General features: G+C 38.2%; 1 long non-coding RNA gene across 1 annotated transcript; it reads left to right on the top strand.

The window, feature by feature from the left end:
• Window positions 1-4,279: 4,279 nt before the first annotated feature.
• LOC132044456 (uncharacterized) lies at window positions 4,280-32,109 on the top strand. Its single transcript, XR_009412186.1, has 2 exons — window positions 4,280-4,695; window positions 31,770-32,109. It is a non-coding gene; the product is annotated as an uncharacterized LOC132044456 (long non-coding RNA).
• Window positions 32,110-54,834: the final 22,725 nt, after the last annotated feature.

The raw sequence follows: 54,834 nt of genomic DNA, 5'->3' as shown, positions 1-54,834 counted from the left end.
TACATCAACAAAATAATTTTAGAAGGACAAGAAATGGGAGTGAATTTTTGGGATCACGCCGAGAGCTCTCCTAAATGAGAGCTTCACTTCTCATTTTTTTCTAAGTGTAAGAATGAATGGAAATGAACTAATGGTCATCTTTTAAGTGAAGCAAGACTTGGTCAGGTCCTCTGCCCACATTAATGTGTTGTTCCAATTAAAATTGAACACCATTTGTGGCCAACCATGGAAATTGTGGATGATTTTCAACTTCAAATTTTTATCACTTTTGGTCCCAAATTCTCTTAATTATTCCAAACCAATAAATTCATGCACAACTTATAACTCAAAATAAAATCGAAGGTCAAGAATCCCGACTTTGTATCCCGAAATAGTTTTGTCCTTAACTTACCATAATTAATCCGGATTGTTCCAATGTACAAAAATACGGGTTCTAACATCGGAGGAGGGAGTTATGGACGTTACAAATTTGGCGGATGGAGCAGAGAAACGCTGCTACATTAACCGGGTGCTACAATACCTCGACCCAACACACACCTATAAATACCCCTCTAACCCATTAATTTTCATCATTTTCACCATCTTCTCATCCTTTATATTTCTAAAGAATTCTTGGGAACTCTTGAGGGTTCTATAACCTTCCATAACTCTCCATAAATTTTCATAAACTTCAATAATACTCCATAACCCTCCATAATCTTCCACAACCTTCCCATATCATCAAGAGAGAATATCAACATCAAAATATCAAAGAAAATTCATGGAAGATGATTGGTCTTGTTTCTTTTCAAGGTGGTGATGAACTTAGTATTGGAAAGGAGTGAATAAAGTGAAGTTCTTACACTATAAGATATGTTTTTCCTACTATTATTTACACGATTGAGATGATGTAAAGGTTTAGCAATTTTTAGAAAGGAAAGAATCATAGGAGAAAAGTCATAAAAAGTTGAATTGAAGTTGATGGCCATCAGGTGAGTTTGAAAAAGAATTTTGGATTAATTTGAGATTAAATTGAATATAATTCTTTGATTTTTGTATTATAGATGTTGTTATGGTTGGTTTGGAAATTGGAAAAACATCGTGTGGGATATTTTATAGAATATATTGGTATTTTTATTGTTGTTGATGTTGTTGGTATTGTTTGGGAGTTGTTTTGGTATTTGGAGGAGGTAAAGAATAGAGGGGAGATGTCATCAATTTCACAGATTTTTAAAAGGAATTAATTCGAAGACTTAAGATATGCATATGGTGATAAGCCTAACAGTGGTATGAATTTTCTTGAATGTAGATTTACGAGCTTGGAAGGATAAGCGTTAAGTAATAGGAGATCAAAAAGGTATGTTAAGGCTAGTCCCTTTCTTTCAAAAGGCATGATTCCTATGTTATGATTTCATAGATGTTTCCATAACCTTCTTACTTCCAAAAGTTAGAAGTTCCTGATTCTTAAAAGCTTCTTATGGTACTAAAGATGAGATGTTTTCTATGATAAACATGATGATGATGATTTTAATTCGGAAATTCCAAAAGCTCATGATTTTAATGCCATTATGAGATCATTGTGTTTATGTCATGATTTCCTTGATTCTACTCACTGTTGTTGATCTCATCTTATGTTACTTGTTCCTTCAAGATGAAATATAGCGATAATGATTGCTCCATAGTATAAATCAGAGGTTACCGACCTTACGTCACTCCGATAAAGTTGTAGCCTTCATATGAGCATTCATGCATGCTATTTACATTATGTGTATGTATATATTATATTATGGATCAGGTCGTACGTTCCTGGGCACTAACACACTATATTTATGGATCGGGCCGTATGTTCCTCGGCACTAACGTACTATATTTATGGATTGGGCCCTACGTTCCTTAGCACTAACATATATAGATCGGGCTGCACGTTCTGCAGCACAGTATTTATGGAATGGGTCGTACGTTCCTCGGCACTAACATATATGGATCGGGCCACACGTTCCGCAGTACTATTACTTTATACAAGTATGAGAATGGTTTTTGTGAAAAGACTAAGCATGCATGATATTCGCCCTAAGAGGCAATCAGACATACAGGTTATCCTTATCTCATGTTATGTTCTATATTTCTTATTATGCTTAGATAGGTACAAGGATTTCACCCATAGGTGATTTATCAGCGGATTCTCAGGAGCACTCCACTTACTTCGGAGCTGCAGTCTATTGGTATTGGTCACTTATACTCTATGTAGAGGCTCGTAGACATGTGTGTATAGTTAGATATTTCATAACCCTACCTGTTCATATCATTGTATGACATTTTAGTAGCCTTGTCGGCTACCGGTTTACAGACACACATACCTGCTGAAGATTATATCGAGATGTGTCGTTATATTGTTATATATGTCCTTACAGATTATGATATCCAGGAACTATCTTATGGTCCACCCAGAAATGTTTATGAGATGTACGTTTAGAGGTGCTCGGTGTGTTAGCTCCTGGTGCCCGTCATGGCCCTTTGGTTGGGGCGTGACAATAGGATCATACCCCTTTAGTTTTGTGGTTTGCTTGTTTGCCCATGACTATGACTGTGTTGGTATTATCACCTGGAGTGGGCTGCGTGTGATCACCTATGATTTGTGATATGTGAGTGCTGAGTTTCCATGATCCATGGCAGAAGTCCTAGAAGTTATTGAGAATATGATGCTTAAAATATCAATCATGTTTTCGTTGGTCTGGTCAAAGTTGTTTTAACTTGTGTGAACTTGTCTGCTTGTGCACATGGCACATGATGCTTAAAATGTCACTCTTGTTTTCCTTGGTCAGCTCAAAATTATTTTACCTTGTGTGAAATTGTCCGCTTGTGCACATGGCATTCATAACTTGACTCAATAGTCTGTGTCACAGGCTCACATCTACTAGTAATTTAGTTGCCTAAACATGTGGAACTTGATAAGAAAGTAAGAGCAGCAGGAGAAATAATGGAATCACAAGGCCATGTCCTCTTCTAAAATTGACTAAGATTGTTTAAATTGCTAAATGGGTAATAAATTAACTGCCAACTTCACCATCTAGTCATGCTAAAGTTAAGAAGAGTATAGAACAAAGAATGGAATGAGGACAATGTTAAAAGGAGGTCTGCTTCTCTTGTGTGTGACTCTTTGGTGACACGACTCTATTGATTGGTTTACACCAAGAATGAAGTAATAGGGCATGGAAAGTAGAGGATTGATATCTTGCTTTTGAATCTGTGATTATTTTCATCCATATGTGAGTCTAAATTTGGTAAAAGGTCATGAATGCCAGATTTATGAGTCTGAGACATTGAAAGAAAAAAAAGGGAAAAGTGGCTATCTTTTTTTTTTTTTTTTTTTTTTTTTGATTTGCTCAAGTTCTGAACAACCTAGACTAAAACTTTACTCTGCAACATGATTGTCCTTTTTGATCTTCTATGAGTGTAAGGCAACTGGTATGGTAGTGATGATAATTTGTTTGTAACTGTCTAGGCACAAAAAGGTAGATACAGATGGAAAGAAAGTTTCATGATAACAATTTGAGTAAGAGGATTGCGAAGAAATGAAATAGGGGTAAATAGTCTTTAAGAATGAAAAGGGGGAAACAATTTGACTGTTTGACTTGTGAACTGCCTAATGTTATTTAATCTGTGATTGAAAAAGAAGTAATAAAAGGACATGACTGCATGATATAAGGCTGGAAGCCACTTAACTAGACAGGGAAGGTCTTTTAAAATGACCTTAGGAGAGAATTCAGAAAGGGTCAATCATTTGCTTGACCCATAGTACCTTTTCTCCCAAATAAGCGGTTGTCTTGGCCTCCCTCTTAAGTTATGGGGTGTAGCCTCTCAACCCTTACACTTAGAGATCATCTTGTCACATTGTTGAAGCTGCTAAATCTAAAAACTGGATTACTTTTCGTGTTGTGTCTGCCTCATCTTAGCTCGAGGGGAATAGTTGGACCAGTTGGGATTTGCAAGTAAAATTGAAAAAAAGTTTCTTTTGTTTTGAATATTGCCTGTCATGACAAATAAAAAGGGAGGAATCCTTCCCCTTTGTGAAAAGAATCTGGTGACACCTAACAGCTTTAGCAAATCGGGCTTGTAATTTGGATGTTATGAATGCCTTGTGTGAGTTTGTAATTACAATCTGTTGTTCTGAGAGTAATTTGTTTCTTCCTTTTTTACCATAAGCTTCAAAGAATTGATTCTTGAAGGGTAAGATAGCCCATAGTGCCATTGTAATCATGGCAGCAGGGTAGGTTAAGGGAGAAGGGTATATTTGGCCTTCTTCTTACATATATGATTTCTTCAATTCTGCACTACATGCTTTCTTTCTATCTTGTTTTTTCTGAATTAAGTCACATGAACCTTGATGCAAAGAATCTTGTAATAAATGAAGTTAGGCTCATTCTAGACAAGATAAAATGAAGTTGTTTTCCTCCTGTGCATATAAAGTTGAGAATTTGTGAAACTTAGTCAATTTTAAAGGGAGGAAAAGGTTAAGAATCCTGTCATAGCCAAGTGCATCTCTTAAGTCAACTGAAATTTCCCTGCCAATAAGGTAATGTCAAGAGAAGTGCCAGAACAGTTTAAAGAATAAAGAACATATGCATTTTGAGACTGCCACCTGCCTACTTGTTTATGCTATTTAAAATAAAGATGACTGATTAGACTTAGGATTCATATAACCTATATAAAAATTCAGTGGTTTAAAAGGGGCCTGGACAATTGGTTCTACAGATGTTTCTAGTTTGGTCTCCAGTGTTGCATTTGTCTTGCATTATGTTTTGTGAAAATGTGTACTAATAGAAGATTTTGGGCTGTGCTTGCTTGGTTTTGATTAAGCTATAGTTGTCAAGACTGTAATGTGCACCTATCAACTTATCTTGTTTTCCATGAGAGAGATCACTCAGAGTTTGGAATATGTAATCTTGAAGACAATCAAGTATTCGTTTGAAGTGTCCATGAACCATTAAAAGCCATTTAGGAGTTAGGTTTATACAGTGTAGGCACACCTTATGTATATTGAATTTATCATGATAACACTAAATTTAGAGGAGAATCCCCCTTTGAGTTCTTGCATGCTTTGCCACATCTACCTGATCCCATGTTGTTGGGAGCTATATGTGATTAATTTTCTTAGATTTGTTTGGATAAGTTGAGTTTGGACTGTGCTATGCTCATAGAAATTACTCATGTCTCATGTCTCAGTTATGTTTTCTCCTCACTGGTCTCAGTTATGCTCTTAAGATAATAGTTATTCAATTCATACGTATATGAGGTGTATTTCTTTTTGCCCTAAGGCCATATGGTAAGGCATGTGAAGCAGTGTTCTCTTGGGTTATGGTTTGAGATGCATGTTAGGTATAGCGGGGTCTAGTTTGAACCCTTCCCGGATAACCAGCCATGCTGGAGGTTCATGAAACCTCTTGGAACTTGTGCGACATTCGGATAAAAAAGGGGTGACAACTTGACTTTCCACCACCTAATTTGGGATGTTTTGAGTTTGAAAGCATAGAACACATGTGCTTCACATGGTCCTTTGGTTAAGTGTGATATACTGTGTATACACATGTTGTACGTTCACACATAGAATAGGATTAGTATAACAATAGCATATTTTGCATATATGTGTATATATTATACGTGTGATAAGGACAAAAAAATATAAACTAACCGGGGTCTTTTTTTTTTCCCCTCCTCCACTGCATGGCCACTCGAGCAGAGGTCAAGCCACCTTGTTGGGCTAAAAGTCCAATAAGGAATACATCTTTCAAGCGTCTTTGAGTCCAAAAGAGGAAAGGGAAGCTAATATATTAAAGGCCCAATCACGGATAAAAATGATACGAAGGCCCAGCCATGGGTAAAAATGGTTGGGGTTTGGTACACCCCATTCTATTCTTTTCCATTCATATTGCTGCATATTATTTTCTTCTTGTATTATTGATTGCTTATAAACCCACAGAATTATTGGAACCCTTTTATTATGAATTAGGTATCTTAGAAAAACGGTATATATGCCGTTTAGTTTTGACTCTAGCACCTGATTTTCTTTAAATTTGGGGAACGCGTACTGCTTTTAAAATATTTCGAAAAAAATAGGAGATAGTCGCTACAGTTTGAACAAATAATAAACTAAAAGGTTTTTTTTTTTTTTTAAATATGCAAAAATGGCAAACAAATCTGTGAGAAATCTAGAGAGAGAATAGATTAGGCAAAAAAGGGGGCTCTACTTCTCAAAGTATTTTGAAGGCACCCTTTTCTCTGGGCTTTTGGTAAAAAACTTTGATATTTTAGGCTGCAGCCCAATAGACTTTTTCTTAAGGAAAACATAAATATTTATTGAATTGTTTTGGGTTAAAACCCATTCTGTTTAGTGTTTTAAAAGCAAAAAATCACGAAAAGATCTCTTTTAAAACCAAATAATACCGGTCTTTTTTTTATATATACAAATTTATATTCAAGTTGGCTTGGCCAAAACTCATGTGTCAAAACAGTTAGAAATAGGGACTGACCATATATCGTGAAATGGTAGGAAGCCCAAACAAAGTCCATTTAGTTTAAAAACCCACTGGACCCTTTTCTTTTATCAAACTAGCAAATATTTTTGGGGCGAAGGCCCACGATTTTAAAAAAAAAAAAAACAGACCAATCGTTTTGTTATGAAAAATGGGTTTTCTTACCTGAAAGGAAATTCCCGCCCCTTAAATGAAATTAGGATGTAGTGTAAAATAGATATATAAATATAAGTATGTTTCTAAAAAATATATATATATATATATATATATATATATATGGGATGCTTTGATCACGGGTATGATCCACTTTCTTTTTTTCCTAAAAAAACTAATCACGTTAAATGTGCAAAAGATTATTAAAGGTCCAAACAATTGAAGTTATGCTTGATTTATTCAAACTATAGCTAAGGATATTCTTAAAGCGTACTAGACGGATTAACCCGGTTCATATGTGAGTAAGGCATGGATAAAATTTGAACACTCAAAATCCAATAAGTAAATGAACCTTCTACTTTTTTTTTACTATAAGCAAAACTATTATCCTTATATATAAAAGGAATTATTTATACCCGGATATCATAAATCCGAACCTAAATACCCTGTATATAAAGGGGATATATTCAACTCTTTTTTCAAAATGATATGCTATATGAGAAATCTTTTTGCGGGAAATAAGCACTGAATAAACAGTTTATGCAAATACTGACACATTGGAACTCAAAGATCAACCGTATAGTATGGATCCTTAATACTAGGGTGCCTAACACCTTCCCAAGGGGATCACCATAACCCTTACCTAGAACTTTGGATTAAGAAGGATTTTTCACGTGTATGAATAAACCCTTCAAAACCAGTTTTCCTAATTTCCTAAAAATTAGGTGGCGAATCTTTTAAAACAAAGTCCGAAAGAGCACCAACGATTTCGAAGTAGCTTTTTCCGAGCGCTAACCCCACCCGCGAAAATGCGAACCGTTACAAATGGTGACTCTGCTGGGGACTTAAAGGTTCTAACCATAAGGGTTCCAATATAATGTGGGTATATTTTCCTTAAACTGTTTATGTGTTTATTTTCCGCAATTATCAACTGTCATTGCATGCATATCATAACTCCGCCACTCCTGACATTTATTTTATATTTTGTTCCAAAGGCGACTTCACGGAGCACGCGGTCATATCTTCACTAAAAAGCCAAATTCTTCTTTTGGAGCCGTTATGAGGCAGGGTTGGTTCGTGCTCGTCTAACAGCCCAGCGGTTCAGCCCTAGTTGTCTGTTCGGGTTTTCGGTCTTTTATGAAAACCCACTCTAGTAAAACTAAGATAAAGCTAAGCCAAATCCCTGCTGAACTAGAGCATTCATACCTAGAAGAGCTTTGGGTATCTCAGACCTACCTAAAGCTCAATAAGGGAGACTACCTGTGTCCGGACGGTCTATGACCCGAAGAACACCGCATCTCATTTATGTGTTATGTGAAAGCATGTTTAGTGCCTATGTGATGAACCATTGATCCTGTGGGGTGGGGGAAATCCTAACCGTGTTCTATTTTGTAGATGGATGGTCGCATCCGTTTTGACATAATCGTCGAGGCTCCAGATCTGTTAAGCGTTTGGTGGGCATGATTAGGGGATGCTCACAAGAAAACAATTAGCTGCACCTTGGGTCATTTACCAGTTATCATGATGATGAAAGGTCATCCAGAATTAATAGAGGTGTTAACCGGACATTGGGATGATAAGGAAATTTTATTCTGTTTCGGTGAAATTTAGATGACTCCTACCTTAGAAGAAATTAGAGATGCCATAGACACCAATGGAACCTGTCTAAGGAAATGACATAAACCAGACCACCACTTGTTGTTTCCGCAAAGGCCCATACTCGGCCAAATCATGAAGTTTCTTGCATTAACTGAGGCGCCCTAGGCACAAGGACCTACGGTAACCTTTAGGGATTTATATCAGAGATTCAGAGATGCCACGGGGTATACTCTGTACCAGAGAGAATTCAAGAGTAGGGAAGATTGGGAAGCTGTTAGACCCTTGGCATTCGCCATAGCTTTACTGGGCATTATGGTGTTTCCACAAGGCGATTCGATGGCTATAGACACCCAAGTGATCTACTTAGCCCATGCCATTTTCCACGGTATAACTAAAGCCCAAGAGACGAGGTACTTTGATTTGGCGCCTATCATTTTGGCAAATATCTTTCCGGCGTTGGACAAATGTCGGAATGGTTTCCGATACTTCCAAGGATGTAGCATGTTGTTACAATGGTGGATTATCAAACACATTAACATGGCTAAGGAGGTCCAATGCCTGATCAAACACAACAGGATAGACCGTCTCACAAAATACTGTTTAAACCTTAGTTATATGTCTAAAGGGGCATGGGCTAGCTTTTTCGGAGAAATGACTGAAGACAGGATCCAGTGGATGTTCCCTGACTTCATATAAAAAAATTTGGTTGTCTGAGGTAGGAGTTTTCCTTTTGTACCGTTAGCCGGTGTTCGAGAAATCCGTCCTTATTTCACATCTCGGGTCTTGAGGCAATTCGGTAGGACACAAGTGATACCTCTGGTTGGAAATCCTGAGCAATTCATCATCGAGCACATGCGGCAAAAGATCAAGAATGCCGGGGTGATCCTTAGAGAATGGAATGGTCGCGTGAGTTGGGGACCAGACACTTTAGCTCCAGACAGATTCGAAGCAGGGTGTGACCCAGGGTACCATGAATGGCTGCGAGGACACTTGGCTCGGGTACCTATCCCAAGGACCGCACCTTCCCACGACTCCCAGGAAGAAGATCGTCTGAAAGAATGTCTGGAAAATACGGACGAACACTTAGCCCGGATTTTAGAGGAAACGGATTCGGTGATCGTCAGAATGGAGATATACCAAGCACGGCTGCGAATTCAGACCATCCTTCGGAGGGTGAAGAAAGCCAGAAATAACCAGGCCTCGACATCAGCTGCTGGAGGAGAATCTTGGCTGATTTACTGCTTTATACTAAGCCCTCTGTCGGCTTCCATGATCTCTGTAATCCCTTTGGGGAAGATGTTTTACTATTATTATGTAATGATTTTTTGGGGCAATGGTTCACCTTCATAAATGGCACTTGCATGTTTCAATCGAATAGGATAGCCTTAACCCAAAAGGGTTTTAGGAACGCGAGTAGTATAAATATATGCTAAAATTACATGAACGTTTGCTACGTGCTTCACATATTTACTTGCTATATGTGCTATCATTTATCAAGGCTCGAATGCATTTGATCCGATAGTCTAAACTACATATCAAAAGAGAGCCAAAGGTTTAAACTTACCTAAATTTATCTCCAGTAAAAGGGATTGACTTGCCATGGCAAACCAAGGAGACCAAGAGACGTGGACTTTGGGAGAAACAACGGAAATATTGAGAGACGAAGTACTACAAATGGAAAAGCACCTCTAAGAGATAGGGAGGAAGATCGACGAAGTGGACCAACTGCTGGAGATGGTTGGAAATCCACCCGAAGGTATACCCCAAGAGCAATACTATGGGAATGTCCCAGAGGAAGTAAGGGAGTTAGTGCTGAATTATATACCTTTGGAGAGGAATCCCATGACTCCTAGAGAAGGGATTCCAGGGGGAAGAGAGGAAAACCAAGGAACTGGATCAGATCATTGGGTCACAGACCCACAGGAGGAGTTAGAGCCCCAATAGGAAGCCTATGAGCCGATAGAGGAAGAGGAGGAAAACGCTCAGAATATGGAGGAAGTGGAATCAGAGCCTGTTGACGTGAAAGCTAAGGGGGAAGAAGAACCGTTCGGAATGTTCCCTGAGTTCGCAGAGTTTGAGAACGAGGCAAATGAAGAATCTGACAACTACTCCCCGACCAACGAGGGGTCTGACTATTATGCACTATCATCCATAATGGTGCCTGTCACCTCCACCATGGCATTTATGAATTTAGGAAGGGTAGGCCCCTCTGAGCCTGCTTGGTGGGGAATCTCCTTTAAGGCTCGCTCCTTCCCATTCAGAATAGCCCCACGGCCTGTCACCTGTAAGGAGGTGTACGAAAGGATGGTCGCCACAAGAGTGCCTTGCACCACCAGGGTTAGGTTGCCGCCACCCGAGTTGGTGTATGCATACAAGAGATGTCTGTTCCACCGCAACCAAGCTAGTTATACCCTAAATGAGTGCTTGGGTCTGAGAAGGAGAATTTGCAATCTGATTGATGATAGGATCCTCGGGACTCTATAGGGGCCACACACCCTATTAGTCCATGATCGTATCATTCCTGGAGAAGGAGTCACTGCTGTCACGCAGATCTGGCGATATGATTTCACTGTCTTTGAGGAATCATAAGCCCGCATATTCTCAACCCTAGCTAGTCTGAGAAAGATCAAACCCGTTGAACCTGCCCACGAGCCCGCGGTATTAAGGCCTAACAGGAGCAAATTTTGTCTGTATCATACAGGAGCTATGGGGCATGACATAGAAGAGTGCTATGATTTCAAGCTCGAACTGGAACACAAGATCAGTACCGAAGAGATCTTGGTCATCCTGCCACTACAGTACTTTGAAGGAAAGAGGACAAGAGGGAGAGCTAGTTCATAAGGACAGCGATTCGCAGAGCTGTATTTTTGTCACGGCCCAATTTGGAGCGGTGTGACCGGCACTTGATGCCAAACTAGGCCCCGAGCGAACCACTCTAAATCTAAAACTCTGCTAAGGCCTACCTGCACACCGACAATATCAACTGGCCGGCAAGGCCGTAATCTAGATATATGTAAACAAATGCTGTCTGTCTCGTCTGAACTGGGCACACACACACCCAAAATATATATATACAACTGAGCAAGCTGACGAGGCTGCTATGTAGGCTGAACAAAAAAACTGAGAGCCAACATGGCTATATAATATCCCAACTGCATACAACTGTCTACAGACCTCTAGGGAACACGAGCTGCAGAAAGGACAGGACAAGGCCCCGTCACACCCATCTATACATGTCAAAATAGCATACTACCAAAGGGACTACTGCTCCGGACCAAGTGGAGTCCACTGACTGCGGCTGAGTGGAAGGCCTACTGAGTTGTATCATCTATCCGACTACCTGAACTTGCGGGCATGAACGCAGCGCCCCCAGACAAAGGGACGTCAGTACGAATAATGTACTAAATATGTAAGGCAAGATAACAACTGAAATGAAATAACAAACTATACTCTGGATATTTCAAGAAGCATCCTGAGGTGCTTCTACTTGGGTTGCCTCTCATCTGAGGCAAGATAACATCACTCTATAGATATAACTTCGTGACTCGAAGGTTAGGCATAGTTAAAATAACTCCATAAATAAAACTCCGTGACTCATAGGCCAGGTATAATCAACTCCATGACCCGCAGTGTCGTTTAAGGAACTCCGTGACCCGTCGGTCGTGTATAATCAACTCCATGACCCGTAGGTCGTGTATGCGCATCTCCGTGACCCGTCGGTCGTGCAACAACTCCACGACCCGTAGGCCGTGCGATAACTCCATGACCCATAGGCCAGGCGATAACTCCATGACCCGTAGGCCAGGCGTATACATATAATGATAACTCGAAGGCAACATAATAGCCTATAAACAACATATCCACTAATTATACCTCTTGACATTCAATCATCTCATATAACTCAACTATTCTTATACTAGCTCTTAACTAGAGAGGAGTACTACACTAGGGTTATGGTAACCCAAGTATAATCTTCGTGAATAGCGTACCTTGTGCAAATAGTCAAAAAGGTCTCAATAGTAGGAATCTTAAGAAATGGAATCATCATCGTTGTTACCATCATAGAAACATCCATCTTTAGCATCATAAGCACTTTGAGAATTGTGAGCTTCGGGCTTTTTGGAAATAAGGATATTATAGAATCCATGTATGCATTCATAGGAAAAAGAATCATGCCTTTAGAAAGAAAGGAAGTAGCCTTAATATACATGGAAGCTTACTTCTCGACTTTTCCAACTTACTTTCTGTCTTTCAATCTACATAAGATCATTCGTAGTCCCGTAATCTACATATAAATCCATTCATACCATTGTTAGGCTCATTATCATATGCTTGTCTTAAGCCTTCAAATTAAATCCTCTTAAAATTTGCCAAAATTTGGGCAGTATCTCCCCTGTTTATATCCCTAACCCGAACTCATAATACTAACAAAACAACAACTACAACAGCACCAACATCAACAACATCATTATCAATACTAAAATATTCCATAAAATATCCCATGCGATGTTTTTCCAATTTCTCAACCAATAACTTTATTATACAACCATTTAATCACTCTATCTTCGTAAATAAACCAAAAGTAATATTAATAAGGAGAGATTCATACCTTATTTTTGTTAAAACAGCTATATCTTCAATATCCACCTTAAATCCACCGCAAAACCATACTAGAATCACATCTATGCTTTAAGCGAGCTTCGATTAATACTCCGTCACTTGAAAATCACTCAAACCCTCAACTTTTTATGACATAATTTCCCTTTATGTTGCTGAGCGTTAAAATCTGATTTTGGGTGAAAAATATGGGGTTTTTCCCCTTTTATAAGGTTCAAAAGTCGGGTTGGGTCACTGTAGCAAGCCGGGTACTGTAGCACTCATTTTTTCTTTATTAGCCTAACTTGTAACGTCCATAATTCTCTACTCCAGTGCCGTATCAATGAGCGATTTGTTGCATTGGAAACTAGACTCGACGAACTTCATTTTAGGCTTTTGTCTCACTTAAAAACACTTCATATGCTAAGAGATATTCTTCCCTCAAGTTCGACCAAAATTTTCACACGAAACTTTACCTATCCTTTGTCCAAAGTCGTACCACTCCATTTCTTCCGCTCATTTCCATATAAAAACTTCTGGTATACCTTATATACATCCTTCAATCAATAAATATACTTAATAATGCTTGCTCCTTATATTCCAAAGTGGTTTTACTTAACCATAACTCAACGTACTTATGTTTCAATTTTGATAAGTGCTTCTTCGAAGATACGGGGTGTAACAATTTTGGGTAGATAATAAGTGTCTCTATTTTTGCAGACAAAAGGTTACCCCCTCCCCATAAATATTGTAAGGAACCGCATCGACCTGATGTCCCTATGGAAGGATACACGGGAAGCCCTAATCGGGCCTGGTCTAGGGATGTCTTTAGCTAGGTTTAGATTGAAAGATATGTTGGATATATATATATACCCCTTTGTAAAATGAACTACGATAGGGCCTGATTTCCCTTGGAGGGATACATAGGCAGTCTACATAAGACTCGGCCCCTACATAATATAAATTACAATTCCCCTCCCCCCCCCCCCTTCCCCCCACCATTTGATTGACTTCTATAGCAAGGGAGAGTTTGCCGTGGGCTAAAAAGCACATTGGACCAAGATCCACCTAAATAATTATAAGCCCACAAACGCCCGAGCCTTTAAGACAAGAGGATCAAAAGTATTCGAGCTTAATATGTGACTTTATGTGCTATGTGTGCTCTAAATACCAATGTGTGATATCTTGTTTTTATACTTTACAACCGGTAACTAACATTATCTACCGTTAAGTTATTTTTGTCTTATAGAACGAGGCCGATTAGCGTAGTATTAAAAGCTGGCATACTTCACAAGATCAAAAGCTGCGTTAGTATCCCTATCAGACAAAGGCAAACAGAAAATGACTGCTACTCCCGAGAATGGAACTGAGCTCGCTCTCCAAAAAGGAGATGCCCAAGACCCACAGGAGGTGTCATATCAAGAAGATGTGATTGCAACGTTACTATGCCCACAACAATGCACATAAGCTGACGAGGCTAATAAAATGATATCCAAAAGATAGGCCGACAAGGACAAATACATCTAACCATATGCACATGTCTACGAACCTCTAAGGAGAGTATGTCATATCATATAGGCGGGACAGGACCCCGCCATGCCCATAAGTATGTGCACAAAAGAATAAATACCAAAAGTTGTAGCTCCGAATGAAATGGAGCTCCGCTCGTAGTCCCCCGAGTAATAAAGATATGGATCAAGCCTCGTCTCCCGGCCACCTGCGGCATGACGCAATATTCACAAACAAAAGGACGCGCACGAAGAATGTACTGAGTATGTAAAGCATGATCAACATCATTATAAAAGCACAATAGACAACATAAGAAAAAGCGTAAGATGGGAGGTAGTAGAACCATCGTCATAAACACTTACTTGCTTTTCATAGGGACATTCCATTTCTAATGCGTGACTGTGTACATGCATCCATATCCGTATCCGTATTCGTATCCGTACTCATTTACATTTCGTATCCATATTCGCATTCATATTCATAATTCGCTTACATATTCATATTCATAGCACACCTGACCATAAAGGATCGGTGTTTCACATACCCGGCCATGGCAAGGCTCGGTGAGTATACATACCTGGCCCTACCAAGGCTCGTGGTTATCCATACCCAACCAAAGGCGGTGCGCGCGATACATAACATACCCAAACCCATATAAGCTCTCTGTTACATAATAGTCATACATAGACACATATACGTAGGAGCTCATAAGCATCTTTGACATCATTACTATCGTCGTTCATTACATCTATCCCTAGAGGATTACTCATCATATAAGGAATTTAGTATAATCGTAACATATCGAGAATCATGAGCTTAGTAGCTTTTAAAGATAGAATCATTTGGAGGACATCATAGGCTCATGAAAGGATAGGTGTATAGCCAAAGAACCATGCCTTATTGAAAGAAGGGTTAGCCTTACATACCTTTTCGTTCAACTATTCTATCGCTTGAACGTTCTCCTTCAATGCTCACGTTTCTACCTTCATTAGAGTTATACTATCATTAGAAAATTGATAGCTTAGCATACATGACTAAAGCTAGAAAAAATTGGACAACATCTCCCTTATTTATACGACTTCCTCCATATCATATATCAACTCCCAAACATATATAATAACATTCACAACATCATAACAATAGTCTATTCACCTACATTATCCATATTCCTCCATTCACTTCAAATCATCCATTTCCATGGTCATAGCACACTATTACGTTCATTCACATATACAATGTCTATCCCATGTTCTTAACATCATTTATAACATAACCATAATCACAACATATCAAGAATCATGACTCAATCCAAGCTATTACTCAAAAATGACACTATTCCCACATTCATGACCCATTTTCTATTTCCTTCTACAATCCAAGTCTTTCAACCTCTCAATACCTTAAACAACATGGAAATACAATAAAACTTACCTTAGATGGTGTAGGAATGAACCTTGGGTGGAAACACTTCACTTGAACAAAACCCTAGTTTCACCTCCACTTGGATTCCTTGTCTTGGATGAACTTTAATGAGTTTCTTACACTTGATTCACTTGGTTTGATGAAGTTGATCACTAATATCTCTTGAATTCTTGTGGGAGAAGTGTGGAGAAATGTTCTAGAGAGAGGGGAGTGAAGGGAAATGAAATGAAATAACTTGGACCCCTTTATTAATAATACTCAAATTCAGCCCCTTCCAAATCACGACCAACATACGGTCCGTATAAATTTCACCGACCGTATGTCCGGCCGTAGATTCGTCCAAGGCTGGCCATATCTGGGTGATTATACGGCCAGTATAATTTATACAGCCAGTATGTTGCGCTATATAATGCCCAGTTCTTCCAAACTCATTCTCGTCGACTCGTTTGATCTCCAATCCTTATGGAACCTTCTTAACACTTGTTTATCACCTCATTAACAATCTAAGGGATGTTATAACTCTTCTGCAAAGCATCATTAATCATCATTAACTTGTTACTCGTAAATCCTTTCCGATACATATCGTATGCCTCGCCTTCTCTTGGCAAACATTCTCCTCTTAGCTCGAATGTCTTTGAAATCTTAATTAGGGTCATCAAATGTCATTCCTTACTTATTGAAATATCGTATGCTTCGTGCCCTTCGTTAGTCTATTCACTGTGCATTAACGAATTTTTTTTCGAGATGTAACAATTACTGACTGTCGTGACGAAGCTCCAAGAAAAGGTAGCTAGGAGCGAAGCCGCAAAAATAGGCAAGGTCGCCTCGATAGAGGAAATGAGGCCTCCTCTTCCATTCCCTTTCCTGAGCTCGCCAATGCCCAATCATTTCCCCGTATACCCACCAGGAACCATCCTACCTCCACTAAGCTTCACCAGCCTAAATCACGTTGGAACCTCTTACCGCACTCGTCCCCCAGCAAAATACACTCAAATCCCAGGGACCACCCAATCAGTCCCTTCCTACCAGGTTTCCCATTTTGTTGGTCCGACAGGCCAATTGCGCACCCCAGCTCTGCCAATTGGGCAAACCACCACTGTCCCGCTCAATCAGATTGCCCACTAAGTCTCATTCTTCACTCTCAACATCCCCAGCAAGTGCTCTTCGGGGAACAAAGAACTAGACCATTGTGAAGAAATGGAAAAATCCTAGAGAGCCGAACAAGACGAGTGGGAAAAAGATATGGAGAAGAAGATGGAAGAATTACTGGTGAAGTCCAACAGATCTGTAAGAAAGGATATAGGCCTATGATATGATGACCTATGCATACATCTGGATCTGGACTTGCCCGAGAGATTCAAAATCCAGAAATTTAAAATGTTCAAAGGAGTGGGTAATCCTAAGGCACACCTCCAATCTTACTGTGACCAACTAGTTAGAGTAAAGAAAAATGAACCTTTGATCATGCGACTATTCAGTCGCAGCCTAACTGAAGAAGTCGTTGAACGGTTCGCAACTCAAGATATGGGGCAATGGCATGTCTGGGAAGACATGGCAAAATCCTTCATGGAAAGGTTTTGTTTCAACATCAAAACAGTGCCAGACCGCTATTACCTGGAAATGGTCAAACATAAATCAACAGAAAACTACAGGGGATACGCCAGCAGGTGGAGGGCCGAGGCGGCCCGTGTGCAGCCTCCGATATGTGAAGGAGAGCTAGTCTCTGTGTTTATCAGGTCCTAAAAACCTAATTTCTATGACAAAATGCTATCTTTGGCCGGAAGACCGTTTGCTGAATTGGTCAAGATGGGAGAGGCCATAGAAAACGGCCTCTAATCTGAGAAAATAGTTAGCATCTTCAACAAAGCATTAGGGCAAGCCATTGTAGGAACCTTTTGCAAGAAGAAGGAAGAAGTGGCCAGCATATCCCACACACCAAATCCAAGCCCAAAAGAACCACTATCTAGCCCCATAGCTACAACCCTCATAAATTATCCAACGCATGTGTACTATGCACAACCCAAATTTACCACCACTATACCAGTTTACACGGCTCCGCCTGGTGTCCGTGTGTCCGCCCCCACCTACCAAGCACTACCCCATCAGAATTATAACCGAAATAACCCACCACAAGCCTATCAACTCCCATTAATCTATCAAAACCAACCGCCACCCCCAATATACAATGCTCCACGTCCTTCTTTTGAGAGGGGGCCAGTAAGAGAATTCACCATGCTCCTCGAGCCTAGGGCTAGGCTCTTCGAAAGGTTGCTGGTCGAGGGTCTGATTCGGAAGGTTCCGCCAAAACCAAAGACAGCCGAAATATAGATTCTACCAGAACGATCAAACCTGTGCCTATCATTCAGGAGGGAATGGGCACAACACTGAAGATTGTATAAATCTCAAGCACAAGATCCAAGATCTGATTGAAAAAAGAGAAATCGTCTTAGAAACCGCAACTCCTAATGTGAATGCGAACCCGTTGCCCAATCACGAAAACAACGGAGTCCACATTATTGAAAAGAATGAGGATTGGGAAGCTTGTAGAGCATTAATCCCCAAAGTGGCCGAATCCTTGGAGCACATAGTGGCTTTCATCACACTCCAGGAGTGCCCAAATTTCAAGGTTCTTATCCCAACACCGGGAACCACGGCAACGACACCGAGATTCAAAGTCCTGATTCCGGCACCTGTGGTGGATCGGCATAGCCGGACGGTCAAACAAAGCCCATTACTACGCAAGTGGCCATGGCCCAAGGCATGACCCGCTCCGAAAGATGTTACACTCCTGAGGAATTAGCTCAGAATGCTGCAAGAAAGGAAAACACGCAAAAAAAAAAAGAAGCAATAAAATCGATGGAGAAGCTAAGGATTTCTGGCGGTTCATGCAGCTGAAAGATTACTCCATTGTTGAACACTTGAAGAAAACACCCGCGCAGATATCAGTACTATCATTGCTAGCCAGTTACCCATCACATAGGCAGGCTCTCATGAGGGTATTGGACGAAGCACATATGCCAACCGGTACAAATAGTGAGGACCCAGCTGGGTTAGTGGCCCGTATTATTGGAGAACACAAGATTTGCTTCTCAAAAGAGGACCTACCGGCAGAAGGAACCACCCACAACCGTGCCCTTAACATCACCGTAGAATGTCACGACAAATCGATAGGAAGGGTGCTGGTAGTTAACGGATCAGGCCTCAATATTTGCCTTGTCACCACATTGACCCAACTCAGCTTTGATGCAAGCAAGATTCGTCAAAGTTGAACAAACGTTAGAGGATTTAACGGGTCTCTCAGTGATTCCCTCGGACAGATAGATCTACATATCCAGTTGGACCCGCATCCTTCACAGCAGAATTCCAGGTCTTGGCAATCACATGTTAAAAGTATTGATAGTGTTGTATGTCAAAATTGAGGTAGCAAGCGCTACGTAAAAGAGTCAAGATTGGGTTTTCTCGGGAATCAAAGTCAAATAGCGGTAACGCGACCAAATATGCAAGCATGAGCATTGGGAAAAAGAAGGTTATGATACCATGAAGGGGAGAGAAACTTGGACAAGGAAAACGTATACCTATTGCGGATCAGGTAATATATATTTGATGAAAAGTTTAAGATAAAAGTAGGAAAATTGACGATAGGATCAAATTTAAATAAACCAACGGGAGATAGAGTAATGTTGTACATGACAAGGGATGAATGTGAGGACCCTGGAACCAACCTATACGTTTTCATAACTAGAGCTAAGAAGGTTGTAAATAATGGACAAAGGTGCATCCTTGAGAAGAAATAAACACATCTTATGAGAGCGATGAGGAAATTTTAAACTCCTGAGATTTAACTAGGAGAATGGATGTGAAACCATGATTGGTATGCCTATTTAAGGGAAGAAAGTACCTCAAGAAAAGATTTTCAGCGTCAAAAGGGATTCTCACTCGTAACGGAACACTTCAAGGTTTCCTAACCTAAGAGTAAAGGACAACTAATGGAAACAGGCGTTTTACTAGTAAAAAGGAAAAAAAGTTAAACCATGCGATGAAAAGAACTCCGGCATTATATGGGATAGATGACTATCAAAGACGGTTAACACTCAAGGGTTATGGTATATGAAAACATCCTTTAAAAGGGGGGAAGAACAAATTCAGTTCTAAGATGAGGTACAATATTCCGAAGCTGAAGAAAGGGAAATCTTAGCACTAGAAGAGATGAAAGTTTTAACAAAAGGAATAATTATAAGGAGTTCAATGATCTTAAAGGAAAGGGAGATAGTGGCAAGATAGCGGTGCTACCTGAGATTTGAAAGTACCTCGCAAGTCATGGGATCACAAGTCACCGGTCATATCAAATGTGAGAGTATATGTTATAGAACCATATAGACCATCGTCATGATGCAATGGCCAACAAAAATGGTGTAAGGACAACGATAGGGAGTCAAAGAATAACATCGGCTAATTTAAGTCTCAAATGATCACCGATACAAGAGAATCAAGGACTTAAGAAGAAAGCATACTCGTATCAAAAGGAAGTTATGATTAAGTAGGATTTTATCTTAGTTCTATGTTTATGAGTTTATATTGCAATTATGCTAAAACTGAGGAGAGGAAATTGTAGGAAAATTCAGGTATGAATAGGATGATATTGTAAGGAATTAAAGAGTCCGACCAAGGAATTAAAAAGGAGATGATATGGTATGTATATAAGATCGACGAGTACAGAAAAGGATAATCTAAAATAGCACCAAAGAAGCAAGCAAAGAAGGGTACCTTATCTGAACAAGAGAATTTGTCTGCTAGTAGAGAAATAAGGAGCAAGGAAAAAGAGTACAACAACTAAGAGTGATCATAGATGGGCAGGGAGCCGTAGAAATCATGAGTTAAGACCATCTTAATGGCAACAGGTCCCAGGATAGCAACTAGATATCTGTTGACCACTGAGTACATAGAACGTGAGGATATGGAACTAATGACTAAGTTCGACAGAGAATTGGGAGGATATGAAAGAAGACTAATGGGCCCATAGTACAAGAGCATGGGGATCAGAAACTAAAGGAAGATAACCATTTCAAGAAACTAATGACAGCGTCGTAAGCTCGCAAGCTACAACATTCGAGGATGAATGTTTCTAGGGGGGGAGGATGTTACACCTCGCACTTTCAGAGCATGAGCATGCCACGTACTTTACTGTATTAATGGGGTATCGGAGACGTCCCATTATGTTTTGGAAGTTACAAGCTATGGGAAGTACGTATCAATGAAGTAAATGATGAATTACGATCTCGTAAGTCATAACCGGGAAGGACAGCCTTGGAACCAAAGGAAACGACTATTATCAAGTATGATCAATGATAAATATCATGTATGGAGAGTTTTGGAAGATTTCGGGACCAAGCAAGCGGAGAAAATAAGTTTGTCAAAAATTTGAAAAAAAAGTTGGCAGAATTCTGGACAGAATTTTTGGTCAACTTTGGAGGGGTATATCTCCGAGTATATAAGCAGTTTTATTGTGTTTCAAAATCCTAAAATGAAGTTCTTCGAGTCTAGTTTTAACGCAACAAACTGTTCATCAATGCGACATCGAAGCAGGGAGTGATGGATGTTACAAGTTAGGCGAACGGAGCAGAAAAATGTTGCTACAGTACCCCGACCCAACACACACCTATAAATACCCCTCTAACCTGTTAATTTTAATCATTTTCACCATCTTCTCATCCTTCATATTTCTAAAGAATTCTTGAGAACTCTTGAGGGTTCTATAACCTTCCATAATTCTCCATAAATTTTCATAAACTTCCATAATACTCCATAACCCTCCATAATCTTCCACAACCTTCCCATATCATCAAGCGAGAATATAAACGTCAAAATCACAAAGAAAATTCATGGAAGATGATTGTTCTTGTTTCCTTTCAAGGTGGTGATGAACTTAGTCTTGGAAAGGGGTGAATAAAGTGAAGTTCTTCCATTATAAGGTATGTTTTTCCTACTATTATTTACACGATTGAGATGATGTAAAGGTTTAGCAATTTTTAGAAAGGAAAGAATCATAGGGGAAAAGTCATAAAAAGTTTAATTGAAGTTGATGGTCATGAGGTGGGTTTGAAAGAGAATTTTGGAATAATTTGAGATTAAATTGAATATAATTCTATGATTATTGTATTATGGATGTTGTTATGGTTGGTTTGGAAATTGGAGAAACATCGTGTGGGATACTTTATAGAATATATTGGTATTGATATTGTTGTTGATGTTGTTGGTAATGTTTGGGAGTTGTTTTGGTGTTTGGAGGAGGAAAAGAATACAGGGGAGATGGTGCTCGAATTTTGGCAGATTTTAAAAGGAATTAATTCGAAGACATAAGATATGCATATGGCGATAAGCCTAACAGTGGTATTAATTTTCTTGAATGTTGATTTACGAGCTTAGAAGGATAAGCGTTAAGTAATAGGAGACCAAAAAGGTATGTTAAGGCTAGTCCCTTTCTTTCAAATGGCATGATTCCTATGTTATCATTTCATAGATGTTTCCATAACCTTCTTACTTCCAAAAGTCAGAAGTTCCTGATTCTTAAAAGCTTCTTATGGTACTAAAGATGAGATGTTTTCTATGATAAACATGATGATGAAGATTTTAATTCTAGAAATTCCAAAGCTCATGATTTTAATGCTATTATGAGATCATTGAGTTTATGTCATGATTTCCTTGATTCTACTCACTGTTGTTGATCTCATCTTATGTTACTTGTTCCTCCAGGATGAAATATAGCGATAATGATTTCTTCATAATATAAATCAGAGGTTACCGACCTTACATCACTTCGATAAAGTTGTCGCCTTCATATGAGCTTTCATGCATGCTATTTACATTATGTATATGTATATATTATATAATGGATCGGGCCGTATGTTCCTCGGCCCTAACATACTATATTTATGGATCGGGCCGTACGTTCCACGGTACTAAGATATATGGATCGGGCTGCACGTTCCGCAACACTATATTTATGGATCAGGCCGTACGTTCCTCGAAACTAACATATATGGATCGAACTGTACGTTCCACAAAGACTAACATTTATGGATCGGGCTGCACGTTCTGCAGCACTATTATGTTATACAAGTATGAGAAAGGTTTTTGTGAAAAGACTAAGCATGCACGATATTGGCCCTAAGAGGCAATCAGACATATAGGTTATCCTTATCTCATGTTATGTTCTATATTTCTTATTATGCTATTATTCATGCCTTACATACTCAATATATTGTTCGTACTGACGTCCTTTCTTGTGGATGCTGCGTTAATGCTCGTAGGTAGATAGGTACAAGGATTTCACCCATAGGTGATTTATCAGCGGATTCTCAGGAGCACTCCACTTACTTCGGAGCTGCAGTCTGTTCGTATTGGTCCTTATGGTCACTTGTACTCTATGTAGAGGCTCGTAGACATGTGTGTATAGTTAGATATTTCATAACCCTACCTGTTCATATCATTGTATGACATTTTAGTAGCCTTGTCGGCTGGTGATGATAGACATACCTGCTGAAGATTATATCGAGATGTGTCATTATATTGTGATATATGTCCTTACAGATTATGATATCCAGGAACTATCTTTATGGCCCATCCAGAAATGTTTATGAGATGTATGTTTAGAGGTGCTCGGTGTGTTAGCTCTGGGTTCCCGTCATGGCCCTCTAGTTGGGTTGTGACAAAAGTGGTATCAGAGCTGTTCATCGTAGGGTGTGTCTACGAGCCGTGTCCAGTAGAGTCTTGCTTATTAGTGTGAAGCATGCCACACTTATAAACAAGAGGCTGCAGGGCATTTTAGAATGAATGACCTTTCTTTCTCATCTTAGATCATGCCGTAGAGCTAAATTATAGGATGTGATGTCTTTGATTCTAACCTTAAATGTTTTGATTACGGATAAGCAGTTGATTATACCGCTATGAGGTAATTGATGAGAATTGAATTTGTTAATCTGGAAGGTATGTTTCCTGTCTTATTGATATTGATAGACTTTGATATCAGAACCTGAGGTAAATGTTACGAGTATTGTGATCGCCCTGTGAGGCATTGGATGTGTTTTCTGGGCTGTGTGCAGGAATGAGGCAGTAAGAATTATAGAGGAAACTCTTCCGAAGGTTTTACAAATTGAATTGTTTGAATAGCTATGCTATAGAGAAAGAATGAAGGAAAAATGTGACAATCGGACGTTTAGTAAGTCATGATTGAATGAACCATTATGAGATGCTTTCCAAGAGAAGTTTTAGAATAATTTTATTTTAATTTAAGGGAAGAACCCTGGAGGGGAAAAATGATTAGTAATTAAAGGAGTTCGAATCATTTGAGATTTCAGAGAATTGAGATTTATTGAAGATATAGGGAATGTTGACACTAAGAATTCAAATGCAGTATTACGATTTATAGATTGGTGAGCAAGAGATAAAGATAAGATATTGATATGGGAAAGGAAGTTAACGAGTACGGGAAAGTTTTACTCTAGAAGTTTATACATATACATAAGATCAGGACGGGTTGATTACAGGCACACAGACTCATTTTATCAGACTTTCCTATATGATGTGAGTTTGCATTGGGATTCAGAAGTCACCAGTCATTCCACTTCAAAGGGGGTTTCCGAGTATTTGATAGTTGGTATTATTCTGAGAATCATTATGGCTAAGTTACTTCGGGCATTAATGATGACCTGTTACTTAAGAATGAGAAATAGATAGGTAAGTTGGAATGTAATTACGATTGTCTTCTAGATTGCTTATATAACTTCTAAATGTGATGTTGCGTGGCCGACAAAGGAAGTAGAAATTGCATCAACCTTAGGAATGTGTGGTGTATTTCTCGCTAATCCTTATAAGAAGGATTCACCTCAAATTTTTTTAGACGGGTGTTGTGAAGGTTATTTGTATTTGATGACAGAGAAATTAGGTGCAATGTCAGCTTATGTGTAAGGAAAGAGGAGAGTAGGTGTACAAGTGAATATAAAATATCGAAAGGATCGATTCTATTGCTACAGGAAAGAAAAGGATGTGAGGTTGATTATTTTAGACAAAGAGGGAGGGTACAAGTACGAGTAAAGTTATGCCGCCAAGGATTACAATTAGGACGTAGGAAGGTATGCTAGGAAGATCTACAAATTTAGACATACGAAAATAAAAAAGGAATATGAGAAACCAGAACAGCCCATGGTAAATTAGGAGCATATGAGCATTACAACTAGAATTCTCTGGCTAGCTGGGCAAAAAGAGAGGGGAGATGTATTAAAGCCACAGATTCAGGACAAAATCAAGTAGCAACGGGATATCTCGTAAGAAAAGGTGTTGAAAAGCGATAAAAATATAAGTCACGAGTGGCTACATCGAGTATTGTGTATACCCTTATGATTGATGTTACGACATATTAAAAGTATTGGTTATGATGTATGTCAAAATTGAGGTAGCAAGCGCTACAGAAAGAGTCAAGATTGGGTTTTCTCGGGAATCAAAGTCAAATAGCGGTAACGCAACCAAATATGTAAGCATGAGCATTGGGAAAAAGAAAGTTATGATACCATGAAGGGGAGAGAAACTTGGACAAGGAAAACGTATACCCATTGAGGATCAGGTAATATATATTTGATGAAAAGGTCAAGATGAAAGTAGGAAAACAGACGACAGGATCAAATTTAAATAAACCAACGGGAGATAGAGTAATGTTGTACATGACAAGGGATGAATGTGAGGACCCTGGAACCAACCTATACGTTTTCATAACTAGAGCTAAGAAGGTTGTAAATAATGGACAAAGGTGCATCCTTGAGAAGAAATAAGCAAATCTTATAAGAGCGATAAGGAAATTTTAAACTCCTGAGATTTAACTAGGAGAATGGATGTGAACCCATGATTGGTACACCTATTTAAGGGAAGAAAGTACCTCAAGAAAAGATTTTCAGCATAAAAAAGGATTCTCACTCGTAACGGAACACTTCAAGGTTTCCTAACCTAAGAGTAAAGGATGACTAATGGAAACAGGCATTTTACTAGTAAAAAGGAAAACAAGTTTAACCATGTGATGAAGAGAACTCCGACATTATATGGGATAGAGGAGTTGCAGGATCGCTAAGGTCATGCAGATGACTATCAAAGACGGTTAACACTCAAAGGTTACGGTATATGAAAACATCCTTTAAAAGGGGGGAAGAACAAATTTAGTTCTAAGATGAGGTACAATATTCTGAAGCTGAAGAAAGGGAAATCTTAGCACTAGAAGAGAAGAAAGGTTTAACAAGAGGAATAATTATAAGGATCTCAATGATCTCCAAAGGAAAGGGAGATAGTGTGCCTATGGATAGCAAGACAGCGGTGCTACCTGAGATTAGAAAGTACCTTGGAAGTCGTGGAGTCACAAGTCGCCGGTCATATCAAATGAGAAAGTATATGCTATAGAACCATATAGACCATCGTCATGATGCAATAGCCGACAAAAATGGTGTAAGGACAACGATAGGAAGTCAAAGAAGAAAATCGGCTAATTTAAGTCTCAAATGATCACCAGTACAAGAGAATCAAGGACTTAAGAAGAAAGCATACTCGTATAAAAAGGAAGTTATGATTAAGTAGGATTTTATCTTAGTTCTATGTGAGTTTACATTGCAATTATGCTAAAACTGAGGAGAGGAAATTGTAGGAAAATTTCAGGTATGAATAGGATGATATTGTAAGGAATTAAAGAGTCCGACCAAGGAATTAAAAAGGAGATGATATGGTATGTATATAAGGTCGACGAGTACAAAAAGGGATAATCTAAAATAGCACCAATGAAGCAAGCAAGGAAGGGTGCCATATCTGAACAAGAGAATTTGTCTACTAGTAGAGAAATAAGGAGCAAGGCAAAAGAGTACAATAATTAAGAGTACTCATAGACGGGCAGGGAGCCATAGAAATCATGAGTTAAGACCATCTTAATGGCAACAGGTCCTAGGAAAGTAACTAGATATCAGTTGACCACTGAGTACAAACATAAGAACGTGAGGATCTAGAACTATTGAGTGAGTTTGACAGAGAATTGGGAGGATATGAAAGAAGACTAATGAGCCCATAGTACAAGAGCATGGGGATCAGAAACTAAAGGAAGATAACCATTTCAAGGAACTAATGAAAGGGTCGTAAGCTCGCAAGTTGCAACATTCGAGGACGAATGTTTCTAAGGGGGAAGGATGTTACACCTCGCACTTTCAGAGCATGAGCATGCCACATACTTCACCATATTAATAGGGTATCAGAGACGTCATATAATGTTTTGGAAGGTACAAGCTATGGGAAATACGTAACAATGAAGTAAATGATGAATTACGATCTCGTAAGTCGTAACCGGGAAGGACAACCTTGGAACCAAAGGAAATGGCTATTATCAAGTATGATCAATGATAAATATCAAGTATGGAGAGTTTCGAAAGATTCCGTGACCAAGCAAGCGGAGAAAATAAGTTGATCGAAAATGTGGAAAAAAAGTGTGCAGAATTCTAGACAGAATTTTGGGTCAACTTTGGAGGGGTATATCTCCGGATATATAAGGAGTTTTATGGCGTTCCAAAAGCCTAAAATGAAGATCTTCGAGTCTAGTTTCCAAGGTAACAAACCGTTCATCAATGAGACATCGAAGCAGGGAGTTATGGACGTTACAAGTTAGGCAGACGGAGTAGAAAAATGCTGCTACAGTAACCGGGTGCTACAAAGAACCCGACCCAACACTCACCTATAAATGCCCCTATAACCTATTAATTTTCATCATTTTAACCATCTTCTCATCCTTCATATTTCTAAAAAATTCTTGAGAACTCTTGAGGGTTCTATAACCTTCCATAACTCTCTATAAATTTCCATAATACTCCATAACCCTCCATAATTTTCCACAACCATTCCATATCATCAAGAGAGAATATCAACATCAAAATCTCAAATAAAATTCATGGAAGATGATTGCTCTTGTTTCTCTTCAAGGTGGTGATGAACTTAGTCTTGGAAAGGGGTGAATAAAGTGAAGTTCTTCCACTATAAGGTATTTTTTTCCTATTATTATTTACACGATTGAGATGATGTAAAGGTTGAGCAATTTTTAGAAAGGAAAGAATCATAGGAGAAAAGTCATAAAGAGTTGAAGTGAAGTTGATAGCCATGAGGTGAGTTTAAAAGAGAATTTTGGATTAATTTGAGATTAAAATGAATATAATTCTTTGATTATGGTATTATAGATATTGTTATGGTTGGTTTGAAAATTGGAGAAACATCGTGTGGGATGTTTTCTAGAATATATTGGTATTGATATTGTTGTTGATGTTGTTGGTATTGTTTGGGAGTTGTTTTGGTATTTGGAGGAGGTAAAGAATACAGGGGAGATGCTGCCCGAATTTCGGCAGATTTTAAAAGGAATTAATTCGAAGACTTAAGATATGCATATGGCGATAAGCCTAACAGTGGTATAAATTTTCTTGAATGTAGATTTACGAGCTTGGAAGGATAAGTGTTATGTAATAGGAGACCAAAAAGATATGTTAAGGCTAGTCCCTTTCCTTCAAAAGACATGATTCCTATGTTATGATTTCATAGATGTTTCCATAACCTTTTTACTTCCAAAAGTTAGAAGTTCCTGATTCTTAAAAACTTCTTATGGTACTAAAGATGAGACTTTTCTATGATAAACATGATGATGATGATTTTAATTCTAGAAATTCCAAAGCTCATGATTTTAATGCTATTATGAGATCATTGAGTTTATGTTTTGATTTCCTTAATTCTACTCACTGTTGTTGATCTCATCTTATGTTACTTATTCCTTCAAGATGAAATATAGCAATAATGATTGCTCCATAATATAAATCGGAGGTTACCGACCTTACGTCACTTCGATAAAGTTGTAGCCTTCATATGAGATTTCATGCATGCTATTTACATTATGTATATGTATATATTATATTATGGATCGGGTCGTACATTCCTTGGCACTAACACACTATATTTATGGATCGGGCCGTACGTTCCTCGGCACTAACATACTATATTTATAGATCGAGCCGTACGTTCCTCAGCACTAATATATATGGATCGGGCTGCACGTTTTGCAGCACTATATTTATGGAACGGGCCATATGTTCCTCGGCACTAACATATATGGATCGGGCTATACGTTCCACAAAGACAAACATTTATGGCTCGGGCTGCACATTTCGCAGCGCTATTTTGTTATACAAGTATGAGAAAGGTTTTTGTGAAAAGACTAAGCATGCATGATAGTCGCCCTAAGATGCAATCAGACATACAGGTTATCATTATCTCATGTTATGTTCTATATTTCTTATTATGCTGTTATTCATGCCTTACATACTCAGTACATTATTCGTACTGACGTCCTTTCTTGTGGACGCTGCGTTCATGCCCGCAGGTAGACAGGTACACGGATTTGACCCGTAGGTGATTTATCAGCGGATTCTCAGGAGCACTCCACTTACTTCGGAGCTACAGTCTATTGGTATTGTTCTCGTTATGGTCACTTGTACTCTATGTAGAGGCTCGTAAACATGTGTGTATAGTTAGACATTTCATAACCCTACCGGTTCATATCATTGTATGACATTTTAGTAACCTTATCGGCTGGTGATGATGTACATACTTGCTGAAGAATATATAGTACTTGCTGAAGAATATATAGAGATGTGTCGTTATATTGTGATATATGTCCTTACAGATTATGATATCTAGGAACTATCTTTATGGTCCACCCAGAAATGTTTATGAGATGTACGTTTAGAGATGTTCGGTGTATTAGCTCCGAGTGCCCGTCATGGCCCTCTGATTGGGTCGTGATAATAGGATCATACCTCTTTAGGTTTGTGGTTTGCTTGTTTGTCCGTGACTATGACTGTGTTCGTATTATCACCTGGAGTAGGCTGCGTGTGATCACCTATGATTTGTGATATATGAGTGCTTAGTGTCCATGATCCATGGCAGAAGTCCTAGAAATTATTGAGAACATGATGCTTAAAATGTCAATCATGTTTTCCGTGGTCTGCTCAAAGTTGTTTTAACTTGTGTGAACTTGTCTGCTTGTGCACATGGTACATAATGCTTAAAATGTCACTCCTGTTTTCCTTGGTCTGCTCAAAATTGTTTTACCTTGTGTGAACTTGTCTGCTTGTGCACATGGCATTCATAACTTGACTCAATAGTCTATGTCACAGGCTCACATCTAGTAGTAATTTATCTGCCTAAATATGTGGAACTTGATAAGAAAGTAAGAGCAATAGGAGAAATAATGGAATCACAAGGCCATGTCCTCTTCTAAAACTGACTAAGATTGTTTAAATTGCTAAATGGGTAATGAATTAACTGCCAACTTCACCATCTAGTCATGCTAAAGCTAAGAAGTGTATAGAATAAAGAATGGAATTAGGACAATGTTAAAAGGAGGTCTGCTTCTCTTGTTTGTGACTCTGTGCTGACACTGCTCTATTGATTGGCTTGACTTGAAGAATGAAGTAATAGGGCACGGAAAGTAGAGGATTGATATCTTGCTTTTGAATCTGTGATTATTTTCACCCATATGTGAGTCTAAATTTGGTAAAAGGCCATGAATTCCAGATTTGTGAGTAAGAGATATTGAAAGGAAAAAAAAAGGAAAAGAGGCAATCTTTTTTATTTATTTATTTGCTCAAGTTTTGAACAGCCTGGACTTAAACTTTACTCTCTAACATGATTGTCCTTTTTGATCTTCTATGAGCGTAAGGCAACTGGTATGGTAGTGATGATCATTTGATTGTAACTGTCTAGGCACAAAAAGGTAGATACAGATGGAAAGAAAGTTTCATGATAACAATCCGAGTAAGAGGAGTGTGAAGAAATGAAATAGGGGTAAATAGTCTTTAAGAATGAAATAAGGGAAACAATTTGACTGTTAGACTTGTGAACTGCCTAATGTTATTTAATCTGTGATTGAAAAAGAAGTAATAAAAGGAAATGACTGCATGATATAAGGCTGGAAGCCACTTAACTAGACAGGGAAGGTCTTTTAAAGACATCTTAGGAGAGTATTGAGAAAGGGTCAATCATTTGCTTGACCCATAGTACCTTTTCTCCTAAATAAGAGGCTGTCATGGCCTCCCTTTTAAGTTATGGGGTGTAGCCTCTCAACCCTTACACTTAGAGATCATCTTGTCACATTGTTAAAGTTGCTAAATCTAAAAACTGGATTACTTTGCGTGTTGTGTCTGCCTCATCATGCCTTGAGGGGAATATTTAGACCAGTTGAGATTTGCAAGTAAAATTGAAAAGAAGTTTCTTTTGTTTTGAATATTGCTTGTCTATACAGATAAAAATGGAGGAATCCTTCCCTTTTGTGAAAAGAATCTGGTGACACCTAACAGCTTTAGCAAATCGGGCTTGTAATTTGGATGTTATGCATGCCTTGTGTGAATTTGTAATTACAATTTATTGTTCTAGGAGTAATTTGTTTTCTTCCCCATTTACATTAAGCTTTAGTAAATGATTCTTGAAGGTTAAGGGAGGGGTATATTTGGCCTTCTTCTTACATATATGATTTCTCTGAATGCCAGACCATGCTTTCTTTCTATCTTGTTTTTTCTGAATTAAGTCACATGAACGTTGATGCAAAGAATCTTGTAATAGATGAAGTTAGGCTCATTCTAAACATGTCAAAATGAAGTTGTTTTCCTCCTGTGCATATAAAGTTGAGAATTTGTGAAACTTAGTCAATTTTAAAGGGAGGAAAAGGTTAAGAATCCTGTCATAGCCAAGTGCATCTCTTAAGTCAACTGAAATTTCCCTGCCAATAAGGTAATGTCAAGAGAAGTGCCAGAACAGTTTAAAGAATGAAAAGCATATGCATTTTGAGACTGCCACCTGCCTACTTGTTTATGCTATTTAAAATAAAGATGACCTACTAGACTTAGGATTCATATAACCTATATAAAAACTCAGTGGCTTAAAAGGGGCCTGGACAATTGGTTCTACAGATGTTTCCAGTTTGGTCTCTAGTGTTGCATTTGTCTTGCATTATGTTCTGTGAAAATGTGTACTAATGGAAGATTTTGGGTTGTGCTTGCTTGGTTTTGATTAAGCTATAGTTGTCAAGACTGTAATGTGCACCTATCAACTTATCTTGTTTTCCATGAGAGAGACCACTCAGAGTTTGGAATATGTAATCTTGAGGACAATCAAGTATTCGTTTGAAGTGTCCATGAACCATTGAAAGCCATTTAGGGGTTAGGTTTATACAGTGTAGGCACACCTTATGTATATTGAATTTATCATGATAACACTATATTTAGAGGAGAATTCCCCTTTGAGTTCTTGCATGCTTTGCCATATCTACCTGATCCCATGTTGTTGGGAGCTATATGTGATTAATTTGCTTAGATTTGTTTGGATAAGTTGAGTTTGGGATGTGCTATGCTCATAGAAATTACTTATGTCTCATGTCCCAGTTATGTTTTCTCCTCACTAGTCTCAGTTGTGCTCTTAAGATAATAGTTATTCAATACCTATGTATATTAGGTATATTTCCTTTTGCCCTAAGGCCATGTGGAGAGGCATGTGAAGCAGTGTTCTCTTGGGTTATGGTTTGAGATGCATGTTAGGTATAGGGGGGTCTAGTTTGAACCCTTCCTGGATGACCAGCCATGCCGGAGGTTGATGAAACCCCTTGGAACTTGTGCGGCTTTCAGATAAAAAGGGGGTGACGACTTGACTTTCCACCACCTAATTTGGGATGTTTTAAGTTTGAAAGCATAGAACACATGTGCTTCACGTGGTCCTTTGGGTAAGTGGGGATATACTGTGTATACACATGTTGTACGTTCACACATAGAATAGGACTAGCAGAACAATAGCATACTTTGCATATATGTGTATGTATTATACGTGTGATAAGGACAGAAAAATATAAACTAACCGGGGTCTTTTGTTTTTTTTTTCCCCCTCCTCCACTGCATGGCCACTCCGGCCGAGGTCCAGCCACTTTGTTGGGCTGAAAGCCCAATAAGGAATACGTCTTTCAAATGTCTTTGAGTCCAAAAGAGGAAAGGGAAGCTAATATATTGAAGACCCAATCATGGGTAAAAATGATACGAAGTCCCAGCCATGGGTAAAAATGGTTGGGGTTTGGTACACCCCATTCTCTTCATTTCCATTTATATTGCTGCATATTATTTTCTTCTTGTATTATTGATTGCTTTTAAACCCACATAATTATTGAAACCCTTTTATTATGAATTAGGCATCTTAGGAAAACGATACATATGTCGTTTAGTTTTGACTCTAGCACCTGATTTTCTTTAAATTTGGGGAATGCGTACTAATTTTAAAATATTTTAAAAAAAAATAGAAGATAGTCGCTACAGTTTGAACAAATAAGGGAAAATACATTAATACACCCCCAACATGTGCTCGGATTAATTATGACGCACTCAACCTTTGTGGGCGATCTATAACCCCCCCCCCCCCCCCAGCCTTATCTTTTTTGTATTTTTGTACCCCTTTTCGGCCATTTTTACACAACCCCCACTTTTTTAGTGTTAGGTGTGATACACGCGCTCAGTATTCTTCTTCATCATTTTTTTTTTCAGTTTGCTCAGGTCTTCTTGGATTTGATTGCTACATAAAAGAAAATTGCAAAATCAGAAAATCTAAAAATAGAAACCCTTGTGGGTGATTTTCTTGAAGTAGTGGGTCATTGTTTGAGTTTATATTAGTCACGAACAGATCTAAAAGTTCAAAAAAAAAAAGTATCAGCATGTTCTTGGTCTGTTCATTGATACTATTGCAAAAAAATAAAATTGCAAAATCAGCATGTATTGGTTATATAGTGGGGGGTAAGAGGTCACTGATACTATTGAATAAAAAAATTTGCAAAATTAGAAAATCTAAAAATAGTAACTGGATGTGTTCGGGTCACTATTTCGGTCTCAGATCTATGCAAATCTATTTGATTTTTGTGATTTAGATTGGGAGTTATTGTTTGAAGTATGAATTTGAGCTGAACCAAAGTGAACTTTGAGATTTGAAAACTGAATGTGGGCTTGAAAACATGAACTACCATTGTTGGTTTTTTCATTGTCCGAAAGCTGCAGATTGAAATCTGGGTGTTGCCCATGTGTTATTGAAATCAGCTTGTCATGATAGATTGGAGGTAAAACTCATTTTATTGACTTATTAGAGAAGCTTAGAAGTGATGAAGTTTTGAAAACCTCCATTGTTGAAATTTTGAAGAAGCCGGAAAGGTGAGCTAGTGTTTTTTGGATTCATTTGTTGGATTGAACCTATTGGAGAAGGACGTTGAAGCTACAGAACGTAATAACCATAGAAAGGTGAAAAATTCAAAGCAAAGCAGTCCGCCATTGACGAGCTCCATTGAAGCTTCGAGTTCGAAGTTTCGGGTTGCCACAAACGAATTCCGATTTGAATGGGTAATATCTCAAAAGAACTGAAACGTCGAGAGGAGTTTGAAACCTGAAATTTGGGGCTGTTTGGTTGAGATTTGAGGTGTATTTGGTTGGATTTTAAGCAGTTGCTAGACGAAGAAGATGAACAATAAAATGCCACGTTAAAAAATAAGGAAAAGACTAAAATTTAAAAAAACTCTGACATGGTGCTGATGTGGCCATGTTAAAAAATACCCTCACGCACTGCTGCTTCGTGTTGACACGCCCATGTAAGAAATGGTACAAAAATACAGAAAAAATAAGGCCAGGGGGGGTAATAGGTCACCCGCAAAGGTTGGGTGCGTCATTATTAATCCGAGTATATGTTGGGGGGGGGGGGTATTAATGTATTTTCCCAACAAATAATAAACTAGAAGGGTTTTTTTTAAACATACGAATAACGGCAAACATATATGTGAGAAATCTAGAGAGAGAATAGATTAGGCAAAAAAGGGGGCTTTACTTCTCAATGCATTTTGAAGGCACCCTTTTTTCTGGGCTTTTGGTAAAAAACTTTGATATTTTAGGCTGCAGCCCAATAGACTTTTTCTTAAAGAAAACGTAAATATTCGTTGAATTGTTTTGGGATAAAACCCATTCTTTTTAGTGCTTTAAAAGCAAAAAATCACGAGAGGATCTCTTTTAAAACCAAAGAATACCCGTCTTTTTTTATATATACAAATTTATGGTCAAGTTAGCTTGGCCAAAACTCATGTGTCAAAACAGTTAGAACTAGGGATTGATTTGGCTAAATAAACCCATATATCGTGAAATTGTAGGAAGCCCAAACAAAGTTCTTTTAGTTTAAAAACCCGCTGGACCCTTTTCTTTTATCAAACTAGCCAATATATGAGTGTATAGGATGCTTTGATCACGGGTATGATCCACTTCTTTTTTTCCTAAAAAAACCAATCGCGTTAAATGTGCAAAAGGTTCTTAAAGGTCCAAACAATTGAAGTTACGCTTAATTTATTCAAACTATAGGTAAGGATATTCTGAAAGCGTAGTAGACGGATTAATCCGATTCATGTGTGAGTAAGGCATGGATAAAATTTGAACACTCAAAATCCAATAAGTAAATAAACATTCTACTTTTTCTTTACTATAAGCAAAACTATTATCCTTATATATAAAAGGAATTATTTATACTCGGGTACCATAAATCCGAACCTAAATACCGTGTATATAAAGGGGATATATTCAACTCTTTTTTCAAATTGATATGCTATATGACAAATCTTTTTGCGGGAAATAAACACTGAATAAATAGTTCATGCAAATACTCACACATTGGAACTCTAAGGTCAACCGTATAGTACTGATCCTTAATACTAGGGTGCCTAACACCTTCCCTAGGGGATCACTAGAACCCTTACCTATAACTTTGGATTAAGAAGTATTTTTCACGCTGTATGAATAAACTCTTCAAAGCCGGTTTTCCTAATTTCCTAAAAATTAGTGGCGACTCTTTTAAAACAAAGTCCAAAAGAGCACCAACGATTTCGAAGTAGCTTTTTCCGAGCGCTAACCCCGCCCACGAAAATGCGAACCGTTACAAGCACGTTCGAGCCAAGATTTCAGAAGAGATTAGTGGAACAGGTCAAGAACATGTTCTATCTCAGACAATGCATAGATTTAGAGTCAGATGAACCATGTGGAAGAAACAGGTTTGTGAACATGTTCTAGGGCAAGTCCTACAAAGAACTAGGATTTGCAGAATTATGGAAAGAACTTGGCAGCCAAGTATGAAAGATTCCTTGCCAGATTTATAGGAATTAGTAAGCCTTCTACATGTATTAGAAGAAGACTCAACAAGGCAAGAATCCAAGTAATATCCAGGCCTTTCCAAGAAGAAGTTTGTGCACCCACAAAGAGAGAATTCAAAATATTGAGCGAAGAAGATATATTTAAGAATATTCAAAAATCTAGAGTTGCATCCCTATTACACAGAGAAGGATTGATGGAGCTATTTTACTGAATAATGTTTCCTAGTTCTGAAGTTTAGATTTGTTTATTAGGTTTATGTTATCAAGTGTATCTTTATTAGCTTATTTAGAATCATATAAACTAGATACAAGTGTTGTAACTTCAAGTTAGAGTCTATCTTAGAGATAGCTTGCTAGTAAGAGTTTGAGTAGCAAGGCTGAAATAGGAGTTACATTATAAAGGTTGTAATTGTAACTTGCTATCGGCTCATTATTGTAGTGAAGTTGGGTAATCCTACAGGTTTGTAGGTCATGGTTTTTATCACCTTTTGAGCTAGGTGATTTCCACATAAATATCTTGTGTCCTTTACTTACCTACAGTACTATTCCTAAAAAAACGATAACATAAAATGAGTACAGTAACATGTTCCATCCTATAAGAGAGAATTGGATACTCATAGGATAGGCTGTAGGTCGTGCAACCTAACAGAAGTATATATCTTTCTTTATTTCTTCACCAAATGAATCAACTCCTTTCCATGTTGATTGGCCTAATTTCTTGCATTGGCCATTGCAGTTTTTTGTAGAGATCATAAAGTGACCTATAAGGTCATTTTTGCTAGAAGACCTACCATCTTCTTCCATCGATTTTGCCCATGAGGACGACGATCTTGATTACTATTCTTTCCTAGATAGTAGGGTTTTTCTTCATGTTTCCTCATTTCTTATTTATTCAAACTCCTTATGCCTTCATCGTTCGTGTTTTCTTATAGATCCTAGACATTAATTTTAGAGGAACTTGCAATGGAAGGAAACTTATTTTCTTGAGTCGATGTTATTTGGCCAATTCTTCTCTTACTTACCACTGCTTTGGGGATTTTTTAATCTTCTCCCTTTCTATATACTCCATTCCTTTTTCTTTTTTCTTCAGCCCCTCCAAATGGTGTATACATTCGAATCACTGAAAGGGAGGGTTTATGAGAGTTTAGTCGAAGTTGTTGGAATCGAGGGAGCATATAGTGGACAGCGGGTGATCAGAGCCAAACGAAGGATCAGACATTTTTTTTCTCGGCTCTGCGGTGAAGGAGTGTGTTGAGGATGAGTTTTTGGAACTTTGGTGGAGGACTTAAATAGCATAAGATGAAGACTCAAATGGTGTGAATGGAACTGTGCGAATCTTGTTGGGAAGAGTGTAATTTCGTTTTGGAGTCTTTTCAAGAACTAGTCATCAAGACTTTACTTTTTTTTCTTTTCGAGATACTTAAGACTGATATAATTTGACTAGGTAGTACCACTAGGTTTTTCAACTTGTTTCATGATATGTATGTATACTTTATTGTCAAGGAAATCATACATACCTAAAGTGTCAATGACTAACCTCGTGCACATTTTGATTTAGGACCAATTTCTGTGATTGCCATAATGTTTATGCTTAGGAGAGATCACGAAACTGTTTGCACTTCGTTGGACTAGGTTAAACTAGTTATTCCAGTTGACTTTCTTCATTCTTCTTGATAGAACATGTTCTTTTTCAAGGTCACATGAGTAATTTGCCATTTTGATGATCTTCCCTTTTCTAGTGATGTACCTAGTGCTTGATCTTATGGTAGTTGCATCTGATGTTCCCATGCCTTTGTGTTATATATTCCTTCCAGTGATGGACCAGGTTCATCTACCTATAGTAACCAAGATTTCCTCCGTCTGATAGTTCTCATGTTTAGATTGACTGAGCTGATTTTCTTTGTAGCACTTCCCTTCTTCTCTATCTTGAGGGTGAGAAGAACTTTTGTTGTAGATTCTTTTATGCCTTGAGCAAGCACTTTTCATAGGTCATTTTATCTTGCTCTTCTACTCCTCTCTCATGCAAAACAAATCAAGGGTTGGTTTTAGGCACGAATGCAAGCCTGGGTCCTTTTTCCTTAACAATGGGATGTATTAGATCTTTCTTGTCCATCCTGACAGTGCCCATACGAACTTGTTTCCTATAGCTGTTGCAACCTTCTTAGTAAGCTTGATGTTTCTAGTTCCAATCTTCAGATTCCTTTCCTTGTAGCTTATGTCCATTGGACAATTAATCTTGCGATGTCCTAGCTTTCCACATATAGTACACAAATCTCCACTTATCACTTCCGGCGGTCTATCAAATCCCGAATCCAAAGTGGTTATATTGCAAGTTTGACTACTCAGATTTGAAAGTAACTGAGAATCTTGAGTCCAACGGTTTTCCCTCTCAAGTACATGCTCCATTCTAAGCAGTTTTGACTAGAGATCCTTTGATATTTATTTTTCCAGCTGCAACTCCTGTTTTGCCTTTTGTAGTTCAGACTTAGTCTCACATAACTCACTACTTGACCCATAATTTTCTGGTTTTATGGTCAGCTTAAGAACTTCTGACTGGAGCGCTAGAATTGACGAACCAATTTGAGAAACCTTTTCTTCAAACAGTGAATTCTCCATTTCAATAATATTTTTTGAGGCCTCGCAATTCAACAGTTGATTCTGTAAGATCCCACATTCTCCGTGTAACTCAACTCTCTTTGTGCTCATCTCTTAAGATTCATCAATTAGGGTGTTTATCCAGGTTATCAGTTGTTCTTTTGAGATTTGATCTTACCTATCGTTGATGTTATATCCCGTATTTTTATACGACGGATTATTTGTAAGCTAATCGACATAAATCCAAGGACAAGATTATTTTGGATATGAGACAAGGACTTTTAATCCCCGATTTTAATAAGTGCACGACTTGCTTGTGAATTTCTATTAGTGTAGAAATATTAGTGAAGATTAGGGATTAATTAACCATGATTAGATTATTAAGTGGGGATTAATGATTAATTAGCCTAATTAGACCACTAAGTGGGCCCCACTAAGACATGGCTGAATATGATTGGCTCATGGATGTTAATGGGACACATGTCAAGGGATGGACACATGTCACCAATATGGGCAGCATATATAAATGAATTAATGGCCCATAATTCATTATCTTCATCCACAAAGTGAATTAGAGAGAGAGGAGTTCAGCCGTGGCAGCTCACGGCCATGGCTGACCTTGAGTAAGATGATGATTTTCATAGCAAATTAAGTCCCTAAAGTGTTCTACATATTCTTCATCATGTTCCAATTGAAAGAGAAACCACAAACAGCCATGGCTGCTCTTGTAAGCTCACGGCCAATTCAAGATTTATGAAGGAAAATTGTAACTTGTTTTCTAAGTGTTCTACACGTTCAAAGGAGCAGCAAGGTTAAGGATTAAAGTTGAAGAAGATGAAATGGGTGAATGGTGTAAGAAATTGTACAATCTGTCCAAACTTGATTGAGGTAAGACTTCTTCTTTTGTTATGAAATTGAAGTTAATGGTGTTGTAATGAAGAGATTAATTTGTATTAGATGAAATTGGAAGTAAGAAAAATGGTATGATTTCGTTGGTGTTGGAGAATGGACAGAATTGAAGTGTTTAAATTAGATTGGGGTTGATTGTTGTTGTTGTTGTTATTGTTATGGATTATGTGTTAAAAGTGAAGGAATTGTATATGTTAGTGTTAAGATTCCATTGGGCCATGTTGGGGCTATTCTAATCTAATAATGGTGGGCTAATTTTAAATTAGTGTTGTCGTTGTTGTTGTCATTGGTTACATGATGAAAGTGAAGGAATTTGATATTTAAAGTTATAGTTGTATTGTATTAAGAACGATCTGGTTTGGTTGTGTTGTTGTTCTTGTTGAATTGGAGGACTAAGTTCTTGTTGAATTGAAGGACTAAGAGTAGTTCAGGCTATGTATTGTGTTGTTGTAATTGTTGGACTATTATAAGGTCACTCGATGAAGTGTTGTGGCTATAGATTATTAAGAGTAACTTGAATATGTCGTAGTCGTCATGTTAAAGATTATGGAATATCGTAATGTGTGGGCTAATTTGGAATGTTGTGCGGGCTGTCTCGGGACATTTTTGTATCTTTTCTTGATTAGTCTCAATATAGTACTTGAACGTATGGTTGTTGATGTTGACTTTGTTATTATGTAGTTGGTTGAACATAAGGGAAACGCCATCTAATTTTCTAGAAATGAGCTACTAACGATGGAATACGTTTTGAACCTTTCCGTAGCTTAACCATAGTTCTTAACGTCTTAATATAGGTTGAGACACTTCGGGTAGCGTATACGTATTGTATCACGGATAAGCGATAAAGGTATGTAAAGCTATCCCTTCTTTCTTTTATGTCTTAGATATAAGTGACGTATGATATGAGCTTTGGGGTAATTCTATTCATAAGTTCCGAGTGTGATTCATGATTCTTATTCACTTCTTGATGTTAGAACTCTTAAGATAGTTGAGCTATTGCCCCTCGAGTCTTCTATACGTTGGATAGTAGTTGGTATGTAAAAGTTCCTATTCTTAGAGACTCTACGAGGACTAATGTTCCTGACTTCCATAAGCTATTTCACATTATCTTGATATATGTCTATGATTCCTGAGGCTCTATTTGATATAGTCCATAGTGACATTCAAGGGGTACTTAATATGACTATCGCCTTTGATACTCAAGTGCAAGTTTATTCTACTTATTCTATTGAGTCTCAGATGATGATTAATTTGCATATGGTTGCTCACTACTCTGCTCGTGCATACTGTTATTACATCTTTCACTGTGTCCCAGGCCGGGTATGTTTTCGTGCACAGTTTCACTGCATTGTTCACCGAGTCCCTCACTAGAGGGCCGGGTACGGTATATATATTTGATGATATGATGATATGATGACATGATGATATGATGATATGATGATGTGATGATGGCACCAAGTCCCATGATGGGCCGGGTATGGTATACATGTATACGACTTATTCACCGAGTCCATAATGGGCCGGATATGGCATATGATATAGCATTGCATGATTTTATTTCATAACGCATAGGTACAGTGATTTCTTGATTATCATACTTGTCTCCTGGAATCTCTACTTCAGTTATAATCTTCCTTATCGTATTTCATGCTTTATATGCTTAGTACTTATCTCGTCCGACCCTTTCTTCGGGGGGGGGGGGCCGCGTTTCATGCCCGCAGGATACTCGATTTGATGATCCTCCAAACTTAGGACTTCTACTCGAAATTTTCTTGGAGTGCTCCGTTGTTCCGAGCCTAGACTTTTGGCACGCATCTTCCGATATATGTATATGTTTATTCAGGGGTACGGCGGGGCCCTGTCCCATCATATGTCACTATTGATACTCTTAGTGGTCTGTAGACATATGTGTGGGTTGTATATAGATGTTGTTCAGTTGTGTCTATATGACTTATCTTGGGACATTCCTGTACGTAGTGGCAGCCTTGTCGGCTTGCATATATATGTATTTTGGGATGATGTTTATAGTGGCAGCCTTGTCGGCTGGCATATATATATATTTGGGACGTTCCCACACGTTATGGCAGCCTTGTCGGCTCGCGTATTGTATTATCTTTTGATTGGTTGTGACTCCTCAGGAGACAGGTTACCTTGGTATATACATATGTAATAGTCCTGAGATGATGTTTTGTTTTTACAAGTTTCCATATTATGTTTCGGGTTGATTATAGCTAACAGGTACGTATACGAGTGTCCAGCTCGGGCACTAGTCACGGCCTACGGGGTTGGGTCGTGACAGTTGAACCCGTAGGTGATTAACTTGATGTCGTCCCTTGTGTCTGATTCCAAATGATCTTTAGAGGTTTCTGGATTTTCGCATGATCTTCTTTTTCCTTTTCAGCTCTCTCTCTTTTCCACTCAACTTCCCATAGTGGACAGTCTTTGATCATGTGGTCAGTCATCTCACACTTGACGCATCCTCTATTCTTGGGCTTGATCTTCATCTTAAGCATTCGACCAAGGATTCTAATATTTCTTTTACTGTGTCCTTAGTGAAGGTGCAACATTTATCTTGATCTTCTCCCAGGGTGTTAGCCACTATAGGGGAGAACCCGCTATGATACCACTTGTTGGATTGCACGGCCTACTTCTTATCCTATATGTATCCAATTTTTGCTTGTAGGAAGGAACACGTTACTTTACCTGTTCTATGTTAGTGTCTTTGCATATGATAATAAACTATGCAGTAATTAAAGGACACACGATATTTATATATATATATATATATATATGAAAACCATGACCCACAGACCTGTAGGATTTCCCCAACTTCACTACTACAATGAGCCAACTGCGAGTTACAAATTACACCTCGGTAATCTAACCCTTAAACCCCAGCCTTGCTACCCAACCACTAAAGAGCAAGCTATCTCCAAGTAGTAAACTTCCTACTTGGCGTTACAATGTTTGTATCTACTTGTATGCTTCAATGAAAGCGGATAAAGATATAACTCAATAAAACAAACCTAATACACAAATCTAGACTTCAGAATTGGGAAACATTATTCAATAAAACAACTCCATTGATCCTTCACTGTGTAATAGGGACACAATCCCGGATTCTTGAATATGCTAGATATATCTTTTGACAGCACAATATTCTGAACACTCTCTTTGTGGGTGCGCAACCTTCCTCTTGGAAAGACTTGGGTATTTATAACATTGATGTTCCGTAGGTAGGTGAACACAAAACCCTTTCCTAGTCGGTCCATGACACACACGTAGGGTTTGTGTAGTATTTGGATTCTTTCATTGTTGAGTCTTACCGTTCTAATTTGTGTAGAAGGCTTACTAATCCCAATAAATATGGCAAGGAATCTTTCATACTTGACTGCCAAATTCTTTTCATAATTCTACAAAGCCTAGTTGCTGTAGGACTTGCCTTGGAACATGTTCACGGATCTATTTCATTCACCTGGTTTGTCTGCCTCTGAATCTATGCACTGTCTGAGATGGAACTTGTTCTTATGCTTCTTTCACCAATCTCTTTCATTGTTCATCTGTCGTTGATCTACTTCTTAGATATTTGTTGGTGTGTATGTGTGTGTGTAGCTTTCTGTCTGTCTTCTTCGGATGCATTTATTCATTGCTGGAATAAATCATGTCTTCAATCTTGAATCACTCTTTGACTTCTGATTTTGTTCTTGCTCTATGATGGAACATGTTTGCAGACCTGGTTTTTCTGTTAACCCGATTCACAAGCTTTGTCTGCAAACTCTTTTAGTTGAACAATTTCTTCCTTCTAAACATTGTCTTCTGAGTTGCTTCACCTCTCCTCACTGCTGGGTCATTCAACCAATACACCTGATGACCTGTGACCATTCCTCCACTATACTCGATGACTGCTTTATACAGAATATATTTTTTATACTTGTTCTATCTCTTCACTGAACTGCTTCTTCCATTGAGTCATCATCTCCTCATCTTCTCTCCCTTTGCTGCCTTGTTTAGTTGTTCCATTGATAGATCCATTCATGTTGTGCACTGAACATCTCTGTGACATGGCCACTTCATTCTCTCCTCTTGGACTGTGCTTCTCTATCTTTGGTACGTGTATTTTGATCAGTTCCATTCACCTGCGCGCTCATCATTCCATCTCCTTTGCTCAAAGATTTCTAAGTCTGCTTTTTTTATTTTATATATTTGTACCATCTGTTTCCATGTGTCTACACCTGTCTCTACTGCTGTGTAATGGAACATGTCTATGGACCTATTCCAACCATCATGATCTGCCATGTTCTTCCTGTGCTGCATGCTTTCTTCTGACCTTTCAAATTTTCTTCATAGCATGATTTCTTCAGCCATTTCAAATTGTCTTCATAGCTCTTGATAGCTCAATAAATGCTCTACCAGTTCACTCTCATACTCGCTTCATATTGTGTTTAACTTAGGGCATTCTTACTTGGAACATTATTGTTATTTCTTTACTTACTCTAGCTCAGGCTTCATCATGCCTTTAAGGTGGTTACTTTGACATCATGTCTTCATATGTTTGGACTGGTGGTTCATGTACTTGTCAATCATCAAAACTTCACGCATGGCTTATTACCAACAATGGTACATCATAATATCGGAGCCGTTTGACTTACACCAACGATTCAAACATCAAAACTTGACCAAGCAAAGTCCAAATCCAATTCCGGAAGTTCCTACAAGTCACAAATGATCATACGAATCTAACGAAATTAACAAACTTCCAATCCAAGTCTTATTTCTTCCCGTGACCATCTTTTCACCACAAATAGGTATATGAAATACCAAAACCTTTTTAATTATCAAAAACCAACCGAATGAAGTCATAAATAATATTCTAAATCCAACAAAATTTTCAGGTCGCCAATCAGGGCACGTTTTCCAAAATGAGAAATTAATCCAAATAATTAAATACCAGGATTTCCAAAATGAGACCTTCTCCCTAAGTGAACCAAATGATATTCGTTTGACTTCAATTTTGAAAGCAAGTCAAAATAATTATTATGGAGCATCAGGAGTAGACGACACATAAAATAGAGCACCGAATCTCAAAACGACCGACCGGGTCATTACAAATTCGGGAGTTGTCATATGATCAGGAGTGTCACGCCCCGAACCATGGCCTAGCTAAAACACGACACTCGGTGCCTTACTGCATGTGACCGAGCGAACCACATGGCTTGCTGAATCATCATGAGGCATAACATGAGCGGAATATAACGCGAATGCATGATGAGCTAAGTCATAATACTTAATAAAAATACTTGTTTAAACATGAGTGCGGAAATAACATGAATGTGCCAAAATGGCTATACGACTCCGAATGTCTGACATAACATAACTGACTTGTCTAGTTTATGAAACCTCTATCATGAGACCGACCGGAAAACATACTTACATCGGGACAAGGCCCCCGATACCTTAGATGCATAACTAATCATAAAACAAAGTTGACTAAACCCCGAATGAGATGGGGCTCACCAATAAGCCGATACGAATGCAAATCCTACCGAGCGGATGTGTCGTCCGTATATCGTACTCGCATCGTGAAATGCAGGCCCCCAGGCAATAAAAGGGGACGTCAGCACATTGAATGTACTGGTATGTAAAGCAACTGAATGAAATAACATGGAACATGAAATAATAATGATAGAAACTGAAACCTGGTCATGAACATGAATACATATATATATATATATATATATATATATATATATATATATAACATGGTAAAAATATCATAAGTAAGGAGAGCAATAACTTATAACCGATCCATGGTCTGGTGCTTGCGTTCCGCCGGCGAACACTCGATCCTTGTCGGGGAACATGAGATTTAATAAAATATGAAAGGATCCATTCAAAGCTCATTATGAGAGATCGTCCGGACATGGGTGGAGCGATCCTCATCCTATGGTGGCTACGTAGTTTCGGGCTATCTAAAGCCTTCCTCGGTAATTAAAGCAACTCCCAAAATCATGAACATGTAAAATATTTGGCACTTGCTGCCCATGATTTTCATGAATATAACTTGCTTGTACATGGATATCATAAATTATAGCTGTCTTGCATGAACTTGTAACACATGTATAGTATTTTCTTGAAAATAGCATAATATATCATAAACTAGCATGCGTGAACCCATGGAATGAGATATATGGATTTTTCATAGATTACAGACAGATTCTTAATAATCATAAAGAAATATTAAGAACTCAATGATGGAATTATACCAATTCATACATAATATAATCATGGACATGGACCTAGGGTTATCATGAGCATGGTATAGAAACTCTAGTTTTCGTAAAGAATCATAATTTATGGATTATGAGGCGTGGGGAGGAACAATGATGTTCCCACACGTAGATAGTAACTCTACATACCTTTGTCGCTCCAAAACTTAAATTAAAGACTTGAGCTTTGAAGAAGATTTTCAAAATCTTGAATTCTTGAACCTTGAGATGGGTTTTCTTGAAAACCCTAGTTTAGGAATGATGATTTCTTGTTTAGATTATTAGAGTATATGTTAGAATTGAGTTGGAATAATTAGAGTAGGCTTACCTTGGTGTTCTTGATGATGGAGGAGGGTAGGAGGTCGTTCTAGGGCTTGAAGGAATGAAAAATAATGATTTGAACTGATATGGATGAATATATACTGTTCTGGAAAAATTGAATTTTACGTCCAGCAAAATACTGGCCGTATTTTGAAAGATGGGCCGCATTTTGAAATCCGATCCATATTTCGTATCGACTGCACTGTGTCTCTTCAGTAAAATGGCCATAACGCTCTGTACAGATGTCCGTTTGACCCTTGTAATATACCGTTGGAAAGATATTTCAAAGCTCTACAACTTTTATCAAGGAAGTTTTCCCAAATTCCAAATACTTTTTGAAATACGGGCCATATTTTGAAATACGATCCGTATTTAACGATGTAACCTCTAAGTGTCAAATTCCAGAATGCTCAGAAATCTTTGGTACCAGTTTACGACTTGAAATACGGGCCGTATACTGAAATACGGTCACTGTTCATGGGCGTAAACCACCATCTTACAACTGAAGAGGAAATTTCCAATTCCCACATTCTTTATCGGGTTTTCTAAGTCTAGGATCATGGTCAAAGCTTAGGTTAAAGGTACGGGGTGTTACAATATCTCCCCCTTGGGATCATTCGTCCTCGAATGATGAGTCATGGTTAAGAACGTGGCTGGACATGGCTTGAATACATGAACATGAAGGAAACATGCCGTAAAACATAAGAGCTTGACATGGTTACGTAGGAACATGGTCATGGATCATCAGAACTGAATACGTGATTACATGGAAACATGTACATGGGGAACATGAAACTGAGTAGCGCCTACATGAATGAGAATCATGAAACATTTGTCCTCGATTTATGACTAGTGGTTAAGAATCGCTACTAACTCTGGAATCTACAAAATTTATGGCAGGACTTCCTTCATAATTCGAACGCTCACGACATTTCTCAAATGCCTGCCAACTAACTAAAGTACCAACACACAACTCACATAGCATCTTAATACGCATGATGTGACATAACGTGATTACTGAATCTTGAATGTATCTAACATAAATACTGAGCTGGCTTGAACACACGGATATTGGCTGAATGATTACATGATTACTATACATGGGGTTTGGAAGAAATGCGTAGGCACGAATGACATGAGTACTGGAAATAGGCACGAACATGACATGATTACCTGGGCGTGAGATGCATGACGTGGGACATAAATACACGAAGACTGGATGACATGAATACATGAGTGCTAAACTGTCATGAGATACGAATACGTGTGAAAATGGATATCGTAACATGGGATCTGAATGTCGAAAACATGATTGTTACAACATGAGGGTTGAATACTAAGCGCGGGTAGGATTTGGATACTTAGAGACTTAATCACAGACGTTCGTATGTCACCATGGTAATATGAGATAGGAGTATGACTTAGGCTTTGAATGTAAGCGCAACTCGATGTGAATGCGACAGACTTGAGTCGTATAACAAGAATATGATCCTAACATAGGTGTTCATAAATCTCTAGCATAGGCATGACATGAATACGTCGAATCTGAGTAGAATACTCCCGAGATAAGTACCATAGGGTACATGAAAAGATATCTATTTGAATATAGGAATGCACCTTACTTCTGATTATCTTGCTAGCTGTTAATCATGATTATGAATACCTTAGCTCATCTTGCTCATTCTCGTGAGCGAATTATAGAGGACTGAGAGAAAAGGAATTATTGGTACTATTCACATGAGATACTTTGCTTTAGAGAACACACATGACATGGTGCATTGTACATGGAGGACGTAACGTGGAACATGCGTACATGGGAACGTGATTCATATGGCATGAAACGTGAATAGCATGACATGGGGCATGGGACCATGAAAAATATGGCGTTTATATGAGTACCTACATACCATGGCGTATGGACTTGAGTTCATGAGTATTGAAGTAAGACTAAGGCATAAGTGTGACTTGCGTGGAGTACAATTGCGGGCTAACTCTTGGGGACTCGCAGACGTAAGGCATGGATAAAACATTACCTTTAGAATTTAGATATACCGAAAGAATAGGACATGGTTCAACATAGCTTACTCTTATCACCGTGAGTAAACGCCCTTGTTATAAATAAGGCACATGAAAGAATGGATTATAGGCATGTATAACTCGTTCCTCGAGCATCTAAGACATGGGTAGAAAGTCACCTTGAACATAACGAGGCCTAGATACTTAGCGAAAGGAAAAAGGAATCATGTCATCATGATCGTAAAACATTAGCTAAAGGAACATAAGCACGAATTACATAGAATCATGGGTAGGACATCCATCTTGGTTCACCTTCATTATTATCTCACAAAATCATTGTTACGATACCGCTATAAAGTGGAATGCATAGCGAAATGAATTGGGGCACGAGTATGTGGTAACATGGATAACATAATCATAGGGGTCAAGATCATCATCAGATTTGAAAAGCACTTAGATGCTAGAACATGGACATGAGTATAAAAGCATGATAGATACGTGAGACCTGAATGCGGTTTTTAACTTTAGACATGAGCACACCAGAAGTGCCAGACATGAAAGGACATTCCCTTGCATAACTTACTATCGTATGAAGTCTTAATTCTTGTATCTTAAACGCGGAGTATCAATCTCTAACATGGGCATGATATGGGTACGAAAGGCACGAGTAGAGTACGTCTGGGCATTAGTACCACATAGTACATGAATTACTCTGGAATTGGAACCGTTATACCCTTAAAACCCGCTATTCGCTCTAGAACTTTATCTTATAACATAATTACCTAGTACTTGATCTCAACAAAGATGACAAAATCACATTCTACGCACCTTATCTTGGCTACATGAAACTGTGATCCTCTGACATAATCTCCTTAACACCTATCAACTTACAAAACACATAGTTTATATCGGCACCTTATCGCACGATCTCCCCCTTAGTTCAAAAGCTGACGTTTAAAGCCTGTGGATCTCTTAAGTTAGCGATAAGTGGTCATCTAGTGGTTCCACTAATTTCCTCTAACATACTGACGACTCATTTCTTCGACTTACTTCAAGCAAGTCTTACTTACTGGGAAAACTGGATTACTTAAATGAACGGGTTTCTAATGTACATAACTGGCATACTAGCTTTGTCAATCTTGAGGAAAACTCTTTTCTGATAACCCTTAAAGGCTCTTCGTCAGTAGCTTGCTCTTTTATTGCTTAGATGATTTTCTTCTTTCACCAATTTCTATACCTCAAATTTAACTTAAACCCTTTGAGTTCTAACACGCCTTCGGTGTATTCAGACAGTTACCCACTTAGTAGTTCTAACTTGACTAAGTACTCAAATCGTACTTCTACTAACTCTGCTGAAAATTTCTAATTCACTTATCTATTCAAACTTACTTACTATGCTTCGTTAACCACTTGCTAGCATCACATTATCTAATTCTTCTCTCGAGTACTAAAGTGAAGCATAAGGTTATTTCTAACTTTTCCTCCTTATCCGACTCTATTCTAGGTTGTATACTATCTTTCTGAACTGTAGACATGGATCACACCTAGGGAAATTTTATCTATCTCAAATTCTCAAATGAGAAATTGGAACAACTAATCCCAAACTCCCTATACAAGTTCAAAATTATATTACACTATACATATCGGGGATAAATACTTAATCACATAACCTAAGAGGGAATTGTCATATCTTTTATCTCATAGTAATATCTGCTTCTTGTAGTAACTCACTAACATCATACTCTCTAGGTTTGATCTGAATAAGCTTAAATAAATTAAAACTAACCCTACAAAAAAAATTCAATATCGTCTGCTCATGTTTTTCTTATCGCATCAGTCCCTTCCTAGTCATGTACATAGATCATATGGCATATATATATATATATATATATATATATATATATATATATAAAAAGTCGAGACTTTCTAGTATTACGGGTGGTTGGCTCTTAGGCTATTTCCCGCTTAAAACTACCATGGACAATTTATGCTGTTCTAGCTTAACTTCCTAACATGTTACCTTGTAGGGTCTTAAATTTGAACTATCAACTGCACAATAACCACATAAGACATAATAGATCTAGGGCATAATATCTCATATGTGACAATGAGGGAAAATTATTGGCATGCCTATGACACATGTGACGGCACATCGGAGTCCTGGCGATCTACCATATCATGATAACGTGCTTGATCCCCACTTAATCCTAATACTTCATCCCTATCAGTGCCTTGGTCTGCTAGTGCCCGAGTACTACGGGCTGCGAAAGGTGTTGTTGAATTGCCTATGCCTGGTTTGGGGGAATGAATTGCACCACCACCCTTAGTGTTACTATTGTACTTGGCTGAAGGGCATTCTCTTTGCATGTGGCCTTGGAGACCACAATTATAACACACATCCGAACCCATCCTACACACTCGAAATGTCTTTTTCCACACCTAAAATGGGGTGCGAAAAACCTTTGTTATCACTTGTGGGCAATCTTTCGATAAACACACCACACCCAAAACATCTATAGGTGCCATAGCGGCACACCCCTTGATTTCTCTTATTACACTTGCATAGGATTATGAAAACCCCTCTTCCTCACATTGGTCTGAGCTGGGACATTAGTGGTACTTGAAGCAGGTTCTGATGACCTACAGTCGCAGAATTGAATTAGAACTCTCGGAGTCTGAGAGTTCATCTCTGGGTTCGCATCAATGGTAGCCCTCGGGCCCGAAGTTGCCTTTCTCTTAGTAGACATTTTCTGAAAGAATGCAATGCGCACGAGTCAGAATAACTCCTGATAACTCTATCTGAAAGCAACACATCGATAATGATTAGTTTCACATCTTCCTCATCCACTGAGATGAGGCGTATTTGGTAGAATGGGGAACAACACACGAGTCCGAGTGATTTCTAAGAACATAGCTCTATTGCACGATCTAGAGTTGAAATAAGTGAGACAATCTTAGATGTCTTGGTGGTCAACTGTTTATATGTGTGGCGCGCACACACATATAAAAGTGATCCCCACTGGACACGGTTTCATAGACTCCCTAAGACACTTGAACCTAGGCTCTGATACCAAGCTTTGTCACGCCCCGAACCATGGCCTGGGCGAAACACGGCACTCGGTGCCTTACTGCATGTGACCGAGCGAACCACATGGCTTGCTGAATCATCATGAGGCATAACATGAGCGGAATATAACGTGAATGCATGATGAGCCTTTATAAAACATAGTAAGTCATAATACTTAATAAAAATACTTGTTTAAACATGAGTGCGGAAATAACATGAATGAGCCAAAATGGCTATACGACTCCGAATGTCTGACATAACATAATTGACTTGTCTAGTCTATGAAACCTCTATCATGAGTCTTGACTAGGAAAACATACTTACCGGGACAAGGCCCCCGGATACCTTAGATGCATAACTAATCATAAAACAAAAGTTGACTAAACCCCGAATGAGATGGGGCTCACCAATAAGTCGATACGAATGCAAATCCTACGAGCGATGTGTCGTCCGTATATCGTACATGCATCGTGAAATGTAGGCTCCCCCCCGGCAATAAAAGGGGACGTCAGCACATTGAATGTACTGGTATGTAAAGCAACTGAATGAAATAACATGGGACATGAAATAATAAGAAGTGAAACTGAAACTGAAACCTGGTCATGAACATGAATACATATATATATATATATATATATATATATATATATATATATATATATATATATATATATATATATATATAACATGGTAAAAATATCATAAGTAGGGAGAGCAATAACTTATAAACGATCCATGGTCTGGTGCTTGCGTTCCGCCGCCGAGAACACTCGGTCCTTGCGGGGAACATGAGATTTAATAAAATATGAAAGGATCCAGTCATTATGAGAGATCGTCCGGGGCATGGGTGGAGCGATCCTCATCCTACGGTGGCTACGTAGTTTCAGGCTATCTGAAGCCTTCTTCGATAATTAAAGCAACTCCTAAAATCATGAACATGTAAAATAAGTGGCACTTGCTGCCCATGGTTTTCATGAATATAACTTGTACATGGATATCATAAATTATAGCTTGCTTGCATGAACTTGTAAAACATGTATAGTATTTTCTTGAAAATAGCATAATATATCATAAACTAGCATGCATGAACCCATGGAATGAGATATATGAATTTTTTATAGATTACGGACAGATTCTTAATAATCATAAATAAATATTAAAAACTCAATGATGGAATTATAACAATTCATACATAATATAATCATGGACATGGACCTAGGGTTATCATGAGCATGGTCTATAAACTCTAGTTTTCGTAAAGAATCATAATTTATGGATTATGAGGCGTGGGGAAGAACAATGATGTTCCCACACGTAGATAGTAACTCTACATACCTTAGTCGCTCCAAAACTTGAATTAAAGACTTGAGCTTTGAAGAAGATTTCCAAAATCTTGAATTCTTGAACCTTAAGATGGGTTTTCTTGAAAACCCTAGTTTAGGAATGATGATTTCTTGTTTAGATTATTAGAGTATATGTTAGAATTGAGTTGGAATAATTAGAGTAGGCTTACCTTGGTGTTCTTGATGATGGAGGAGGGTAGGAGGTCGTTCTAGGGCTTGAAGGAATGAAAAATAATGATTTGAACTGATATGGACGAATATATACTGTTCTGAAAAATTGAATTTTACGTCCAGCAAAATACTGGCCGTATTTTGAAAGACGGGCCGTATTTTGAAATACGGTCCGTATTTCGTATGGACTGCACTGCGTCTCTTCAGTAAAATGGTTATAACTCATTGCACTGATGTCCGTTTGACCGCCATAATATACCGTTGGAAAGGTATTTCAAAGATCTAAAACTTTCATCAAGGAAGTTTTCTCAAATTTCAAATATGTTTTGAAATACGGGCCATATTTTAAAATATGGTCCGTATTTAACGATGTAACCTCTAAGTGTCAAATTCCAGAATGCTCAGAAATCTTTGGTACCGTTCATGGGCGTTTACGACTTGAAATACGGGATCATACTTAGAAATACGGGGTCATTTGTTCATGGGCGTAAACCACCATCTTACAACGTGCGAAGAGGAAATTTCAATTCCCACATTCTTTATCGGGTTTTCTAAGTCTAGCCACTAATGATCATGGTCAAAGCTTAGGTTAAAGGGATTTGTCGTAAGTTAACTGATATAAGCTCAAAGGACAAGATTCTTTTGAGGTTATAAGTATTCATGCTATGCTTAACACGAGATAAGTAAGTGTCATGAAGGTTAGAGGTTAATCAAATCGAATAGTATAAGTTTCATCAATATTATACCCGTATCATCAGGCTATGGTTCAAACTGCTCACACTGAACAATTTTGTTCATATTCAAGTATGTAAATAAAGAGATCGGTGTATAAAAAGGATTAGGTCCCGAAATAATTTAGGATTTAACAGGTGTGATGACGGTGATTGGGAATCATATTTGGTGTATGTATAAAGAAGCTGTGGACTAGAGTTCTACCACATAATTATGATAATGAGTATATGAAGTGTGTTAGAATTGATCAATATTGAGGAACTGAGATTAATAAATTAATTATGTGTGTATTTGGTTAAATGTTGGATTATAGTGGAGATACAAAAAATAAATAAAATTAGTGGAAATGATGAGTGGCATCACCTTATCTTCCACATGTCACCATGGGGCTAGGAAGATAGTGACTAGGCACTAAAGGTGTTTGGTGGCATAATTATAATGTTTGAGAGATGGTAAAAAGGGGTGGGGGCCACATATTAATATAGATGACATATGTAATTGTTTGTCTCTTTTTCCTATATGTAATGTTGATCTCTTGTTCCTTTAAGAAACGCACATTGGAGAGGAAAACGTACAACCGTATTTAACAAAAAAAAAAAAAATGAGTGACTTTGCTTCTCTCCTAGGAGAGTAATAGCAGCTCTTTCTATCTTAAAGCAAGCATAAGAAAATGTTTAATTCTTCTCAAGAAGAATATGCGGATTTTGCACACCGCTTCGATCTTATTGTTCTGTGTTTGTCATGATGTTGAATTGGAGTTTCCTTCGAAGTGAAGTAAGGTGGAAGAAGAGTAGTTCTTGCCATATAATGTAAGAATCCTCCTCTCCTAGGTATATTAAATTCATCCAGGTCATAGCTAAATTGTGAGATGAGAACTACAGAATTAATGGCGGGAAGTATCACTTCCTCAACCCAACATCAAGAACCACAACATCAACAACAGCATACACAAGCTATATTCCAAGAATTCCAGCCACAAAAACTCAAGAATACACTCCAAATCAGTCCACACAATAACAACAGCAACTCATACGATTTCCCGTCATTAATTTCGTAGTTCTCATATCACAATTTAGCTATGACCTGGATAAATTTAAATATACCTAGGAGAGGAGGATTCTTACGCTATATTCCAAGAACTACGCTTCTTCCACCTTACTTCACTTCGAAGGAAACTCCAATTCAACATCGCGATAAAAATAGAACAACGAGATCGAGGCGCTGTGCAAAATCCGCATATTGTTCTTGAGAAAAATTAAACATTTTCTTATGCTAGCTTTAAGATAGAAGGCGCTGCTATTACTCTCCTAGAAGAGAAGCAAAATAACTCTTTTTATTTTTTAAAATACGCTTGTACGTTTTCCTCCCCAATTTGCGT

Source organism: Lycium ferocissimum, unplaced genomic scaffold (assembly GCF_029784015.1).
Source record: "Lycium ferocissimum isolate CSIRO_LF1 unplaced genomic scaffold, AGI_CSIRO_Lferr_CH_V1 ctg4535, whole genome shotgun sequence".
Classification (NCBI taxonomy): Eukaryota; Viridiplantae; Streptophyta; class Magnoliopsida; order Solanales; family Solanaceae; genus Lycium; species Lycium ferocissimum.
The sequence above is the reverse complement of the archived record's forward strand: the minus strand, read 5'-3'. Positions and strand labels throughout refer to the sequence as shown.